Here is a 70,332-nt window from a genome sequence, read left to right on the forward strand (position 1 = left end):
ACAGCTTGAATTAAACACTCCTGATAAAAGAATCTATGTACAAATCTATACAAATATGTGTAGGAATTACTGTAAAATCCCAACCTCCTGCCCCCACCCCCAGCAACTCCCCCAGCATCTCCTGAGCTGTGAGCAGCTCTGAAATGTCCCAGAGCTGTTGGAGAGAAGGCAGAGCAGACAGGAGCTGAGGGGAGAGTGATGAGGGGCAGGAACACTTCAAGTCTAGGGCTCAGTAGTGATGGAGAGGTGGAGTCCTCCCTGGGTGCCGGACATGAGCAGAAGAGAAGGGAAGAAGAAGAAGGAAAGGAGAAGAGGCTTGAATTCCATGATCCCTGACTTTAGATATGGGATGGAATACTCTTTTGGCCAGGTTTGCTATGTGTCTAGTCTGCTCCTCCCTACAGGAGGGTTGGAGATACGACTCTTCTGCTCCTTTACTATCCAAAGCAGCAGGTTCAATAAGCAGAGCAAAGTGTCCTTGGTGTCTTGGCACTGTCTAGAAATGATCCAGAGTTATCAATCCACTAGCTGGAAACTTGCTGCTCCATAAAAAGATTTCACTGAAGAAAAGAAATCAGGTAAAGAAAATTGTCTTCATCTTGGCTGAAACCAGGACCCATGGATGGGTTTGCCTTTGCCCGAGGCAGGACTAACCCAGACTGCTTTTCCTAACAGACTCTTCATGTGCACCACAGGGACTCTACCCCCTTCTGCAGGACGTGGAAGCTTGGATTGGGCAGGGACAGCTCAATTGATAGGTCCTTGTCGCAAGCCGGTACCGGGGGCTCCCGGCTGTCAGGATCCTTTTGCGACTGCCCCTCCCGATGTGGAGGGGTTTGTGAATGAGCCCGAGGGTCACACGCGGCGCTGCCTCTCACGGAGGAACGGCCACCGCGGGGCCGTATTTCAGGGGGGGAGTTAGAAAGCACCCCCACCCCACCACGCTCAGAAATTGCCTCTGAAGCCAAGGTTTGCTCCACAAACTGATCGGTTTATTAAGGGTTAACACAAACCGAGGGATGATGTTTAGGGACAATGCAAATGTGAATGGCTACCAGGGATATCAATATGTGTGTGGTGAGAAAGTGTCCTTTAGGGAGGCAATGCAAGAGGTCCTGAGCTTTTGAGGGAGAGGGTTAAGGACCAAAGGGAGGAGGGAGGAGGGAAGGAAACCCGACGTCAGTCCTGCTGAAGAGGTTGTGCTGTGTGTGCGAGTGTGAGGAGAAGAGTGTGTGTGTGTGTGTGTGAGGTGGTGTCACCCCCAGCCTGTCCCCAGGCTCCGTTCCCAGCGGCAGGGTTGGTCGGTGGCCCCTTCTGGCCAGGCAGGACGGCAGGTCCGTGGTGTCGGAGGGGCAGCCTCTCGGCAGCGGGTGCAGCGGCCGCTGGTTTCCCCTCCAGCGGCAGCAACACGGGGAGGGGGCTCCGGCCCCGACCCCAGGGCTCGGGACCCCGGCACGCTCGGCGCTGAGGCTCAGGCTGGACCCGGGGCAGGCAGGCAGGCAGGGTCCCAGCACCAGTGTCCGCAGCAGGGGGGTGTCCCAGGCAGAAAGCGTCCGAACGGGCCTCAGGGAGGAGGGAAGGGCCCACCTGCTGCCCTCGCCCCTTTGATACCCCCTGACCCACCTGTCCAGTCAGTGTCACTGTCCAGAGCCAACGAGCGTCCATCAGCCCCACGTTAGGGCGGTGACTGCCAGGGGCACAGGGTGGCTTGTCGCCCATCCTTTCTGTCCCGGGCCACAGCTGTTGTTTTGGGTTCAGTTGTCCTTGAGAAGCGAGTCTGTTTTAGTTCGTTAGCTGGGGATAATCAGGAGAGGCCTTCGCTGGCTTAAAAGGCATTTTGTTTAGACTTATATGGGGAAGAAAAGGACAGTTTCCCACAGTCCTCTAGTGTTGAGTATGTAGCTGTTGCTAAATATGTGTCCCAGTGTCAGAATGTCCCACCACCCCTTGCTCTCAGTGTGTTCCATTGCTTCATTAGATGTTCCTAGAGGCTGGTGCATGATGGGGGCTGTGATACACCCACTCAGTGCCCTTTGGCCCAGTCTGACTCCATCCTTGCTGGGTACCATGTCACATAGGACTTGTTTTCCAAAGGCCAGGACAGTGTGTGGGTGGTGGCAGGGGACACAGGAGATGTTTCCAGCCATCCGGTGGTTCCTTCCACCTTGGTGAGCACATGGCACTTGCCTTGGTGGTTGGTGGCAGTGTGATATGATCCATGTGCCAGACCTCCCCAGAGTTCTCTTTCAGCCATTGTCCTCCAAAGCAGGGAGGCTGGAACTGCTGGGCTTGTTTGATTGCAGCAGGTGTTTCAGGGCCCCTGAATGCCAGAGATGTCTGTTCCATCCATGGGTTCAGCGGGGAGAAATGGTGAGGACTGTCATTGTTAACAGTCTCCAGGAGGTTGCAGCTGAAGGACAGAGGTGACAGCAGTGCTGACTCTGGATCCCAGGTCAGTCTCACCATCAGGGTCACACAGCCCAGCCCAGTGATGCCCTTGAGCCAGGCTCCAGAGGTGACCACCAGCACCTCCAGAAGCATGGAAGGTGTGACATCCCACAGCTCTCATAACAGCTCAGAGAGCAAAGCAACCAACATGGTGCCCAGTGACTGTGAAACCAATACAATGAACAATTATAACTGCTTCATTTTACCATGCTCTGATCAGAGCTGTCCTTCTCTGAACCCTTCCAGCCCCACGTTGGGCACCACAAATCAAAAGGACTGTTCAGGTTTAACCCCAGCCAGCAACTCAGCAAGACACAGCCCCTCGCTCACGTGGCCTCCTCCCAGTGGGACAGGAAGGAGAACTGGGGGAAAAAGGAAAGAACTTTTGTGGGTTGAGTTGAGAACTGCTTAATGATTGAAACAAAATATAATCCTAATCCTAATAACAAAAAAATATATTTATATCACCAAAAATAATAAAAAATCCAAAACCAAACTGTCACAGCATTTCCTTTCCCTTGTCATTGCTCCCCCTCATTCCCCACTGCCCCCAGGAAGAGCCCTGAGCCCTGTGAGAGGGACAGGATCTGCCTTCCCAGGGCCTGGGCTCAGGGCTTGGCCTTTCTGCTCCATCCAACAAAGCAAAGGGTTTCTCAGCAGGACAGGCACCTGCCCAGGGCCTTTGCCTCCCTGCACTCATGGCCTCCCATGATCTGCTCTAGCGAGGCCCTGGGGAGGCTTTGTCAGGCTCAGGGGGACCCCTGAGTGCTTCAGGGTCCTTCCTTTTGTTCAGGCTTCTCTCAGTATCTGAGGTTCATGTCATTAGCCCTAACGAGCTAGATCATCCTCATCCTAACAAGCAAGTATTACAAAGCACTAACAAGCTTATTTATGTTGTTTTACTGTTTTTTTTAATTACTTTGACAGTGGCCTCCAATTACCTGCTGTAAGGAGTCCCTGGGGAGGCTTTGTCAGCAATAGCCCTCAGTGGGGCCAATCACTGCTTCAAGGCACTTTCAGTTTTGCTTCTGGCTTCCTGAGCACTTTGTTCAGTCTTCCCTCAGCACCTGAGGATCATGGACTCAGCACCAAACACACCCTGGGAGTCATTAAAGTGCAGAGAGCCCTAACGAGCCTTTTGTCTCCCTGTCTCTTCAGGTCTTCAAGACCCTTACAGCTCCTTGGGAGCATTTTCATCATGTAGTTCAGGAGGAAGATTTCAGACAGTACCTCATAAAAATGGGGGTTATTTCAACACGTGTTTTGGATGATTTTCATTTGAGAGAAGAGCTGATAGAAGCATTCTCCAAGTGATATTGGTCTAGGGTGTCTTTTTTAACAATTTATTATATTTTTAACTACTGTTTTAAGATATTTAATAAAAAAAGAGTTTTAAAATGTATGCCAAGCAAATGCAATTATACAACATCTAAGATAAAAATACAATATGAAATAGAGCAGAATGAAGTATAACATGACAAAATATCTACAACACAGATATCACTTAAAAAGAGAATGTTTCAAATATTTTTAAAGCAGTTATGAGGGAAAATACAGCTCTGAAACAGACGTGAAGCAGAAAAAGTATTTTTATGTTGTACTTGCATTTGTTTAACATGAATTTTAGAACAAGTCTGACAAATGATTTATTTGGCTTTATCTCACTGTTAGTTTTTCATTTCTCATCTTGTATTGAGTTGCCTTTATCTCTCCTCTAAGCTGAGAAGCCACAAAAGAGAGCCTTTCAAATAAAGAAAACCAAGCCATTTTCATTAGGCACATAATGAAAGATTCCTCCTTAACTACATGATGAAAAGACTCCAATTAGCTGTTCAAGTCTTGAGGACCTGAAGATCATTATAGGAAAAGTCACAGCTCGTTAGGGTTGTTGTATCTTAATGAGCCCCACAGTGTATTTGGTGCTGAGTCCAGGAACCCCAGGTGCTGAGAGGTAGATGAATGAATGAATGAATGAATGGTTGGTTTCAAGAAGCCAGAAGCAAAACTGAAAGTACCTTGAAGCAGTGATTGGCCCCACTGAGGGCTATTGCTGACAAAGCCTCCCCAGGGACTCGTTAGAGCAGGTAATTGGAGGCTGTGATTGCAGGGAGGCAAAGTCCCTGTGCAGGTGGCTCTGAAGCTAAGAATTCTTAGTGTCTTTATTTATTCTATGAAGCAGTGAGGCCAAACTCTGAGCCCCAGGCAATAGGAAGGCAGATCCTACCCCTCACTTGTGGGTCAGGACTCTTCTTGGGGGCAGTGGGTGGGAGGATGAGCAACACCAACTGTAGGAAAACTGTGCAACACCTCCTGGCTACCCCAAGAAGGGACAAGAAGGAAACCAAGTCCAGAGCCTCAACACAATATTTTGCCTGGTGGTCATGAGACAATGGCCCTTTCTAAAGCTGTCCTTCCAGGTGCAGACTGTCTAGACAAAGGCCATTTCCATTCCCATCCTGAGTCAAACCGTGACAGCAATTATTGGTGCCCCACGTGGGGCTGAATCTTTAGCCCAGGCTCGAAAGTCATTGGTGAATGTTGAAGATTCCAGCTCTGAAGGCAGGAATCCCTCAGGTAGCAATGGGCTGCACTTCTGCTGAATCTACTGAGGGGTTGAAAACTGAACAGACCCTTCCTGCAAAGTTTCTGCTGGAGCTTTTTCCAAAGATGCAGTTGTACATGTGGTGTGCAGCTGGGATCATCCTGCTCTGTGGAGCTGCTCTGGAGATGCTTCTGCTGAATGTTTAGAATGTTCTGTGGATGGTAGAGCAAGATGGCAGAGATAACCCCACAAGGGTGACATCGACTGGCGCCGAAGCAGAACAGCCACTCTTGAGAGAGACATCACGTGTCTGAGAGAACTGGCTGTGCCAGAGGTGATCTATGATAACAAGGGGTTACAGATCCTGGTGACATTCTGGGTGACACACAAATGCTCCAGAGGTCTGTGCAGGCTGTGCCAGCAGCACATGCCCAGATGTTCTCCTTCATGGGATGGTTTGATTACTACAAAAGACCAACTGTGAGTGAAGTGGCTTTCAAAGCACGACAGCATGGAGACATGATCTCTGATCCCCATCAGTTCCACACCTCAGCCATGGAAGAAATGACTGAGGGAAGGAACAAGATGCCTGAGAGATGGGAAGGCTGGTGCTGCAGCCATGAAGGGGACACGTCCTGCTAGGAGACAGCAGCAAGAGAGGCAGGACCCACTTGGATGCCACCTGTGGTCTCTCTAGTGTGATCTAATAAAGAGGACACGAGAACCTGAGACAATAAACCCACTGCTGTTCTCCTGAGACGTGTACAAGGGCTGCTAAATAGAAGGAATGAAGGAGATGGTCCTTCCAGGAAGACTTGAGTCAGACCATGGGACTCATTTCAAAACCAGTCTAGTGACTGGCTGGGCCAAAGGGGGGTGGGTGGGTGGTATCTCTCCCTATTTTGGCTTGAACCACATCTGTCTCCCCAAGGCCAGATGTCTGGTTTCATGGCCTTGCAGCGTGCCTCTAAATAAAGAGAGATCTGTCTGCTGGTTACAGCTACACAGTAAGTGTTGCACCAGATAGTTAGAGATTGTCATTAAAACATACATCTATATATAGTGCTGGGTTGTGAGATTCCTCTAGAGGTCCTCTTTGGTTCAGGTCTCAGTACCTCATATGGCCTTATATGGGATGTATGGCCATGACATCACAATGGGGCAGTAGAGCCTTAAATGGGATGTATGGCCATGACATCACCATGGGTGGCCAGTTTGGGAAGCAGGGGGATGTCCACAGCCTGCAGGGAAAGAGCTGCAGGAGTCAGACACTGTAGGACAGCCTGTGGTGGGGACAGCTGGGGGCACAGCCATGGCTGAGAGCCCCCAGCCCAGGTCTTGATCTCCTGGGCTGTGGAGCTTCTCTCTGCAGCTGCTGCCTACGAGGAGACACCTTCTCATGAGAGCAGCAGGACTCCATGGGCTCCTCATCACAGCCTGTGAGCCTGAGAAAGAGTGTCTCCTAGTCCTGCTCCAGGCACTGCACATCCCCACATCCCAGTGCCCGGGCAGAGCCCTGAGCAACGTGTGAGGGGCAGGATCTCTTCTCCCAGGGCCTCTGGGTCAGGGCTTGCACCTTGGAATCATCTCCCCCAGCCAGGCTGACTCCAGCTCAGAGCCATCTTGTCCTTGCCTTTGCCTGCCTGTCAGCAGGGCCTCCAGGTTCCTGCTCTCACCAGAGCCCAGGCAGCTTTGTCAGGGATGTCCCTCAGTGGGACCCCTTCACACTGCCAGAAACTCTGGAGTTTGCACCTGACTCTGGCTTCTGGAGAGGTTTCTTCAGCTTCACTGCTCATCAGAGCCACCTTGCCATGGCCTTTCCCTGCCTGCCATGAGTGCTTCCAGGTTCCTGCTCTAAGCAGCCCCTGTGCAGCCTTTCCTGGTAATGGTCCTCCCTGGGACCCATTAATGCTGCAGAAAGTTGGGAGTGTGCAGCTGAGCCTGCCTTGTGGAGAGGAGCCCCAGCAGGGGCTGAGGGCACTGCCTGCAGGCAGCAGGGGAGAGGAGCCAGGCAGGGAGAGAGGATAAAGGCAGGCAGGAGGGGCAGGAGGGCTGAGAGCTGCTGAAGGAGACATCTTCACAGCCCTGGGCATGGTGAGTGTCTCTTTGCATGCCCCTCTGTGCGGGGGGGAGGAACCAGTCCTGGAGCTGCTGGCTTGGACAGGAGACCCAGACTCCTGCAGCTTTGCAGGGAGAGAGGAGCAGGTTTGTCAAGGCCCCTGAGAAAGTGCCTTCAGCCTTTCCTCTGCCTGCAGGAAGCACTGCCCTCAGCTCTGTGCTCTCCCCAGGGCTGATCTGGTCTCCTCTTCAGGAGTGGCCAGCACAGAGCTGCCCCTGGGCAGGGTCCTGCTGCCAGGAGGGCTCTGCAGGGCAGAGCTGAGCACAGGCTGGGTGGGATGGGGCTGTGAGCAGGGCCAGGGAGGAGAGGTGGGGACAGCTTCCAGCAGGAGCAGCTGCAGTCAGGTCCCTTCCCCGCAGCAAGCCCTTGGTCTCCTCTGCTCCACAGCAGAGCTCCTGGCTCCAAGGCACTGGGATCTCAGCCTGAGTCACCTGCTTAGCAGCTTGATCCCTGCGGAGGAGAAGCGTCCAAGTGCCACCTCAGGGTGCCTGTCCTCCCTCTCTGGGAGCATCGGGGCATTTCTCCATCTGGCCCTGCTGCCTGTGCTGTCCTTGCCCTTCCCCTCAGGCTCCCTAAGGACAAGGGTGTCTAAGGTGCAGCTCAGACACCGATTCTGCAGGAGCTCTCAGGCAGCTGTGGCCAGGGCAGCAAAACCGCTGGGCCCAGCCCAGCTGAGCTTCTCTGGACATGCTGGGCTGGAGGGCTTGGGACCAGCCAGCTCTGCTGGTGGCACCACAGCTGTAGGAGTTTCGTGGAGGTTCTCCTACAGGAATATGCACAAGTGGATCACAGATGAGGAAAAGAGGGTATTTTTGAAGCTGACATACTTTTCCCAGCTCCCCCCTGCTGTGGAGCAGGGAGAGCTCCTTGGGAGCTCAGCTCCTCACAGCACACTTGGCCAGCACAGACCAGAGCTCCAGCCAGGGAGATGGAGGAGTCTTCTGTAAAAAAGGAGACAATGTCTGTTTTCAGGTGCTGGGGTGTGAAGGGAGGGAATGGGAAGAGATTTGCTCAGGGCTGTCCTGACTTGTGAGTGTGCTTTCCTCCTCTGGCAGCAGCTCATGAGGAAAGGGCTGGGATGTCCAACAGCAGCTCCATCAGCCAGTTCCTCCTCCTGGCATTCGCAGACAGGCGGGAGCTGCAGCTCCTGCACTTCTGGCTCTTCCTGGGCATCTACCTGGCTGCCCTCCTGGGCAACGGCCTCATCATCACCACCATCGCCTGGGACCACCACCTCCACACCCCCATGTACTTCTTCCTGCTCAACCTCTCCCTCCTCGACCTGGGCTGCATCTCCACCACCCTCCCCAAAGCCATGGCCAATTCCCTCTGGGACACCAGGGCCATCTCCTACTCTGCATGTGCTGCACAGCTCTTGTTCTTTTTCTTCTTCCTCTCAGCAGAGTTGTATCTCCTCACCATCATGTGCTATGACCGCTACGTGGCCATCTGCAGACCCCTGCACTACGGGACCCTCCTGGGCAGCAGAGCTTGTGTCCACATGGCAGCAGCTGCCTGGGCCTCTGGGTTTCTCAATGCTCTGCTGCACACAGCCAGTACATTTTCACTGCCCCTCTGCCAGGGCAATGCCCTGGGACAGTTCTTCTGTGAAATCCCCCAGATCCTCAAGCTCTCCTGCTCACACTCCTACCTCAGGGAACTTGGGCTTCTTGTGGTTAGTGTCTTCTTAGCATTTGGCTGTTTTGTCTTCATGGTGGTGTCCTATGTGCAGATCTTCAGGGCTGTGCTGAGGATCCCCTCTCAGCAGGGAAGGCACAAAGCCTTTTCCACCTGCCTCCCTCACCTGGCCGTGGTCTCCCTGGTCATCAGCACTGCCATCTTTGCCTACCTGAAGCCCCCCTCCATCTCCTCCCCATCCCTGGACCTGGTGGTGGCAGTTCTGTACTCAGTGGTGCCTCCAGCACTGAACCCCCTCATCTACAGCATGAGGAACCAGCAGCTCCAGGATGCTGTGCAGAAACTGGTGACTGGAGGTTTTTCTGAAGTGCTCACCTAGTTGTCTTCTTGTGCAAATCACTGCTGATATTTCTCATTGTATGTCCTGCCCATCTTTGCTTATTTTTCTGGGGTTTCATTATCACCTTCACAGAGTTTTTGTTGCTCTGTTTTTCTTTGTCTAATGTTGTCCAGAAAGGAATGTCAGTAATTGTGCCTTTTCTAATTCTGTGTCTGTCCAGCTTGTGTCTGACCCAGAGACTGTGTAAATCAGGAGCCGTGCTCTCTGTGTGTTTAAACAGAATCCAGACCTTCCAGCCACTCAGAGATCCTTCCTTGGAGACCTTCTCAGAGCCTCTGTGCAGAGGGGCAGGGTAAGGGCTGCACAACAGCACTGCCAGGGAGCACCAGCACCAGGGCATATCCAAGCTGTTCCCTTCCCACTTTCCCAGGGTTGCAGGCTGCCTGGCACCAGGATCTCCTGAGCATGCCAGCCAGAGAGACACTGCCACTGACCTGCATTGCACAGAGTCATAGAGTGGGTTGGGGTGGAAGGGACCTTGAAGATCATCTAGTTCTATTGTCCTGCATGGACAGCAACACCTCCCACTAGATCAGGTTTCTCCAAGATCCATCCCACTTGCCCTGGAACACTTCCAGGGTTGGGGCAGCAACAGCTTCTCTAGGAAACCTGCACCAGTCTCTCACCACCCTCACAGGAAAGAATTTCTTCCTCAAGTGTAATCCCAATCTCTCTTTTCAGTTTGGAACTCTTCCCTTCTCATTCTGTCACTGCATGGCCCTGAAATAAAGTCCCTCTCCAGCCTTCCTGGAGCCCCCTGGCAGGTGCTCTAAGGTCTCTCTGGAGCCTTCTCTTCTCCAGGTTGATCAACCTCAGCTCTCTCAGACTGTCTCCAGAGCAGAGCTGCTCCAGCCCTCGGATCATCTCTGTGGCCTCCTCTGGACTCACTCTGAGCTCTGGGGAGGCCAGGAGGAGCCTGGAGGAGAGAGATGGGAGGTTGGAGGGAGGGAGCAGGGCTGGCCCTGGGGCTGTCGGCTTCCTGAGCTGCTGATCTGCTGAGCCTGCCAGATGGAGAGTCCCTGCCCCTGAGCTCCATTTCCTCCTTTCATTCTGCAGGGCCTGCCCAGACTGGGCTGCAGGGAGAGGTGGAGCTGGGAGAGCTGGGGAAGAGCTGGGCTGGGCAGAGTCCCCGAGAGGAAAGCAGCAGGGAACAGCTCCAGTGTGTGAGTGTGCAGGGTGGGGGCACAGCGGCGTGTTCCTGGCCCAGCCAGGCTCCTGGGACAGGCAGGAGCAACCAGCAGGGCAGGCTCTGCTCTGTCTTCACTGGGCAGCCCAGGAAAGCTGCCCCAGGGCCATTGTCACTCAGCAGCCAGAACAACCAGCCTCCCCAGCACTGGCCTCTCACCACAGCTGACAGAGATTGCTTGTCCCTCCCACAGGGACACATTGTCAGCAAGGGCAGGAGTCCCTGTTTGCCCTGTGCAGACAAGACCTGAGCATGAGCATCATGTGCGGGTGGTGAGATGAACCCCAGTGAGCACAACCCCCCAGCTCTTCCTGGGGGGCTGTGAGGGTCTGTAGGACAGACAGTGTCTCCAGGTCACTCCATGTTGACAGCAACGTCCCCTGGAAACCACCTGGATGCAGCTGAGGGATGTGCTTCCTTGAACCAAGGGCCACCAGCCTGTCCCAGCTGCTGGCCACCATCTCTGCCCACAGGGCTGTGAGTCCTGTTTTGTCAGCCTGTTGCACCTGGGAGTGTTTCCTGCTGGTGGCCACAGCCTGCCTTCAGGGCTGGGCTTGCTGTCACCTGCCTCTGTCTGCAGGATTCATGGGCTGGAAGGTCGGTCCTGAGCAGGCAATGGCACCTGGGTCAGGGGTGTTTAGGTTTGAGTGATTCTGGCCTGGTGTTGAGCACCTGTAAGAGGAACTAGAGAGAGGGTCCTTAACTCCCTGAAAGACCCAGGAGGGTCGGAAGAGGGATGGATCAATATTCCCCCTGTTCCTGTCATACTCTACAAAAGCAGGAGAACCAGAAGCTCAGGCCCTTTCCTTCCTCTGCCTCCTTCCTTTCTGCTGCTGCTGCTGCTGCTGCCTGGGGATTCTTCAGTTCACCAGGTGCTCTCTGGAATCCAACTCCACCAGGTGCTGGGAGGAGCCCTGGACCCCTCTCCTGAAGTGGCCTTGCTGCAAGGGACCCTCACCCACCCATTCTTGCCATCAGCAAGATCAGTTTTGTCCATATTAGTACAGAAGTGTATAGATCTGTTCTTTCCCCATGTGTTATTTCCTTACCCACGTTGCAGTAAATTCATTCCTGTTTCAGTTTCCAGCCCTTAAGTCTCTTCCTTATCCTTCTGTCTTCCCTTGGGAGGGTGGAAGGGGGGGAATAGACAATGATTTATAGTTTTATGTCCTATTTGCCACCTCAGTTGTTTTCTCATTTGGTTCAAGCAGTGGTTGCTGCTGGGAGGAGCTGGGCTGAGGGTTGGCTTGGGCAGTTCAAGGGCGACTTGAGGATTTGGGTGTTATGAGAAATGATTCTGCTCCTTTCTCTGGCCAGTTCCCCGTGCCCGAGCCTGGGGGCCCCAGGCATGGCTGTTCCCTTCTGCTTGCATGAGGGCTGTGCCTGCTGTGTGCCAGGGCTGGCTCCAGTTGGGAAGTGGTGCAGGAAACCTGCCGCTGCCAGCCCCCCAGGGCCCCTCCTGCTGCCCCCGCTGCTGCTGCCCCCACGGCCCCTGCCGCTGCTGCCGCCCCCGGCGCTGCTCTGGGGTCAGCGGGACCTGCGGCAGCGCGTGACACCGCTCCCCTCAGTCCCAACCAGCCCTGGGGGCTCCAGGAACAAGGCGCAGAGAGCACGGGGAGAAGTCAGACCGCCCGGGGAGGGATGAGGACTGGGAGACAGGGGCAGGCGCTGGTCCAGGGGAGAGGCAGCCTGGGGCAGGAACAGCACACGGCAGCGATTCGGGCCTGAGATCAGGGTTAAATCCCTGCCCAGGAAGGAGTCACGGGATGGAGGAAAGGATCCTACACACAGGGAGGATGAGTCACTGATTTGGAGGCTGTTGGGGTGGGATGGCCTGGGAGCTGCTGGGGTCGATCTGGAGGGCAGGGAGGCTCTGCAGTTGGGATCCTTAGCCAGAGATGCAGGCATTGATAAGATGGTTGGCAGGAAAAACGGTCCTTTCAGTCTCTGGTACTGCCTTTTGATGGCTGTCAAAAGCCAGTATCCCCACAGGGAGGACACTGATGCCACCCCAGTAGGTGGACACCATAGAAAGAGGTATTACCTGTCTGAGAGAGCTGGCAGTCCAGGAGGTCATCTATGGTAATGGGGACACACCTGAAAGCCCTGAGGAGCTGCCATGCAGTCAGCCCATGCTAAAGAGGCTCTCACAGAGTGCTCCTCCTATGTATCCCACCATGTTGGGAGGAAGGGTCTTTGTGGGAAATGCTGAAACACCACCAGCTGTCCATGAATTTGCTAACCAGCTTAGGTAATATGCAGACAGTATCTCTAACCCCCTAAATGCCCATGTCTCAGCTGTGGAAAAAACAGCTGAGGAGTGGAAAAACCTCTGTGAGAAGCTGGGTGATAGGGTCTCCAGACTGGAGAGGCACAAACCACCCATTCCTCTCCTGAATGGAACCATGTATCAGCCATCAGAAACAGGGGCACTCCAAGGAGACCAGCTCAGGTTATGCAGAATCAGACACGAGGTTCTCTGTGGTCTCCTCTGCTGAACATGGTGAGGACACGAGCAGGTGGGACGGCAAAGCCACTGCTGTTCTGCGTGCCAGAGCACGGGAGCTGCAGGGTGGTGCCACTAGAGAGAACAGTCCCAGCATGATGACTGCTCGGCTCTCCCGGGAAGTATCTGCTGGCCCAAGCAGGTGGGTCTCTACCCCAGAGGAGAGTCCAGCACGCCACACAAAGCCCTGTGTTACTTGTGGATGCCATGCTCAACGTTAGAGGGGCCCTGCCTCCAGCCAGCTGCAGGAGAGGGATAACCCATTGTCCTGGTTTGAGCCAGGGTGAAGCCAATTTTCCTTTTTACTGATTGTAATGTAATGCTACTTTGGTGTTGTACTGCTACAAATTGCACCAATATCTGAACATATATGCTTGATTTGTTTGGCCTTGTTGTTGATTTTAATAGATATATTAGGAAATTGGTAACGTCCATCATAGTAGATTAAAAAGGTCTTTAGAACCTTTTTTATTTTTGGCTTGAGAAATAATTACATTCCTGTACTCTAAATATTTTATTTTTTTTTAGAAAATAAACTTTTTTGTTGTTTTCTATTCTTTTTCCTGTCTTCTTGTTGCAATGACAACAGTGCACATGAATGATGGAGCTGATGCTCTTAAAAGTTCAGTGTTATGGAGGAACAACAGAAAATGCCATGGTCTCATTAGATTGTGCTCTGATGTAATCACCTAATTCCTGATAGCAATGATGAAGTGTGCTTACATTTGAAATTATGTTTACAGAACTGACAGTGTTACAGACTTAAAAACTGTGGTGTAGTTAGTCCCAGATTTGATACTCAACCGAAGGACCTGGGCATGGGGCAGAAACACATGCTGTCTTTGTGACAATGCTGAGTGCTGGAGAACTTTGCTGGTGCTGAGGAGGCCAGCTGAAAACACCAAAGGCAAATATGGAGATTTTTTTCTGAAGCCTAAACAAAGTAACATTAGGAAGAAGTTCTGTACTGTGAGGGTGGTGAAACACTGGCCAAGGTTGCCTAAAGAAGTGGTAGAAACCCCATCCCTGGAGGCATTCCAGGTCAGGCTTGATGAGGCTCTGAGAAACTTGACCTAATTACACAGGTCACTGCTCACTGCAGGGGGGTTGGACTAGATGACCTTCAAAGGGCCCTTTCAACCCAAACCATTCTATGATAAATACATTCTTAATGTGAACAGTTGTGGGTGAAGAGATGTAAGCTGTTCATTCTAGTTCGAGGCTCTCTTCTAATTTTTCATCAAATTCTCTAAAATGTCATTGATAGAAGTATATGTAGATCACCAGAATTTTTTGTACAATCACTACCAAGGGAAAACAATCGTTTCCCCCCTAGCCTCCTATTTACCCTTTTATACATTCTCTGTTGTATTCAGTTGTTGCAATGATGTAGTGTTGGGAGTGAGCAAAAGTTTCCCAACTGGACATTTTGTATGGTAGTTAGGTCTGGTGTCAGGGTAATTGCACCTTTCTTATTCCTATGTCTGTGGCACTTGTCTGCTCTGATTCCAAATCATTTTGCATAGATACCACGTTGTTGCTCCTGTGTGTTATGAGTCCTTTACCAGCCTTCCTAGACCCCTCTGCCCTTCAGGACTGTCTCCCAAGAGACTGTCTCAACCACTGTCCTGAACAAGCCGAAGTCCACCCTCCGCAAATCCAAGGAGGAGGTTTTTGAAATGAGTCCCATTGTCTGACTCAATTCTCTCTGGAGTACCATGTCTCCACAAAATTTGCTTCTCAAGACCCAGAACAGTATTCCTGGCTGTGGCATGAGGCACAGGATATGTCTCCAACCATCCTGTACTTGTTTCCACCATTGTAAGCACATAGCGCTTACCCTGGCGGCTCTGAGGAAGTGTGATGTAGTCAACTTGCCAGGCCTCTCCAAATCTGTATTTTGACCACCTCCCCTCATACCACGAAGGTTTCAACCGTTTTGCCTGCTTAATTGCAGCACATGTCTCACAGTCATGGATCACCTGTGCAATAGCGCTCATGGTTAGATCCACCCCTCGGTCACGAGCCCATTTGTATGTTGCGTCTCTGCCCTGATGACCTGAAGCATCATGGGCCCACCGAGCCAGAAAAAGCTCACCCTTGTGTTCCCAACCTAAGTCTACTTGGAACACTTGAGCAGCCTCATCTGCTCGTTGGTTGTGTCGATGTTCCTCAGTGGCTCGACTCAGAGGCACGTGTGCATCCACATGACGCACTTTTACCTCCAGTTTCTCTATCCGAGCTGCAATGTCTTTCCACAGGTCAGCAACCCAAATAGGTTTACCCTTTCGCTGCCAGTTGTTCTGCTGCCACTGTTTTAGCCAACCCCACAAGGCATTTGCTGCCATCCACGAGTCAGTGTAGAGGTAGAGTCTCGGCCACCCCTCTCGCTCAGCAATGTCCAAAGCCAGCTGGATGGCTTTTACCTCTGCAAACTGACTTGATTCACCTTCTCCTTCAGCTGCTTGTGCAACCAGTCGTGTAGGACTCCACACGGCAGCTTTCCACTTCCGGCGGTTCCCTACAAGACGACAGGAGCCATCGGTGAAAAGAGCAAATTGTTTCTCAGTCTCTGGTAGATGATCATATGGTGGAGCTTCTTGAGCTCGTCTCACCACTTCTTGTGGTGGCATTCCAAAGTGGGTGCCTTCTGGCCAGTTTGTAATTGCTTCCACAATACCTGGACGACTAGGTTTCCCTATTCGGGCTCTTTGGGTGATCAAAGCAGTCCATTTACTCCAAGTCACATCGGTGACATGATGGACAGGAGAAAGGTTATTCTGGAACATGAATCTCAGCACCGGTAGCCTGGGCGCCAGAAAGAGCTGTGCTTCAGTGCCAATCACTTCTGAAGCGGCTCTAACTCCTTCATATGCTGCAAGTATCTCCTTCTCAGTTGTTGTGTAGTTGGCCTCGGAACCTCTGTAGCTCCGGCTCCAGAATCCCAGGGGTCGACCTCGAGTTTCCCCTGGTGCTTCTGCCAGAGGCTCCAGTTGGGTCCATTGTGTCCGGCTGCAGTGTAGAGCACGTTCTTGATGTCTGGCCCTGTTCGAACCGGTCCAAGGGCCATTGCCTGCACAATCTCCTTTTTAATCTGCTCAAAAGCTTTCTGTTGGTCAGGACCCCATTTGAAATCATTCTTCTTTCTGGTCACCTCATAGAGAGGTTTCACAATTTCACTGTAACATGGAATATGCATTCTCCAGAAACCAACAGTCCCTAAAAAGGTTTGAGTGTCCTTTTTAGTTGATGGTGGGGCCATAGCTGTTACTTTGTTAATCACATCCATTGGGATCTGGCGACGACCATCTTGCCACTTGATTCCCAGGAACTGGATCTCTCGCGAAGGTCCCTTGACCTGCTTCTTTTTACAGCAAAACCAGCATCCAGAAGAATTTGGATGATCTTTTTACCTTTCTCAAAAACTTCTTCTGATGTGTCACCCCACACAATGATGTCATCAATGTACTGCAGGTGTTCTGGAGCTCCACCCTTCTCCAGTGCAGCATGGATCAGTCCATGGCAAATGGCTGAGCTGTGTTTCCACCCCTGGGGCAGTCGATTCCAGGTGTACTGGACTCCCCTCCAGGTGAAAGCAAACTGTGGCCTGCACTCTGGTGCTATGGGAATAGAGAAGAATGCATGAGCAATGTCAATAGTGGCATACCACCTAGCTGCTTTTGACTCCAGCTCATACTGAAGCTCTAGCATGTCCAGTACAGCAGCACTAAGTGGTGGTGTCACCTCATTCAGGCCACGATAGTCCACTGTCAGCCTCCACTCGCCATCAGGCTTTCGCACTGGCCAGATAGGACTGTTGAAGGGTGAATGAGTCCTGCTAATCACACCTTGGCTTTCCAATTGCCGAATCAGCTTATGAATGGGGATCACAGAGTCTCTGTTGGTGCGATACTGTCGTCTATGCACTGTTGAAGTGGCAATTGGCACCTGTTGGTCTTCAACCTCCAGCAACCCTACTACAGAAGGGTCATCCGAAAGGCCAGACAAAGTACGCAGCTGTTCAGTGTCCTCAGTCTCTACAGCTGCTATACCAAAGGCCCACCGGTACCCTTTCGGGTCACGGAAGTATCCTTTCCTGAGATAGTCTATGCCAAGGATGCACGGAGCACCTGGGCCAGTCACTATAGGGTGCGTTTGCCACTCCTTACCAGTGAGGCTCACACCGGCCTCCACAACAGTCAGTTGTTGAGAACCTCCTGTCACTCCAGAGATAGTGACAGGGTTTGTCCCTTTATGATTCGATGGCATTAGAGTGCACTGTGCACCAGTTTCCACCAAAGCTTTATATCTTTGTGGTTCTGATGTGCCAGGCCACCGAATCCACACAGTCCAATAAACTCGGTTGTCCCTCTCCTCCTCCTGGCTGGAGGCAGGGCATCCCTAGGGTTGAGCACTAGAGCTCGATGAACCATCCTGGTTGTTGACTGGTGCAACCTTCCTCTTGGAAGAACCATCTCCTGGCTTTGTTCTGTTTAGAAGCTCTTGCACACGTAACTGGAGCATATCAGTGGGTTTCTTGTCCCAGACTCTCATGTCCTCTCTAAAATGATTTTTCAAGAGAGACCACAGGTGGCGTCGCAGTGAGTCCTGTCTTCCTTGCTGCTGTCTCGTAGCAGGACGTCTCTTCTTAATGGCTGCAACACGTGACCAGTTGTCTCTAGGAAGAGTCTGGAGTTTACTTCCATTTGGCATCTTATACTTCCTGTCAACCATTTTCTTAACGGCTGAGGTGTGGAAGTAAAGGGAATCAGAGAGGATGTCTCCGTACTGTCGTGCTTTAACAGTTACCTCACGTACAGTTGGTCTTTCGTAACCTTCAAAACATCCCATGAAGGAGAATATATGGGCATGCGCTGCTGGTACAGCCTGAACAAACTTCCGGAACATTTGTGTGTCACACTCAACATCATCAGGATCTGTGATTCCATCGTTATTATAGATCACTTCTCACACAGCAATCTCTCTCAAGTAGGTGATGGCTTTCTCGAGAGTGGGTGTTCTGCTTCGGCGCCATCCAATGTCACCCTTGTGGGGATATCTCTCTCTCACAGCTGAAAGAAGTCGGTCCCACAGGGTAGTAGTTCCTGTCTTACTACTAAGTGCTCTGTCAATACCAGCATCTCTGGCCAGGGATCCCAACTGCTTGGCTTCTCTCTCATCCACGTTGTAGGTCTCAGCACCACTATCAAAGCATCGGAGCAGCCAAGGAAGGATCCCCTCACCATCAATGCGGGTGAAGTCCTTTCTCATGAGGCGCAGTTCTTTCATAGAGAAAGGGTGGGCAAGGTCATCGTCGTCATCTGATTGAGGAGGACCTGCTGTTCTTTTATTTGCTTGAGAGTGGCTTGGTTTTTTATCTGTCTGAGAGTGGCCTGGTTTTTTATCTGTCTGAGAGGTACCTGCTCCATCATCTGATTTAGAATCCTTCCCTTCCTCACCGTCAGCCTCTGTCTGAGAGGCACCTGCTCCATCAACTGTATTAGGATCCTCTTCTTCCTCACCCTCACTTTCTGCTGCTTTTGTCTTTGCCTTGCTCCTAGTCACAGGGTTAACTAGCTTCGTTCGCGATGGATCAGGCTTTTTCTTTGTAGAAGCAGTTGTTTTTGTAGCAGCAGGAGTGGTGGTATTGGCAGCAGTGGTGTTGGCAGCAGCAGTGGCAGCAACATTGCCTGTGGGGGAATGGCAGTGAGCAGAACAACATCTGGCCCTACGCATCCACACTATATTATAAACATTCAGCAAAAACATCCCCACTGCAACCATGCTATTCACATCAAGAGCTGGGAGATTCCGCTTGAGAGAATATGGAGAGGTAAAATTGAACCAGCTATTGCTGTTACCAACATGGACCGTTCTATTCACTTTAGGAGTTGTACCAGTAGGACTAGCAGTGTAACTGTACACATACAGTGACCCCATAGAGAACAGTATCATCATCCCTAGGATCACTAGGCTGGTAATGATACGGTTGATTATGGCTACAGTTCTGTCAATAAACCACAAAAGAATCACAAGAGCAGCTACAAAGTGCAGAATGCCCTCAGCTACATACCACATGTACAATTGCAGGTTTGGGAAAAGATCCAGTAGATTCATTGCAGCAAGTGTCTGTTCAGTCTTCAATCCGTCAGAACACTCAGCAGAATTATTGCTCATTGCTATCTGAGGGATTCCTCCCTTCAGAGATGGAATTTTGGACACTCCCAATTGATGAAAATGTGTAATCTGGGCTTAAAATCGGGCCCCACGTTGGGCGCCAATTAAATTGTTGTCACCGTTTGACTCAGGTCCGACAACAATGCTCTCGATCCCCTCCCCCTCCCACCCAGTCAGGGAAGGAGAGAGAGAAAAAGAGAGAGACTTGGCTGGATTGAAAACTAAACTACACAGCTTTAATTAAAACACTAATGAATCACACAAGAAAATATATACAATTATATACAGATATATTCAGATATGAGCAAAAGCCTCTCGCCTCCCCCCACCCCCAGCAACTCCCACAGCACTCCCCTGAACTGGCAAGAGTCCCGAGAAATCCCGGAGCTGCTGCTGGAGAAAGCAGAGAGTTATGAGGGTCAGGAGAGCTCGAGCCTAAGGGTCGGCGGTGATGGATGAGCAGAGTCCTCCCCGGACGCCGGCCATGGACGGAAGAGAGCGGCGAGAAGAAGGAGGAAGCTGTCTTCTAAGATCTCTGTCCTTCCTCTGAGCTTACGTAGATATATGGAATGGAATATCTTTGGCCAATTTTGCTGTCTGTCTAACTCAGCCTCCCACGGGGGGGTCAGAGATCTCCCCATAGTGTCTGAGCTGGCAGAGTGAAGATGTAACCTTGAAACCTCAGTAGTTAGAAAAACATTCCACTGTCTTATCAGCCTAGCAGAACACACAGTTGCTAGTTACAAGAAAGCTTACTGAAGGAAAAAAAATCAGTGAAAAGAAAAATTGGCTTAATCCTGGCTCAAACCAGGACAGGTACTGAGAGCAGCTCTGGAGCCCTCAGCACAGGGAAGACATGGAGCTGCTGGAGACGGTCCAGAGAAGGCCACAAAGATGATCAAAGGGCTGGAGCAGCTCTGCTATGAAGACAGGCTGAGGGAGTTGAGGGTGTTCAGCCTGGAGAAGAGAAGGCTCTGGGGAGATCTTAGAGCACCTTCCAGTGCCTAAAGGGGCTCCAGGAAAGCTGGGGAGGGGCTTGTCATGAGAGAGGACAGTGGTAGGACAAGGGGCAATGGTTTTAATCTGAGAGAGGGGAGATTTATATGAGATATTAGAAATAAATTCTTCACTCTAAGGGTGATGAGGAGCTGGAATGGGTTGTCCAGGGAGGCTGTTGATGCCCCATCCCTGGAGGTTTTTAAGGCAATTTTGGACAAGGATTTGTGCAACCTGGTCTAGTGGTAGGGTGCCCAGTTCATGGCACGGGGGTTGGAAAATTCTGATCTTTAAGATCCCTTCCAACCTTAATGATTCTATGATTCTTTGGAGACAGTAAAACCCCCTGTACAGCCTGCTCTAGGTGAACCTCCTCTGGCAGGGGGGTTGGACTAGATGATCTCTAGATGATCTTCCAACTCTGACAGTTCTGTGATTCTGTGATCTCTGTGCTCTCCCACACAAAGACCCCATCTCTGCTCACACTTTCCTCCCTGGCCCTTGCTTTGGCTTCCTTTGTACCTTCATTTTGTGTTTCTGAGCTTGTCACCATGGGCATTCCTACCTTGGCCACATATTGAATAAAACTAGTGCCTTCACTTAAGATATGTGGTGTTCTGCAATTCCTCATGCTCTGATCTTGCCAGAGGCCCCCCATGTCAGGGTGAGCCACCTGTACACACACATTAACAGGGGTCCAAACACAGCTTCACTCCTGCGGGACTTCAAAAAACTCTGGGATTGGGTCAGAAGAAACCTCACAGAGTTTTACCCAGAGAAGCAGTCAGTCCCTTGCCAGGGGCAGAATCATCCCCAAAATGAGGGCTGGCTGAGAGCTGAGCAACTCAGCAGTGACCCTGAGAAGAAGGGCCTGGGCATTCCAGGAGTGTCCCAGGAGCCAGTGGTGTGTGCTCAGAGTTATAAGGCCAGTTGCAAATAGGGCAGCAGAGTGACTGCATCATTGGGAATGGAAGAGCCATGGGTGTCACCTCCCTGGATTGTGTGAGGCCCTTGACGTGGTCCCTCAAAACATCCTTCTCTCTAACCTGGAGAGAGAAGGGTTTGATGTGTGGACTGCTCAGGGGATGAGGAATGGGTGAGATGGTCAGATCCAGAGGGCAGTGGTGAATGGCTCAGTGTCCAGATGGAGATGGTGACAAGTGTCCCTCAGGGGTCCGTCCTGGGACCAGTCCTGGTTAATATCTGTATCAATGAGCTAGAGAGCTGAGTGGTGCAAGTGACATGGCTGGGGGACAGGATGCCATGCAGAGCAGCTGATTTGGGTTACTGGACAGCCAAGGACTCAGAGCAATTGTTAGAAACTTTAATAATGGATCAAAGGAAACAAAGCAGGTCCTTGTCTCAGTTGTAGCGACACAAGTGCAAACATCTTTGCAGGAACACAATCATGGATGACAATGACAACAGTAGTTATGAGAAATATAATAATACTACTAATAAATAAAACAATAACAAACCCCCACAGAGTAGAATACCCAAAAAATCTAAAAACAAAACGAAAAAATAAACACACAAAAAGGGTGCAATGAAATGAAGTGGAATCACTTCTGGAAAGAGGCTTTAAATCTCTCACTCTTGAACAATAAAGAAATCACTTTCCTGAGGGCGTCCTTGAGCTCCTGGTTCCTCATGCTGTAGATGAGGGGGTTCACTGTTGGAGGCACCACTGAGTACAGAACTGCCACCACCAGGTCCAGGGATGGGGAGGAGATGGAGGGGGGCTTCAGGTAGGCAAACATGCCAGTGCTGATGACCAGGGAGACCACGGCCAGGTGAGGGAGGCAGGTGGAAAAGGCTTTGTGCCTTCCCTGCTGAGAGGGGATCCTCAGCACAGCCCTGAAGATCTGCACATAGGACACCACCATGAAGACAAAACAGCCAAATCCTAAAAATGCAGTGACCACAAGAATCCCAAGTTCCCTGAGGTAGGAGTGTGAGCAGGAGAGCTTGAGGATCTGGGGGATTTCACAGAAGAACTGTCCCAGGGCATTGCCCTGGCAGAGGGGCAGTGAAAATGTACTGGCTGTGTGCAGCAGAGCACTGAGAAACCCAGAGGCCCAGGCAGCTGCTGCCATGTGGACACAAGCTCTGCTGCCCAGGAGGGTCCCGTAGTGCAGGGGTCTGCAGATGGCCACGTAGCGGTCATAGCACATGATGGTGAGGAGATAAAACTCTGCTGAGAGGAAGAAAAAAAAGAAGAAGAGCTGTGCAGCACATGCAGAGTAGGAGATGGCCCTGGTGTCCCAGAGGGAATTGGCCATGGCTTTGGGGAGGGTGGTGGAGATGCAGCCCAGGTCGAGGAGGGAGAGGTTGAGCAGGAAGAAGTACATGGGGGTGTGGAGGTGGTGGTCCCAGGCGATGGTGGTGATGATGAGGCCGTTGCCCAGGAGGGCAGCCAGGTAGATGCCCAGGAAGAGCCAGAAGTGCAGGAGCTGCAGCTCCCGCCTGTCTGCGAATGCCAGGAGGAGGAACTGGTTAATGGAGCTGCTGTTGGACATCCCAGCCCTTTCCTCACGCGGTGCTGCCAGAGGAGGAAAGAACACTCACAAGTCAGGACAGCCCTGAGCAAATCTCTTCCCTTCCCTCACTTCGTACCCCAGCCTCTGGAAAGAGACATTGACTCTCCCTGCATCTCCCTGGCTGGAGCTCTGGTCTGTGCTGTCCAAGTGTGCTGTGAGGAGCCCAGCTGCCAAAAGAGTTTTTCCTTCTCCACAGCAGGGGGAACATGGGAAAGAGGATGACAAGCTGCTAAGCAGGTGACTCAGGCTGAGATCCCAGAGCCTTGGAGCCAGGAGCTCTGCTGTGGAGCAGAGCAGACCAAGGGCTTGCTGCGGGGAAGGGACCTGACTGCAGCTGCTCCTGCTGGAAGCTGTCCCCACCTCTCCTCCCTGGCCCTGCTCACAGCCCCATCCCACCCAGCCTGTGCTCAGCTCTGCCCTGCAGAGCCCTCCTGGCAGCAGGACCCTGCCCAGGGCCAGCTCTGTGCTGGCCACTCCTGAAGAGGAGACCAGATCAGCCCTGGGGAGAGCACAGAGCTGAGGGCAGTGCTTCCTGCAGGCAGAGGAAAGGCTGAAGGCACTTTCTCAGGGGCCTTGACAAACCTGCTCCTCTCTCCCTGCAAAGCTGCAGGAGTCTGGGTCTCCTGTCCAAGCCAGCAGCTCCAGGACTGGTTCCTCCCCCCCGCACAGAGGGGCATGCAAAGAGACACTCACCATGCCCAGGGCTGTGAAGATGTCTCCTTCAGCAGCTCTCAGCCCTCCTGCCCCTCCTGCCTGCCTTTATCCTCTCTCCCTGCCTGGCTCCTCTCCCCTGCTGCCTGCAGGCAGTGCCCTCAGCCCCTGCTGGGGCTCCTCTCCACAAGGCAGGCTCAGCTGCACACTCCCAACTTTCTGCAGCATTAATGGGTCCCAGGGAGGACCATTACCAGGAAAGGCTGCACAGGGGCTGCTTAGAGCAGGAACCTGGAAGCACTCATGGCAGGCAGGGAAAGGCCATGGCAAGGTGGCTCTGATGAGCAGTGAAGCTGAAGAAACCTCTCCAGAAGCCAGAGTCAGGTGCAAACTCCAGAGTTTCTGGCAGTGTGAAGGGGTCCCACTGAGGGACATCCCTGACAAAGCTGCCTGGGCTCTGGTGAGAGCAGGAACCTGGAGGCCCTGCTGACAGGCAGGCAAAGGCAAGGACAAGATGGCTCTGAGCTGGAGTCAGCCTGGCTGGGGGAGATGATTCCAAGGTCCAAGCCCTGACCCAGAGGCCCTGGGAGAAGAGATCCTGCCCCTCACACGTTGCTCAGGGCTCTGCCCGGGCACTGGGATGTGGGGATGTGCAGTGCCTGGAGCAGGACTAGGAGACACTCTTTCTCAGGCTCACAGGTGTGATGAGGAGCCCATGGAGTCCTGCTGCTCTCATGAGAAGGTGTCTCCTCGTAGGCAGCAGCTGCAGAGAGAAGCTCCACAGCCCAGGAGATCAAGACCTGGGCTGGGGGCTCTCAGCCATGGCTGTGCCCCCAGCTGTCCCCACCACAGGCTGTCCTACAGTGTCTGACTCCTGCAGCTCTTTACCCGCAGGCTGTGGACATCACCCTGCTTCCCAAACTGGCCACCCATGGTGATGTCATGGCCATACATCCCATTTAAGGCTTTACTGCCCCATTGTGATGTCATTTCCAAACATTCTGTATGAGGCCATATGAAGATCTGAGGTCTGAGCAACAAACTAAGTGGCTCATCTTCATGGAGGGTAAAGTCCTTTCTCATGCGGTGCAGTTCCATTAGAGAGAAAGGTTGGACAAGGTCATTGTTGTCATCTCCTTGAGAAGAATCTTCTCCATCACTCTCTTCCTGGTTCTGTGGAAGCTATTGAGATTTCAGACAGGGATAAGCTCTGGGACCAGTTGTCTTTGCCTTTCCCTTGATGACAGGATGAACCTTTACTCACTGGATGGAGGGCGAGTGGCCTTGGTCTTTGCAGCAGCAGCAGTGGTGGCAGCAGCCTTGCCTGGGGGGAGTGGCAGTGAGGGGAACAACATCTTGCTCTACCATCCACAGAACATTCTAAACATTCAGCAGAAGCATCCCTACTGAAACCTGCCATTCAGATCCAGAGCTGGGAGATTCAGCCCGAGACAAAACGCAGAGGTAAAGCTGACCCTGCCATTACCAACATGGACCTTTCTGTTCACATCAAAGCCCTTACTACACACTGCCACCCTATAGATCAGTATCAAAACCGCTGTGAGCACTCAATATCTTCTCACAGGAGAGATGATGGCTTTGGCTACAGTCTTATAAATAAAAAACAATCACATACATGAACCAATCACATCTACATAAAAGAATCAGCAGAGCAGCTCCACAGAGCAGGATGATCCCAGCTGCACACCACATGTACAACTGCATCTTGGGGAAAAGCTGCAGCAGAAACTTTGCAGGAAGTGTCTGTTCAGTTTTCAACCCGTCAGTAGATTCAGCAGAAGTGCAGGCCATTGCTACCTGAGGGATTCCTGCCATCAGAGCTGGAATCTTCAACATTCACCAATGACTTTCAGGCCTGGGCTAAAGATTCAGCCCCACGTTGGGCACCAATAATTGCTGTCACGGTTTGACTCAGGATGGGAATGGAAATGGCCTTTGTCTAGACAGTCTGCACCTGGAAGGACAGCTTTAGAAAGGGCCATTGTCTCATGACCACCAGGCAAAATTTTGTGTTCAGGCTCTGGACTTGGTTTCTTCCTTGTCCCTTCTTGGGGTAGCCAGGAGGTGTTGCACAGTTTTCCTACAGTTGGTGTTGCTCATCCTCCCACCCACTGCCCCCAAGAAGAGTCCTGACCCACAAGTGAGGGGTAGGATCTGCCTTCCTATTGCCTGGGGCTCAGAGTTTGGCCTCACTGCTTCATAGAATAAAGACACTAAGAATTCTTAGCTTCAGAGCCACCTGCACAGGGACTTTGCCTCCCTGCAATCACAGCCTCCAATTACCTGCTCTAACGAGTCCCTGGGGAGGCTTTGTCAGCAATAGCCCTCAGTGGGGCCAATCACTGCTTGAAGTTATTTTCAGTTTTAAAATCATTCAGTCAGTCATTCATTCATCCATCTCTCAGCACCTGGGGTTCATGGACTCAGCACCAAATACACTGTGGGGCTCATTAAAATACAACAACCCTAACGAGCTGTGACTTTTTCTGTCATGATCTTCAGGTCCTCAAGACTTGAACAGCTAATTGGAGTCTTTTCATCATGTAGTTAAGGAGGAATCTTTCATCATGTGCCTAATGAAAATGTCTTGGTTTTCCTTATTTGAAAGGCTCTCTTTTGTGGCTTCTCAGCTTAGAGCAGAGATAAAGGCAACTCAATACAAGATGAGAAATGAAAAACTAACAGTGAGATAAAGCCAAATAAATCATTTGTCAGACTTGTTTTAAAATTCATGTTAAACAAATGCAAGTAAAATATAAGAATATTGTTGCTGCTTCACCTCAGTTTCAGAGCTGTATTTTCCTTCATAACAGCTTGAAAAATATTTGAAACATTCTACTTTTTAAGTGATGTCTGTATTGTAGATGTTTTTTGATGTTATACTTCATTATGCTGTATTTCATGATGTTGTATTTTTATCTTAGATGTTGTATAATTGCATTTGCTGAGCATACATTTTAAAACTCTTTTGTTATTAAATGTCTTGAAACAGTATTTAAAAAAAAATTAACACTATTAAAAATGACACCCTGGACCACTATCACTTGGGGAATGCTACTATCACCTCTTCTCTCGACTGAAAATCATCCAAAATATACTTTAAATTAACCTCCCAGTTTTATGAGGTACTGTCTGAAATCTGCCTCCTGAACTACATGATGAAAATGCTCCCAAGGAGCTGTAAGGGTCTTGAAGACCTGAAGAGACAGGGAGACAAAAGGCTCGTTAGGGCTCTCTGCACTTTAATGACTCCCAGGGTGTGTTTGGTGCTGAGTCCATGATCCTCAGGTGCTGAGGGAAGACTGAACAAAGTGCTCAGGAAGCCAGAAGCAAAACTGAAAGTGCCTTGAAGCAGTGATTGGCCCCACTGAGGGCTATTGCTGACAAAGCCTCCCCAGGGACTCCTTACAGCAGGTAATTGGAGGCCACTGTCAAAGTAATTAAAAAAACAGTAAAACAACAAAAAAAAGCTTGTTAGTGCTTTGTAATACTTGCTTGTTAGGATGAGGATGATCTAGCTCGTTAGGGCTAATGACATGAACCTCAGATACTGAGAGAAGCCTGAACAAAAGGAAGGACCCTGAAGCACTCAGGGGTCCCCCTGAGCCTGACAAAGCCTCCCCAGGGCCTCGCTAGAGCAGATCATGGGAGGCCATGAGTGCAGGGAGGCAAAGGCCCTGGGCAGGTGCCTGTCCTGCTGAGAAACCCTTTGCTTTGTTGGATGGAGCAGAAAGGCCAAGCCCTGAGCCCAGGCCCTGGGAAGGCAGATCCTGTCCCTCTCACAGGGCTCAGGGCTCTTCCTGGGGGCAGTGGGGAATGAGTGGAGGCTGACAGTGGAATATCATGGCCTGAATGAGGTGACACCACCGCTCAGTGCTGCTGTGCAGGACATGCTAGAACTTCAGTATGAGCTGCAGTCAAAAGCAGCCAGCTGGTGTGCCACTGTGGACATTGCTCGTGCCTTTTTCTCTGTTCCTCTAGCACCAGAGTGCAGGCCACAGTTGCTTCCACCTGCAGGGGAGTCCAGTACACCTGGAATCGACTGCCCCAGGGGTGGAAACACAGCTCAACCACTGGCCATGGACTGATCCAGGCTGCCCTGGAGAAGGGTGGAGCTCCAGAACACCTGCAGTACCTCGATGACATCATTGTGTGGGGTGACATGCCAGAAGAAGTCTTTGAGAAAGGTCAAGAGATCCTCCAAATTCTTCTGGATGCTGGTTTTGCTGTGAAAAGAAGCAAGGTCAAGGGACCTTCATGAGAGATCCAGTTCCTGGGAATCAGGTGGCAAGATGGTCGTCGCCAGATCCCAATGGATGTGCTGAACAAAATGACAGCTATGGCCCCACTATGTACTGAAAAGGACACTCAAACCTTGTTAGGGACTGTTGGTTTCTGGAGGATGCACATTCCATGTTACAGTGAAATGGTGAAACCTCTCTCTGAGGTGACCCAAAAGAAGAGTGACTTTAAATGGGGCCCTGACCAACAGAAAGCTTTTGAGCAGATCAAAAAGGAGATGGTGCAGGCAGTGGCCCTGGGACCAGGTGGAACAGGGCCAGACATCAAACATGTGCTCTACACCACAGCCGGACACAAGGGTCCTACCTGGAGCCTCTGGCAGAAGCACCAGGGGAGACTCGAGGTCGGCCCTTGGGATTCTGGAGCTGCAGCTACAGAGGTTCCCAGGCCAACTACACGACCCTGAGAAGGAGACACGTGCAGCATGTGAAGGAGTTAGAGCCGCTTGGGAAGTGATGGGCACTGAAGCTCCTCCTGGCGCCCAGATTCCCAGAGCTGAGCTCCATGTGCCAGAGTCACCTTTCTCCTGCCCATCATGCCACCCGTGTGACTGGCAGGACATGGGCTGCTTTAATCACCCAGCGAGCTCCAATAGGAAGGCCTAATCATCCAGGTCTTGTGGAAGCAATTCCAGACTGGCCAGAAGGCACAGACTTTGGAATGGCAGCACAAGAAGGGGTGAGACGGGCTCAAGAAGCTCCCCCATGTGATCATCTCCCAGAGACTGAGGAACACTTTGCTCTTGTCACCGGTGGCTCCTGTCGTCTTGTAGGGAACCGGGGGCAGTGGAAAGCTGCCCTGTGGAGTCCTGCACCAGCAGTTGCACAAGAGCTGAAGGAGAAGGTGAATGGAGTCAGTTTGCAGAGGTCAAAGCCATCCAGCTGGCTTTGGACATTGCTGAGCCAGAGGGGTGGCCCAGGCTCTATCTCTACACTGACTGGTGGGTGGCAGCAAGTGCCTTGTGGGGTTGGCTAAAGCAGGGGCAGCAGAACAACTGGAGTGAAAAGGTCAAGTTCTCTGGGTTGTGTCACCGTTTGACTCAGGTCTGACAACAAAGCTCCTGATCCTCTTCCCCTCCCACCCAGGTAGGGAGGGAGAGAGAGAGAAAGAGAGAGACTTGGCTGCATTGAAAACTCAACTACACAGCGTTAATTCAACATCAATGATAAAAGAAAGATATACAATTACATACAAATATGTTCAGAGACTGGCAAAAGCCTCTTGCCTCCCCCCACCCCAGCAACTCCCACAGCATCTCCTGAGCTGGGAACAGTCCCATAAAATCCCGGAACTGCTGGAGAAAGCGGAGGGTGATGAGGGTCAGGAGAGCTGGAGCCTGGGGGTCCACGGGGAGGGAGGGACGGAGTCCTCCCCGGATGCCGGCCACAGGTGGAGGAGAAGGGAAGAAGAAGCAGGAAGGAAGTTGTCTTGTGTGATCTCTGTGCTTCCCCTGAGCTCACGTAGCTCTCTGGAATGGAAGATCTCTGGCCAGTTTTGCTGTCTGTCTCACTCAGCCTCCTCCGGGGGGGTCAGAGATCTCCCTGTAGCGTCTGAGCCGGCAGAGTGAAGGTGCAACCTTGAAGCCCCAGCAGGTAGAGAAACATTGCACTGTTGTCAGTGCTGGTTGGAACACTCTGCTGCTAGTTAAAAGAACGCTTCCTGAAGGGGAAAAAAATAGACTAAAAGGAAAATTGCCCTAATCCTGGCGCAAACCAGGACTATCTCCCAGCTCTGGATCTGAATGGCAGGTTTCAGTAGGGATGCTTCTGCTGAATGTTCAAAATGTTCTGTGGATGGTAGAGCAAGATGTTGTTCCCCTCACTGCCACTCCCCCACAGGCAAGGCTGCTGCCACCACTGCTGCTGCTGCAAAGACCAAGGCCACTCGCCCTCCATCCAGTGAGTAAAGGTTCATCCTGTCATCAAGGGAAAGGCAAAGACAACTGGTCCCAGAGCTCATCCCTGTCTGAAATCTCCACAGCTTCCACAGGACCAGGAAGAGAGTGATGGAGAAGATTCTTCTCAAGCAGATGGAGGAGCAGGCCATTCTCAAGCAGATGACAACGATGACCTTGTCCAACCTTTCTCTCTAAAGGAACTGCACCTCATGAGAAAGGACTTGACCCTCCATGAAGATGAGCCACTTGGTTGGTTGCTCAGACCTCAGGTCTTCATATGTTATTATACGGAATGTATGGCCATGATATCACAATGGGGTAGTAGAGCCTTAAATGGGATGTATGGCCATGACATCACAATGGGGCAGTAGAGCCTTAAATGGGATGTATGGCCATGATATCACAATGGGGTAGTAGAGCCTTAAATGGGATGTATGGCCATGACATCACCATGGGTGGGCAGTTTGGGAAGCAGGGGGATGTCCACAGCCTGCAGGGAAAGAGCTGCAGGAGTCAGACACTTGTCTGTCAGACACAGCCTTTGCCTGCCTGTCAGCAGGGCCTCCAGGTTCCTGCTCTCACCAGAGCCCAGGCCTCTTTGTCAGGGATGTCCCTCAGTGGGACCCCTTCACACTGCCAGAAACTCTGGAGTTTGCACCTGACTCTGGCTTCTGGAGAGGTTTCTTCAGCTTCACTGCTCATCAGAGCCACCTTGCCATGGCCTTTCCCTGCCTGCCATGAGTGCTTCCAGGTTCCTGCTCTAAGCAGCCCCTGTGCAGCCTTTCCTGGTAATGGTCCTCCCTGGGACCCATTAATGCTGCAGAAAGTGGAGAGTGTGCAGCTGAGGCTGCCTTGTGGAGAGGAGCCCCAGCAGGGGCTGAGGGCACTGCCTGCAGGCAGCAGGGGAGAGGAGCCAGGCAGGGAGAGAGGATAAAGGCAGGCAGGAGGGGCAGGAGGGCTGAGAGCTGCTGAAGGAGACATCTTCACAGCCCTGGGCATGGTGAGTGTCTCTTTGCATGCCCCTCTGTGCGGGGGGGAGGAACCAGTCCTGGAGCTGCTGGCTTGGACAGGAGACCCAGACTCCTGCAGCTTTGCAGGGAGAGAGGAGCAGGTTTGTCAAGGCCCCTGAGAAAGTGCCTTCAGCCTTTCCTCTGCCTGCAGGAAGCACTGCCCTCAGCTCTGTGCTCTCCCCAGGGCTGATCTGGTCTCCTCTTCAGGAGTGGCCAGCACAGAGCTGCCCCTGGGCAGGGTCCTGCTGCCAGGAGGGCTCTGCAGGGCAGAGCTGAGCACAGGCTGGGTGGGATGGGGCTGTGAGCAGGGCCAGGGAGGAGAGGTGGGGACAGCTTCCAGCAGGAGCAGCTGCAGTCAGGTCCCTTCCCCGCAGCAAGCCCTTGGTCTCCTCTGCTCCACAGCAGAGCTCCTGGCTCCAAGGCACTGGGATCTCAGCCTGAGTCACCTGCTTAGCAGCTTCTCATCCTCTTTCCCATGTTGCCCCTGCTGTGGAGAAGGAAAAACTCTTTTTGCAGCTGGGATCCTCACAGCACACCTGGCCAGCAGAGACCAGAGCTCCAGCCAGGGAGATGGAGGAATGTTCTGTAACCAAGGAGAGAGTCAATGTCCGTTTTCAGGGGGTGGTGTGTGAAGGGAGGGAATGGGGAGATATTTGCTCAGGGCGGTCTTGACTTGTGAGTGTGCTTTCCTCCTCTGGCAGCAGCTCATGAGGGAAGGGCTGGGATGTCCAACAGCAGCTCCATCAGCCAGTTCCTCCTCCTGGCATTCGCAGACAGGCGGGAGCTGCAGCTCCTGCACTTCTGGCTCTTCCTGGGCATCTACCTGGCTGCCCTCCTGGGCAACGGCCTCATCATCACCACCATCGCCTGGGACCACCACCTCCACACCCCCATGTACTTCTTCCTGCTCAACCTCTCCCTCCTCGACCTGGGCTGCATCTCCACCACCCTCCCCAAAGCCATGGCCAATTCCCTCTGGGACACCAGGGCCATCTCCTACTCAGCATGTGCTGCACAGCTCTTGTTCTTTTCCTTCTTCCTTGAGCAGAGTGGTCCCTTCTCACCATCATGTGCTATGACCGCTACGTGGCCATCTGCAGACCCCTGCACTACGGGACCCTCCTGGGCAGCAGAGCTTGTGTCCACATGGCAGCAGCTGCCTGGGCCTCTGGGTTTCTCAGTGCTCTGCTGCACACAGCCAGTACATTTTCACTGCCCCTCTGCCAGGGCAATGCCCTGGGACAGTTCTTCTGTGAAATCCCCCAGATCCTCAAGCTCTCCTGCTCACACTCCTACCTCAGGGAACTTGGGCTTGTTGTGGTTAGTCTCTTTTTATCATTTGGCTGTTTTGTCTTCATGGTGGTGTCCTATGTGCAGATCTTCAGGGCTGTGCTGAGGATCCCCTCTCAGCAGGGAAGGCACAAAGCCTTTTCCACCTGCCTCCCTCACCTGGCTGTGGTCTCCCTGGTCATCAGCACTGGCATGTTTGCCTACCTGAAGCCCCCCTCCATCTCCTCCCCATCCCTGGACCTGGTGGTGGCAGTTCTGTACTCAGTGGTGCCTCCAGCAGTGAACCCCCTCATCTACAGCATGAGGAACCAGGAGCTCAAGGACGCCCTCAGGAAAGTGATTTCTTTATTGTTCAAGAGTGAGAGATTTAAAGCCTCTTTCCAGAAGTGACTCTACTTTATGTCATTCCATCTTTTTTTTTTTGTTTATTTGTTTTGGCGTGGGTGGGTTTTTTTTGCTTTTTTGGGTATTTTTTTGTGGTTTTTGTTGTGTGGTTTTTTTTGTTTGTTTGTTTTTTTTTGTTATTTCTCATTACTGCTGCTGTTATTGTCATCCATTGTTCCTGCAAAGATGTTTGCACTTGTGTCGCTACAACTGAGACAAGGACCTGCTTTGTTTCCTTTGATCCATTATTAAAGTTTCTAACACTTGCTCTGAGTCCTTGGCTGTCCAGTAACCCAAAGTAGCTGCTCTGCATGGCATCCTGTCCCCCAGCCATGTCACTTGCACCACTCAGCTCTCTAGGTCATTGATACAGATATTAAGCAGGACTGGTCCCAGGACGGACCCCTGAGGGACACTTGTCACCATCTCCATCTGGACACTGAGCCATTCACCACTGCCCTCTGGATCTGACCATCTCACCTATTCCTCATCCACTGAGCAGTCCACACATCAAATCCTTCTCTCTCCAGGTTAGAGAGAAGGATGTTTTGAGGGACCACGTCAAGGGCCTCACACAATCCAGGGAGGTGACACCCATGGCTCTTCCCTTCCCAATGATGCAGTCACTCTGCTGCCCTATTTGCAACTGGCCTTATAACTCTGAGCACACACCACTGGCTCCTGGGACACTCCTTGAATGCCCAGGCCCTTCTTCTCAGGGTCACTGCTGAGTTGCTCAGCTCTCAGCCAGCCCTCATTCTGGGGATGATTCTGCCCCTGGCAAAGGACTGACTGCTTCTCTGGGTAAAACTCTGTGAGGTTTCTTCTGACTGAATCCCAGAGTTTTTTTAAGTCCCGCAGGAGTGAAGCTGTGTTTGGACCCCTGTTAATGTGTGTGTACAGGTGGCTCACCCTGAGATGGGGGGCCTCTGGCAAGATCAGAGCATGAGGAATTGCAGAACACTACGTATCTCAGGTGAAGGCACTAGTTTTATTCAATATGTGGCCAAGGTAGGAATGCCCATGGTGACAAGCTCAGAAACACCAAATGAAGGTACAAAGGAAGCCAAAGCAAGGGCCAGGGAGGAAAGTGTGAGCAGAGATGGGATCTTTGTGTGGGAGGGCACAGGGATCACAGAATCAGAATTGTCAGAGTTGGAAGATCATCTAGAGATCATCTAGTCCAGCCCCCCTGCCAGAGGAGGTTCACCTAGAGCTGGCTGTACAGGGGGTTTTACTGTTTCCAAAGAATCATAGAATCATTAAGGTTGGAAGGGACCTTAAAGATCAGCAAGTTCCAACCCCCGTGCCATGAACTGGGCACCCTACCACTAGACCAGGCTGCACAAATCCTCGTCCCACCTGGCCTTAAAATCCTCCAGGGATGGGGCATCAACAGCCTCCCTGGGCAGCCCATTCCAGCTCCTCACCACCCTTAGAGTGAAGAATTTCTGTCTAATATCTCACTAAATCTCCCCTCTCTCAGTTTAAAACTATTACCCCTTCACCTACCACTGTCCTCTCTCATGACAAGCCCCTCCCCAGCTTTCCTGGAGCCCCTTCAGGCACTGGAAGGTGCTCTAAGATCCCCCCAGAGCCTTCTCTTCTCCAGGCTCAATAGCCTCAACTCCCTCAGCCTGTCTTCATAGCAGAGCTGCTCCAGCCCTTTGATCATCTTTGTGGCCTTCTCTGGACCGTCTCCAGCAGCTCCATGTCTTCCCTGTGCTGAGGGCTCCAGAGCTGCTCTCAGTACCCCAGGTGGGTCTCACCAGAGCACAGCAGAGGGGCAGAATCCCCTCCCTCACCCTGATGCCCACACTTCTTTTGATGCAGCCCAGGACACGGATGGTTTCTGGGCTGTGTCCTGCTTTCAATATTAAAGCTGAATCCCAAAAACCAGAGGACAGAATTGCTCTCTATTACCCCCCCTCCACCCTCCCAAGGGAAGACAGAAGGGGAACAAGGAAGAGAGACTTAAACTTTGGAAACTGAAAGTAGAAACAAATTTACTGCAACACAAGGTGAAAGGGTAAAACGTGGGGGAAGAACAGGGAAGTACTTCTATACAAAACCCATCTGGATGATGGCAGGGATATGGGACAGGCAGGGCTGCTCCAGGGAGAGGTCCACAGCTCCTCACAGCACCTGATGCAGGTGTATTCTGGAGCAGCTGGGAAGCCAAAGGAACCAGCAGCAGCCCCAGCAGGGAGAAAGGAGCAGGAAGGGAGAAGGGCCCTTAATCCAGCTTTCCTGGCTTGGATAGATTGTGACAGGGAGTGGGTGGGAATCCTGACCCTTCCAGTCTTTCAGGCTCCTCAGGACCCTCTCTCTCTATTGGTGTCCAGCACCGTGCCAGGGTCTCCCAAACCATAACATCACAGCCCTTATTCCAAACCACTTCCCGTCACAATCATTCACCAGGTTGTGAACTGTCCTTGTGCAATAGAGTCCATTGGGTCCAGGCTCTGGATTTCCATCCACCGTGGCAGTCTCTCAGGGCAGAGGAGGTGTCACAGGGTCCCTTGGAGTTCATGCTCTTGTTCTGCAGGTTCTTCTTGGGCACCACTCTGTTCTCCTAGAGACATAACACTGAAAACAACTTATCACTGTCATGCAGTAATTAAAACTGTACAACCCAAACTAAATACTCTCAGCCAGGGTTAAGCTCCCCTGTGGAACACACTGAACTTCCCCATTCTCCTGCACTACCCACCAAGTATGTCCAGGACTTTGAGCAGAGACAACCCCACGGATGGGTTGGCCTCTGCCCAAAGCAGGGAACACCCAGACAGTTTTTCCCAGTAGATTCCTTTCACACACAACAGGGACTTTTTCCCCATCCACTCTATGTAAAAAGTTTGACTGTGCAGGCACAACTTGGTTGGCAGATCCCCTGGTGTTAAGTAGCCAAGGAGCTTCTGCCAGATGTTTAACCCAAGTTTTAAAAGTCCCACCACCCACTGTGGCACCACAAAGGTTTTAGCCATCTGGCTTGTTTGATTGGGGCACATATGTCACAATCATGGATAACCTGTGCAATAGTACCCAGAGTCAAATCTAACCCTCGGTCACAGGCCCATGGGTACGTTGCAGCTCATCCTTGATGCCCAGACGTGTCATGGGCCCCCCAGGCTAAAAACAGTTCACCTCTGTGCTCCCCGTCCCAATCTGTTTGCAACACTTTAGCTGCCTGCTCTGCTTGATGGTTGTGTTTCTGTTCTTCAGTGCCCTGGCTCTTTGGTGCGTGGGCATCTACGTCCCGTCCCTTTACTGCCAATGTCTCTAATCAGGCAGCAATATCTTGCCACAGGGGTCGGCCCAAAGGGGCTTCCCCCTGCACTGCCAATTGTCCCGTTTCCATCCCTTCAGCCACCCCCACAAAGCATTTGCTGCCACCCAGGAACCCGTGCAGAGGTAAAGTATTGGCCCCTGCTCCCGCCCTGCAATGTCCAGGGCCAGCTGGACGGCCTTTCCTTCTGCAAATCGCCTCGAGCCACCTTCTCCATCCTCAGCTTGTGCAGCCTGTCTCGTAGGACTCCAGACTGCAGCTTTCCACCTCCAATGACTTCCTACAAGACGGCAGGATCCACCAGTGAAAAGAGCAAATTGCTTTTCATGCTCTGACAGTTGATTACCTGGGGCAGCCTCCTCTGCACCAGTCCCTGTCTCGTCCGGTGCCATTCCAAAATCTTTGCCTCTGGCCAGTTCGGAATCACCTCCACCCTGCCTGGGCCACTGGGGCCCCTCTTCCAGCTCGCTGTGTTATCAGGGCCATCCCCTTGATCCAGGTGGCATGGGTGGCACAGTGTGTGGATGAGGCCCTCCCTTTATCCATCCATTCCAGGACTGGCAGGCCAGGTGCTGGGAGGAGCGTTGCTTCTGCACCAATGACCTGGGAAGCAGCTCGCACTCCTTCACAGGCAGCCAGTATCTCTTTTTCACCTGGGGTATCATTGGCTTCTGAGCCTTTATACTGCTGGATCCAAAATCCCAAGGGACGACCTCTGGTCCCATCAGGTGCTTTTTGCCAGAGGCTCCAGACAAGGCCACTGTCACCAGCTGCAGGGTAGAGCACATTTTTTATTTCCTGTCCCACTCGGACGGGTCCCAGGGCCACTGTGTGGACTATCTCTGGCTTTATCTGTTCAACAGCCTGTTGCTGTTCAGGGCCACATGGAAAAGTCCTTTTCTTTCTGGTGACTTCATGGAGGGGTTTCACAGTCTGAGTGTACCTGGGAATGTGCATTCTCCAAACCCCACTGTGCCTAAGAAGGTCTGTGTCTCTTATTAGTGGGTGCAGCCATGGCTGCTGTTTTACTGACCACATCCAGAGGGATGTGTCAGTGCCCTTCTTGCCATCTGACTCCTAGGAACTGGACCTCTCTGGCAGGTCCCTTGACCTTGCTCCTCTTTAGAGCAAAGCCAGCTTCCAACAGAAGCTGGATCACTTTTCTCCCTTTCTCAAAGACTTCCTCTGCTGCATTACCCCACACAATGATGCCATCAATGCCCTGCAGATGGTCTGGAGCTCCACCCTTCTCCAGTGCAGCCTGGATCAGTCCATGGCAGATGCCAGGGCTGTGCTTCCACCCCTGGGGCAGTCCATTCCAGGTGTACTGGACTCTCCTCCAGGTGAAAGCAAATTGAGGTCTGCACTCTGCTGCTCTGGGAACAGAGAAAAACACGTTAGCAGTGTCAATAGGGACAGACCATTGAGCTGCTGGGGATTCCAGCTCCTATTGCAGCTCCAACATGTCTGGAACTGCAGCTCTCATCGGTGCTGTGACTTCATTCAGACCAAGATTGTCCACAGTTAATCTCCATTCCCCATCAGGCTTCTGCACTGGCCATACGGGGCTGTTGAAGGGTGACTGAGCCCTCCTTATCACTGCTTGGCTCTCTAGTTGACCAATCAGCTTATGTGCTGGGAGCAGGGAGTCTCTGCTGGGGCGGTACTGCCCACGATGTCCTGCAGTAGAAGGGGTTGGTACCTGCTGCTCCTCCACCCTCCTCATGCCCACCACAGAAGGGTCATCAGAGAGACCAGGCAGGGCAGACAGCCAGGTAATGCCCTCAGTCTCTATGGCTGCTACACCAAAGGCCCATTTATACCCTTCCAGGTCTTCAAAGTCCCCTCTCCAGAGCAATCTGTACCAAGGATGCAGGGAGCAGCTGGGCCAGTTACTATCCAATGGGTCTCCCAGTCATTCCCAGTCACGCTCACTTCAGCCTCCAACACACTCAGTTCTTGAGACCCTCCAGTGACTCCAGGGCTGGTAATGGAGTCTGCCCCTGTCTGGCTGGATGGTATCAAAGTGCACTGTGCAGCAGAGCCCAGCAGGGCTCTAGAACCCTGTGGTTCTGTTGTGCCAGGCCACCCAACCCACAGTGTCCAGTCAACTGGGTTATCCCTCTCCTGCAGCTGGCTGGAGGCAGGGCCCCTCTAACGTTGAGCATGGCATCCACAAGTAACACAGGGCTTTGTGTGGCATGCTGGACTCTCCTCTGGGGTAGAGACCCACCTGCTTGGGCCAGCAGATACTTCCCGGGAGAGCCGAGCAGTCATCATGCTGGGACTGTTCTCTCTAGTGGCACCACCCTGCAGCTCCCGTGCTCTGGCACGCAGAACAGCAGTGGCTTTGCCGTCCCACCTGCTCGTGTCCTCACCATGTTCAGCAGAGTAGACCACAGAGAACCTCGTGTTTGATTCTGCATAACCTGAGCTGGTCTCCTTAGAGTGCCCCTGTTTCTGACGGCTGATACATGGTTCCATTCAGGAGAGGAATGGGTGGTTTTCTGCCTCTCCAGTCTGGATGCCCTATCACCCAGCTTCTCACAGAGGTTTTTCCACTCCTCAGCTTTTTTTTTCCACAGCTGAGACATGGGCATTTAGGGGGTTACAGATACTGTCTGCATATTACCTAAGCTGGTTAGCAAATTCATGGACAGCTGGTGGTGTTTCACCATTTCCCACAAAGACCCTTCCTCCCAACATGGTGGGATACATAGGAGGAGCACTCTGTGAGAGCCTCTTTAGCATGGGCTGACTGCATGGCAGCTCCTCAGGGCTTTCAGGTGTGTCCCCATTACCATAGATGACCTCCTGGACTGCCAGCTCTCTCAGACAGGTAATTCCTATTTCTAGAGTGTCCACCTGCCGAGGTCCAGTTTCCGTGGCAAGCCAGGAAAGAACATGACACACCAGTGTGATGTAGGTTCAGTCCATGTTTATTAGGCTGCGTGCAGATTATACAGTCTCAGGGCAGCGTGTACGCCGTCCACGTGGCAGAGCAAGGCTCTTGATTGGTTAGTACACACGGTTTACACGTCCCCATTCCCCTTTTGATTGGTCCCGACTCCAAACCCTTTGTCCAGCCCCCCATCCTGTTTACCCCACTACCTGACTGCTGTACATGACCTTCACTAACTAGTTCCCACAGAATGGCCTTCACTGTTCCTCTTGTTATCTAAAGTTTCTCATAATCATTCAGCACAGCTAGGGCCCCAACATCTCCCCCTCTTCTTTCAAATACAGCACTCGCTATATTCTGCATACTATTTTGTAAGCATCGCAATAAACAAGGTAAGCAAACAAGTATAATAAGTATAAACACACCTACTAATAAAACCTGATGCAAAATACTAACTACCCATGGTCCCAAGCCAAGCGACCTTAACCAATCATCAAGCCCACAGCTAAGACCTTTAGGTTATGCAGCCCATCCTTTAAACTGGGGCAGCCACGTAGGCACCCCTATCAAACACGTGCGGAAAGGTTCATTCGGGCTACCTAGACTCAGACAAAAGGCTGGCTGATTGGTGCGATTAGCTATTGTTACCCATACGTTTTCCCGAGGCTGTACAAATCTTTCAAACTCATCCCCACTCCCAATGCTCCAACTCAAGGTCCCAACAATAAACAAATACACATATGACATTTTTACAACACGTCTTGATGACTGTCGTCAGACTATATGGCTGCAATGTCCAAGGGCTTTAAAACAGTCAAGCCGTCGATTCAAGGTAGCGTTGCTCCCGTGGTCGGGCCTCTAGGCTCAGCTGCTGTTGAGGGGCCGTCATCCAGTCTGCTAACGCTCTTCCTCAGCCACGGACGGACCCATTTGGCGGGAACCCAACGCGTCTCAGCTCCTGTAACGACACAAGCGTAGCCCCTACCCCAGGTTATTAGTTCCTGCGGGCCTTGCCAAGCCTGTGTTCTTGGGTCAAATAGCTCCACCTGCACCTGCTTTCCAGAAAAATCTGTAGCATTAAAAGAGAAATGAGAAAAGATAGATATGTGATCATCTGAGCGTGGATTAAGCCAGTTCAGGACATAACATGCCTTGCATACAAGCTCATAGGGGCCCACCTCCCCCTCCCTTTTTAAAACTCCAAGCAAATGCTTTAGGTTCTGATGATGTCTCTCAATAATGGTCTGGCCTCCTGAGTTATAAGGAATGCCTGTAACGTGTAATGTCCCACTGTTGCAGAATGGCTTGAGCAGCAGGGCCATGGGCCCCTGCTATCTCCTCGAGAGGCCTTGAGAGTGTGGCACAAACAGCAGCTGTACAAGCAATCTCTTTTTTTAGCCTAACACAAGTATAAACAATCTCTGTTAGCTTAAACTAACTCAAGGACAAGGTAGAGAAGTAGAATGATAGAAAACAAGGAAGAACCCTGGAACTCAGATGTGTGTTATTATCCAGTGAAATCACTACAAGTAGTTACTATCCAATGAACTCACTATGCGTGGTTACTATCCAATGAATTCACTACATGTAGGTTTGGAAAAGGGTATAAAAGTAACACTGTGTATTCAATAAATCGAAGCTTGCTTTATCAATCACATCGATTCTGGACTGCTTGCTTCCCTCGCCGCCGGCATCCCATTGGTGAAAAAATTTGCGGCATACCTCACCCTTATATGCTGGTCTTAATGGTGTCTGGACGGCCCAGCACCGCAATTGCTTGAGACCAGTGCAGCCGAGCTGCCTTGGCGCCTGATGACACTGCCGGAGTTGCCCATATAGCTTTTGAGCAAGTGTCCACTGTGACATGCAAATACTTCAGGCGACCAAATGGAGGGAATACTGTAACATCAGTCTGCCACACTTGACGTGGCTGACTACCCCTAGGGTTGACCCCCTGTTCCTGAATTGGTGATAACCGCGCACAATCGGGGCATGCTGCAACAATTGCCCTAGCAGTTGCTCGCGGTATCTGAAATTGGCGCTGTAACACGCGGGCAGACTGATGAAAAAACTCATGTGAAGCACAAGCCTGCTGCTCAGGTGTTACATGGGCTACACAAGGACTAGAAACAACCTTGTCAATATAGTCATTGCCTTCTGCTAATGGGCCTGGCATAGTAGTGTGACTTCTGATGTGAGAGCACCACAGCCGTGGTTGGCGTTGTTCCATGATGTTCCACAGACAGATAAACAGTGCTTGCAACTCCTTATTAGCTACATGTCCTAAGATAGATCGTGAAATTCGTGTCACTGCTCCAACCACATATAGTGAGTCCACTACAAGATTTAGGGGATAATGAGAAAAGTCTGTTAGGGCCCAAATTACTGCTTTCAATTCTAGCATCTGTACTGATGCTCTATTCTGGTTTACCCGAGTAACCCAACACCCCTCTTCCCGGTAGGCATACCCATATTTCCCAGTACGACTTCTGGCATCAGTAAATACGGTTATCGCATCAGAGATGGGATCTTTGTTCAATAAGGGTCTCTCTTCTAATACTAGGGCCGTATTAAACAGTGGATGGCTTGGATAGTGATTATCTAAGGAAACTCCTGTGGTTGCCAGAGCAAATGCAATGCTTTGCTGAGTCCAGTCCTCGATCAGGTCTAGTGTTTTAAGTGGCAAAATGATCGATGAAGGATCTCTGCCAGCAATAGTTCGAAGGCGATGTCTGGATTTCAGCAACAGTGCTCCAATAGCTTCAAATCTGGGTGTGATTGTGTTCCGGAGGTGAGATGGCATAAAAACCCATTCCAAAATATATAGCTCCTCTTGATCATCAATCCGGGCAATTAGAGCGGCAACTTCTTGATGTTTGTTACACTATGAGAGTTATGGGCAAATTTTCTTGATACCGATACGCTGCAGTGCCTGCCAGTTTTTGTTCAATTAATTGTATTGTCTTCTTTCCGTCAGGGCCGAGTTGTCTTGGCTCTGCGGGATTCGTGGCTCCGTGCAACAGCGCAAACAGAGGTGCCATCTCTTCGTTGGCGATGCCACAATAAGTTCTGATCCACTGTATGTCACCAACCAATTTTTGTACCGAACTCACTGTATTCACGTCGGCTCTTAACTGCATCTTCTGTGGGCGTACTCGAGAATCTGTGATAGTCATACCTAAATAGTTCCAAGGAGAGTGTCGCTGGACCTTTCTGGAGCTATGACCAGACCATATTGCCGTAAACAGTTCGTTAGCTCCTGCTCCAAAGTTTCAGTGATTTGACCCTTGCTGGCCACTAGGATATCATCCATATAGTGGTAAGTTAGTAAATCAGGATGCGCCGTTCACCAAGGCTTCAAAGCGAGATTCACAAACCATTGACAAATTGTCGGAGAATTTTTCATTCCCTGCGGCAAAACTGTCCATTGATAACGCTCAGCCGGCGCGGCTCGGTTGATGGAAGGTACAGTAAATGCAAAACGCTCGCTATCTTCAGGATGTAGCGGAACGGTGAAAAAACAATCTTTTAGATCAACCACTAGAAGGTCCCAATCCTTTGGCAACATTACTGGTGATGGGAGACCGGGTTGTAGCGCGCCCATATCCTGCATACAGTCATTAATGGCGCGCAGGTCGTGTAACAACCGCCATTTCCCTGACTTCTTTTGCATGGTAAAAATTGGCCTATTCCATGGGCTTGTTGATGGTTTAACATGGCCTGCTTGTAATTGTTCTTCCACCAGGGCTTGGACATGTCGCAGTTTCTCTTCCGGAAGCGGCCACTGGTTAACCCACACTGGCACGTTGGTCTTCCATGACAATCTCAGCGTTGGGTGGGAGCTGCTATCCGTGGCCGCTATTAAAAATGCGTTTGCATCGTCAGGCCCCATTGGCTCAAAGCATCTCGCCCAAGAATGCTGTGTCCAGCATCATTTCCACCCCCTGCAGGGTTATCCCTTTTGGGCCCACGATATTCACTGTCCGTTTTGGGCGGTCTGTGGTTATGCGCTCACAAAAGGCCACTTGGGGCACTCCCGTGGAACCAAAACCACCTGTTCCCCGCTTCACGGGCTCGGTTCTGGGGACAGCTCCTCTAAAAGGAATAAGCTGGGCTATTTTACTCAAGGCTGGAATAGTAACTGGGGGCGAAAAAAATTTTACCATAATTCCAATGTTCCTGGTGTAATCCGCATCAACACAACCGGGCAAAACAAATATACCCATTCGTGAAGCTGAAGAACGACCAATCAATAGTGCTGATAGGCCATTCCCCAGTGGACCCGTGCAAGTAGATTTAAGCACATACACCTTGTCATCTGTGATTATTGTAGATTCTGCCACTGCCAGATCGACTCCTGCGCTTCCGGCTGTGGCGGCTGTGAGCTCGTGGAGGCAACTGCTACCAAAATATATTTGTTCTCCTGAGGAACAGTTGGGGCTGCATCCAATCCCTCTTTAAGTCGGTCCACAAAACTCAAAAAGGATTCCTCTGGCTTCTGCATGATCTTGGTATATGGCAGCTGGGGAGCGCCCACTTGTGGCAGGGCCAAAAATACGGCCAGAGCAGCATTTTTTGATTGCGTCAGGATTCGAGGGTGTAGTGCTGCCTGTCGGGATGGATCCCGAAATTGCCCCGTACCCATCAGTTGGTCTAAGCTGACGACGCGCAGTGGATCACCTGGTGCCAAATTAAGATTCTCTAACATTTTGGCCTCTAATCGTTCCTGCCATTTGGCCATCCAGAGCATATAAGTGGTAGGTGTCAGGATCAGTTCCATCAGGGATTTAGATTCAGATGGAACCAGCTCAGTGTATTTAAAGAGGGCACAAACTTGATTGCGTACTAGTTTGTTATCATGGCCATATGCCATCACTGTCTTTTGTATGTTAGTAACCATTTTCCAATCTAAGGGATCCCAACGTGGGCCATGCTGTGTCCGGGTGACTGGCAGGGATAAAGGGGAAAGCGCAAAGTCCCCTTCTAGCCGCGCATTTTCAATGATGCCTTTCCACCGGGCGGTGTGATTATAACATGGGTCACCAGGTGGCGCTCTCGTCCCGCCTGTCTCCCGAGCTGCCGGGGAAGAAGGCACTGCTGGTGTTTTACCCGATGACGTGGGCGGGCTGGGCGGGATTCGAGATAACGGCTGCCCTCCCCCCGAGGCGGAAGAATGGGCGCTGCACCCCATTAGTTCCTGAAACTCCTGTATCCGCTCCTTCTCTGCATCAGAGATTCGAGCAGAGGGTCCATGCTTAAGTTGTAAATAATTATCAGCTTCTGATACACTCCATTCCCCGTCTGCTACCATGTTAAGAATCCATTTGCGCAGAGAGGGGGGCAGGCTTGTTAGTTCCCTGTCTGGCGGGGCGGCAGCCTGGTGAGTTGCCGGAGTAGTTCCCGAGCCAGACTCAATAGCCTGTAGCTGCTGCTCGATATTCTTTAGCCCGCCAACAATCGCCTCATGGGCGCTCTTATACGCCTGCTGTATTGTTTTAGCCTTAGACCCCCGATCTAGGCGCTGCATCTGCGCAAGCAGCTCTGACATTTTTTCTGCCTGTTCCTGCAGCCCCGCTTGCATACCCGCCGTTGCTGTGGGCGGTGCCGCCTCATCGTCTGGGAGGGGAACCTTGGCAGGGTCGATTTCCATCGGCAGCAGGGGTGCCGAGGGTTGTATTTCAACTTTTAGCCCCTCATCCGCTCGCTTTTCCCCCTCCTGCTCACCATTCCAGGGGGGCACGTCATCATCCACACCTCCCCACGCCTCCTTCTCTGCTAACGAGATCGGGAAGGCATTGCAACCGCCCTCCGGTCCCCCATCCTGAGGCGCAGGATCCTTTAACAACGTCCGTTCCGGGGCGCCCGATTGCCGGCGCTCCTCCCCACTCTTCTGCACCGCTCGCCGAAGAGCTGCGGCAACTTGAGCTTCCCCGTGCAACTGCTCAATCATGGAGCGGACTGCGCGATAGACCGGCGCGAAACGCCTCGCCTCCTTGGAGCCGATCTGCACGGACTCCCACAGTTCTCCCCCCACCTTGTTCCAGGCGGCCGGACTGTACACCTGCCAGGGCTCCTCCAAGAGTCCCTTCCGCCTGCACCAGACCAACAGGTCGACCAGCGACTGTCGGTCTAACTTTGTTTCAGTCTTTTGCGCCAACTTCACTACACTGTCTACCGTGGCGCGCTCCATTGCCGATGCGGCAATTCCCATCCTGCGTTCCCGATTCACTGATCGGCGTGGCCACAGCCCGTCTCTCTCGAACGGCCCAGCTTACCCGCTGGCAGCAGGATTCTTGCCCTTCTTCGGCTCCGCTCCTCTACCCCATTTATCATGTCGGGGTCACCAGATGCCGAGGTCCAGTTTCCGTGGCAAGCCGGGAAAGAACATGACACACCAGTATGATGTAGATTCAGTCCATGTTTATTAGGCTGCGTGCAGATTATATAGTCTTAGGACAGCGTGTACGCCACCCACGTGGCAGAGCAAGGTTTTTGAGTGGTTAGTGTACACTGTTTACATGTCCTCATTCCCCTTTTAATTGGTCCCAACTCCAAACCCTTTGTCCAGCCCCTCATCCCGTTTACCACACTACCCGACTGCTGTACGTCATCTTCACTATCTCGTTCCCACAGAGTGGCCCTCACTGTTTCTCTTGTTATCTAAAGTTTCTCATAATCATCACCAACTAGTTCCCACAGAATGGCCTTCACTGTTTCTCTTATTATCTAAAGTTTCTCATAACCATTCAGCACAGCTAGGGCCCCAACACCAGAGGGTAGTGGGCAATGGCTCAATGTGGTCCATACACCAGAGGGATGGGATGCCATCCAGCTGGACCCGAACAAGCTCCAGAAGTGGGCTCATTTTAACATCACAGTGTTCAAGACGGCCAAGTGCACCTGGGTCTGTTCAGCCACTGGTATCAATAGAGGCTGGAGATGAAGGGTCTGAGAGCACCCACAAGATGAAAGGTCTGGGGGTACTTCCTGGTGGATGAAAAGCTGGAGATGAGCAGGCAATGCGTGCTGGCAGCCCAGAAAGCCAACTGTGTCCTGGGCTGCATCACCAGCAGCGTGACCAGCTGGTCAAGGGAGGGGATTGTCCTCCCCTGCTCTTCTCTGGTGAAACCCCTCCAGCAATACTGGGTCCAGCTCTGCAGCCCCCAGCACAGGAAGGACATGGAGCTGTTGGAGTGAGTCCAGAGGAGGCCACAACAAACATCAGAGGGCTAGAGCACCTCTGCTCTGCAGACAGGCTGAGAGAGTTGGGGGTGTTCAGCCTGGAGAAGGCTCCAGGGTAACCCTTGCTGGCCCATCTACCAGCTGTGCTCAGAAATTCTCTCAAGACACTCCAGAATCCACCTGGACAGTTTGCAAGACCAGGAAGAGAGTGATGGAGGAGATTCTTCTCCAGCAGATGGAGGAGCAGGCCCTTCTCAAGCAGATGACAGTGATGACCATGCCCACCTTTCCCTCTAAAGGAACTGCACCTCGTGAGAAAGGACTTGACCCTCCATGAAGATGAGCCACTTAGTTGCTCAGATCTCAGTACTTCATATGGCCTCGTATGGGATGTATGGCCATGACATCTCAATGGCCATCACATCTGCTTCGGCACCATTCGGTGTCACCCTTGTGGGGGTCTCTCTCTCTCACAGCTGAAAGGAGTCGGTCCCACAGGGTGGTAATTCCCACCTTATTACTAAGTGCTCTGTCTATACCAGCATCTCTGGCCAGGGATCCCAACTGCTTGGCTTCTCTCTCATCCACGCTGTAGGTTTCAGCCCCACTATCAAAGCATCAGAGCAGCCAAGGAAGGATTCCCTCACCATCAGTGTGGGTGAAGTCCTGTCTCATGAGGCGCAGTTCTTTCATAGAGAAAGGCTGGGCGAGGTCATCGTTGTCATCTGATTGAGGAGGGCCTGGTGTTCTATCTGCTTGAGAGTGGTCTGATTTGTTATCTGTTTGAGAGGTACCTGCTCCATCAACTGAGTTAGAATCCTCTGCCTCCTCAGTTTCAGTCTCTTTTGTTGCTTGTAGGAACTCTGCTTGTCTCAGGGAGGAGCGTTTTGCCTTTGCCTTGCTCCTGGTCACAGGGTGAACCAGCCTGATTCAAAAGGGAGTGGATTTTATCTTTGTAGAAGCAATTGATTTTGTAGCAGCACTTGTAGAGGCAGCTGTTTTTGTAGCAGTACGAGGGGTGGTATCAGGAGCAGTGGAGTTGGCAGCAGCAGTGGCAGCAGCATTGCCTGTGGGGGAGTGGCAGTGAGTAGAACAGCATCTTGCCCTACGCATCCACAATACATTATAAACATTCAGCAGAAGCATCCCCACTGCAACAATGCTATTCACATCAAGAGCTGGGAGATTCAGCTCGAAAGAGAATGGAGAGGTAAAGCTGAACCAGCTCCTGCTGTTACCAACATGAACCGTTCCATTCACTTTAGGAGCTGTACCACTAGGACTTGTACTGTAACTGTACACACACAGTGCCCCCATAAAGAGCAGTATCATAACCCCTAGGATCACTTGGCCGGTATCATACGGTTGATTATGGTTACAGTTCTATCAATAAACCATAAAACAATCACAAGAGCAGCTCCACAGAGCAGAATGCTCTTGGCTGCACACCACATGTACCATTGCAGGTTTGGAAAAAGATCCAGTAGATTCATTGCAGCAAGTGTCTGTTCAGTTTTCAATCCATCAGGAAATTCAGCAGAATTGTTACCCATTGCTATCTGAGGGATTCCTCCCATCAGAGATGGAATTTTGAACACTCTCAATTAATCAAAATGTGTAATTTGGGCTTAAAATCAAGCCCCACGTTCGGCGCCAATAAATTGTTGTCACCGTCTGACCCAGGTGCGACAAAAGTCCTCTTGATCCTCTCCCCCTCCCACCCAGGTAGGGAAGAAGAGAGAGAAAAAGAGAGAGAGACTTGCCTGGATTTAAAACTCAACTACACAGCTTTAATTAAACGCTAATGATTTAAGAAAATATATACAGTTACATACAAATATGATCAGGTGTGTGCAAGAGCCTCTCGCCTCTCCCCACCCACAGCAACTCCCACCACACTCCCCTGAGCTGGAACAGTCCCAAGAAATCCAGGAGCTGCTGCTGGTAAAAGCAGAGAGTGATGAGGGTCAGGAGAGCTGGAGCCTGGGGGTCCACGGGGAGGGAGGGACGGAGTCCTCCCCGGATGCCGGCCACAGGTGGAGGAGAAGGGAAGAAGAAGCAGGAAGGAAGTTGTCTTGTGTGATCTCTGTGCTTCCCCTGAGCTCACGTAGCTCTCTGGAATGGAAGATCTCTGGCCAGTTTTGCTGTCTGTCTCACTCAGCCTCCTCCGGGGGGGTCAGAGATCTCCCTGCAGCGTCTGAGCCGGCAGAGTGAAGGTGCGACCTTGAAGCCCCAGCAGGTAGAGAAACATTGCACTGTCTTATCAGCCTAGCTAGAACAGAGTGTTGCTAGATAAAAGAAAGCTGACTGAAGAAAAAAATATCAGTAAAAAGGGAAATTGGCTTCATCCTGGCTCAAACCAGGACAATGGGTTATCCCTCTCCTGCAGCTGGCTGGAGGCAGGGCCCCTCCAACGTTGAGCATGGCATCCACAAGTAACACAGGGCTTTGTGTGGCGTGCTGGACTCTCCTCTGGGGTAGAGACCCACCTGCTTGGGCCAGCAGATACTTCCCGGGAGAGCCGAGCAGTCATCATGCTGGGACTGTTCTCTCTAGTGGCACCACCCTGCAGCTCCCGTGCTCTGGCACGCAGAACAGCAGTGGCTTTGCCGTCCCACCTGCTCGTGTCCTCACCATGTTCAGCAGAGGAGACCACAGAGAACCTCGTGTCTGATTCTGCATAACCTGAGCTGGTCTCCTTGGAGTGCCCCTGTTTCTGACGGCTGATACATGGTTCCATTCAGGACAGGAATGGGTGGGTTTCTGCCTCTCCAGTCTGGAAGCCCTATCACCCAGCTTCTCACAGAGGTTTTTCCACTCCTCCACTGTTTTTTCCACAGCTGAGACATGGGCATTTAGGGGGTTAGAGATACTGTCTGCATATTACCTAAGCTGGTTAGCAAATTCATCGACAGCTGGTGGAGTTTCACCATTTCCCACAAAGACCCTTCCTCCCAACATGGTGGGATACATAGGAGGAGCACTCTGTGAGAGCCTCTTTAGCATGGGCTGACTGCATGGCAGCTCCTCAGGGCTTTCTGCTGTGTCCCTATTATCATAGATGTGGTGAGAGGCCAGTGCTGGGGAGGGTGGTTGTTCTGGCTGCTGAGTGACAATGGCCCTGGGGCAGCTTTCCTGGGCTGCCCAGTGAAGACAGAGCAGAGCCTGCCCTGCTGGTTGCTCCTGCCTGTCCCAGGAGCCTGGCTGGGCCAGGAACACGCCGCTGTGCCCCCACCCTGCACACTCACACACTGGAGCTGTTCCCTGCTGCTTTCCTCTCGGGGACTCTGCCCAGCCCAGCTCTTCCCCAGCTCTCCCAGCTCCACCTCTCCCTGCAGCCCAGTCTGGGCAGGCCCTGCAGAATGAAAGGAGGAAATGGAGCTCAGGGGCAGGGACTCTCCATCTGTCAAAAATCTGCAGCAGAAACTTTGCAGGAAATGTGTGTTCAGTTTTCATCCCGTCAGTAGATTCAGCAGAAGTGCAGCCCATTGCTCCCTGAGGGATTCCTGCCATCACAGCTGGAATCTTCAACATTCACCAATGACTTTCGAACCTGGGATAAAAATTCAGCCCCACGTGGGGCACCAATAATTGCTGTCACGGTGTGACTCAGGATGGGAATGGAAATGGCCTTTGTCTAGACAGTCTGCACCTGGAAGGACAGCTTTAGAATGGGCCATTGTCTCATGACCACCAGGCAAAATTTTGTGTTGAGGCTCTGGACTTGATTTCTTCCTTGTCCCTTCTTGGGGTAGCCAGGAGGTGTTGCACAGTTTTCCTACAGTTGGTGTTGCTCATCCTCCCACCCACTGCCCCCAAGAAGAGTCCTGACCCCCAAGTGAGGGGGAGGATCTGCCTTCCTATTGCCTGGGGCTCAGAGTTTGGCCTCACTGCTTCATAGAATAAATAAAGACATACTGAGAATTCTTAGCTTCAGAGCCACCTGCAAAGGGACTTTGCCTCCCTGCAGTCACAGCCTCCAATTACCTGCTGTAAGGAGTCCCTGGGGAGGCTTTGTCAGCAATAGCCCTCAGTGGGGCCAATCACTGCTTCAAGGCACTTTCAGTTTTGCTTCTGGCTTCTTGAAACCAACCATTCATTCATTCATTCATTCATCTACCTCTCAGCACCTGGAACTCATGGACTCAGCACCAAATACACTGTGGGACTCATTAAGATACAACAACCCTAATGAGCTGTGACTTTTCCTCTCATGATCTTCAGGTCCTCAAGACTTGAACAGCTAATTGGAGTCTTTTCATCATGTAGTTAAGGAGGAATCTTTCATTATGTGCCTAATGAAAATGGCTTGCTTTTCCTTATTTGAAAGGCTCTCTTTTGTGGCTTCTCAGCTTAGAGCAGAGATAAAGGCAACTCAATACAAGATGAGAAATAAAAAACTACCAATGAGATAAAGCCAAATAAATCATTTGTCAGACTTGTTCTAAAATTAATGTTAAACAAATGCAAGTAAAGCATACAAATATTTTTTCTGCTTCACATCTGTCTCAGAGCTTTATCTTCCTTCATAACTGCCTTAAAAATATTTGAAACATTCTATTTTTCAGTGATATCTGTATTGTAGATATTTTGTGATGTTCTACTTCATTACACTGTATTTCATGATGGATTTTTATCTTAGACATTGTATAATTGCATTTGCTGAGCATACATTTTAAAAGCATTTTGTTATTTAATGTCTTAAAACAGTATTTAAAAAAAAACCACAACACTATTAAAAAAGACACCCTGGACCACCATCACTTGGAGAATGCTACTATCACCTCTTCTCTCAACTGAAAATCAACCAAAATATACTTTAAATTAACCCCTCATTTTTATGAGGTACTGTCTGAAATCTTCCTCCTGAACTACATGATGAAAATGCTCCCAAGGAGCTGTAAGGGTCTTGAAGACCTGAAGAGACAGGGAGACAAAAGGCTCGTTAGGGCTCTCTGCACTTTAATGACTCCCAGGGTGTGTTTGGTGCTGAGTCCATGATCCTCAGGTGCTGAGGGAAGACTGAACAAAGTGCTCAGGAAGCCAGAAGCAAAACTGAAAGTGCCTTGAAGCAGTGATTGGCCCCACTGAGGGCTATTGCTGACAAAGCCTCCCCAGGGACTCCTTACAGCAGGTAATTGGAGGCCACTGTCAAAGTAATTAAAAAAACAGTAAAACACGAAAAAAAAGCTTGTTAGTGCTTTGTAATACTTGCTTGTTAGGATGAGGATGATCTAGCTCGTTAGGGCTAATGACATGAACCTCAGATACTGAGAGAAGCCTGAACAAAAGGAAGGACCCTGAAGCACTCAGGGGTCCCCCTGAGCCTGACAAAGCCTCCCCAGGGCCTCGCTAGAGCAGATCATGGGAGGCCATGAGTGCAGGGAGGCAAAGGCCCTGGGCAGGTGCCTGTCCTGCTGAGAAACCCTTTGCTTTGTTGGATGGAGCAGAAAGGCCAAGCCCTGAGCCCAGGCCCTGGGAAGGCAGATCCTGTCCCTCTCACAGGGCTCAGGGCTCTTCCTGGGGGCAGTGGGGGCTGAGGGGGAGCAATGACAAGGGAAAGGAAATGCTGTGACAGTTTGGGTTTGGATTTTTTATTATTTTTGGTGATATAAATATGTATTTTTTTCTTATTAGGATTAGGATTATATTTTGTTTCAATCATTAAGCAGTTCTCAACTCAACCCACAAAAGTTCTTTCCTTTTTCCCCCAGTTCTCCTTCCTGTCCCACTGGGAGGAGGCCACGTGAGCGAGGGGCTGTGTCTTGCTGAGTTGCTGGCTGGGGTTAAACCTGAACAGTCCTTTTGATTTGTGGTGCCCAACGTGGGGCTGGAAGGGTTCAGAGAAGGACAGCTCTGATCAGAGCATGGTAAAATGAAGCAGTTATAATTGTTCATTGTACTGGTTTCACAGTCACTGGGCACCGTGTTGGTTGCTTTGCTCTCTGAGCTGTTATGAGAGCTGTGGGATGTCACACCTTCCATGCTTCTGGAGGTGCTGGTGGTCACCTCTGGAGCCTGGCTCAAGGGCATCACTGGGCTGGGCTGTGTGACCCTGATGGTGAGACTGACCTGGGATCCAGAGTCAGCACTGCTGTCACCTCTGTCCTTCAGCTGCAACCTCCTGGAGACTGTTAACAATGACAGTCCTCACCATTTCTCCCCGCTGAACCCATGGATGGAACAGACATCTCTGGCATTCAGGGGCCCTGAAACACCTGCTGCAATCAAACAAGCCCAGCAGTTCCAGCCTCCCTGCTTTGGAGGACAAAGGCTGAAAGAGAACTCTGGGGAGGTCTGGCACATGGATCATATCACACTGCCACCAACCACCAAGGCAAGTGCCATGTGCTCACCAAGGTGGAAGGAACCACCGGATGGCTGGAAACATCTCCTGTGTCCCCTGCCACCACCCACACACTGTCCTGGCCTTTGGAAAACAAGTCCTATGTGACATGGTACCCAGCAAGGATGGAGTCAGACTGGGCCAAAGGGCACTGAGTGGGTGTATCACAGCCCCCAGAGGTGCCAGAGGTGATCTATGATAACAAGGGTGTCACAGGCCGGTATCGGGGGCTCCCGGCTGTCAGGATGTTTCTGCGACTTCCCCCTCAGTGTGGAGGGGTTTGTGAATGAGCCCGAGGGTCACACGCGGCGCTGCCTCTCACGGAGGAACGGCCACCGCGGGGCCGTATCTTAGAGGGTAGATCAGAACACCCTCCCACCACGCTCACAAATTGCTACTGAGGCCAATGTTTAGTTTATGAATTAATAGGTTTATTAAGGGTCAACACAAGTTAAGGGAACAAGGTTCAGGAGAGGCTGTCCAGGTGTCTATTGGAAAGGGATTCCAAGGTGCTCTGGTCTTTTAAAGGCACACTCCGAGAAGAAGTGTAAAATCAATGGAGTGAAAGGGAAGGAGTTGAGCCCGGCAGGAAATTTAGAGTGTGTGTGTGTGTGTGTATGAGTGTGTCTGTGTCTCTGTGTGTGTGTGTGTGTGTATTTACCCTCCTTCCGCAGCGCGTGGTTCCCGGGATGCGCTGGCAGGCTCGGCAGGAGATCCGTGGGGGGGCTTCCCGGGAACCGGGGCGACCCCTCCCAGCAGCAGCAGCTGCGGCAAGCACGGCTCCAGTCCCGAAGCAGATGACAAACGCAGGCTGGGCAAGCTCCTACTTTGGTCTGGTTTGGTTCAGGCTGGGCAGGCAGGGTCCCCGGGGAGCGGGCACAGGTGCCCCCCTTTCCGCTTCTCCGGGCAGCGGTCGCGGGGCAGCCCCCCTTCCCTCTCGGCTCCTCCGGACAGCGGGGCTGGCGTTCCAGGGGCTTCTGCTGCTGCAGCAGGGTCTGCTGCAGGTTCCCATGGCTTCTGCTGCTGCAGCAGGGTCTGCTGCAGGTTCCCATGGCTTCTGCTGCTGTAGCAGGGTCTGCTGCAGGTTCCCATGGCTTCTGCTGCTGCAGCAGGGTCTGCTGCAGGTTCCCATGGCTTCTGCTGCTGCAGCAGGGTCTGCTGCAGGTTCCCACGGCTTCTGCTGCTGCAGCAGGGTCTGCTGCAGGTTCCCATGGCTTCTGCTGCTGCAGCAGGGTCTCCTCCTGGGCAGGCAGAGAGCACCAGCCTGCAGATCTTGCCCTCTTTTATAGATCAGAAATCACTGTTTGAGAAGTACCACTGTTCAAATTAGCCAATTAGCACTGGCCAGGTACGTGCTCTGTCAGAGGCATCTTCAACCTATTGTCCCTTCTTCTGCCGGTTATCAGAACCCTTATGCTCTTTTCTTGCTGTGGAGTTATCTGGTAGAGCGGGAGGCCTGTTCCAGTCTGTCCTGGGCTATATCAGCAAAAAAACACAACTCTTGCTTTCCTGGCTTGAAAGACATTTTGTTTAGTCTGATGTGGGGGAAGAGAAGAGGGACCTTTCCCCACCATATGTCCTTTGGAAAAAGAGGCCAAATTCCAATTTGAAATCAACCTGGCTGCAGCTGTCAAAGCTGAACAGAAACACTTCTATAACTCTATCAACAAAAGGAGGGGTAAGGAGAACCTCTATCCCTTATTAGATGCAGCTGGAAACACAGTGACCAGGGAGGAGGAGTAGCCTGAGGTGCTTCATGCCTTCTTTGCCTCAGCCTTTAGCAGCAGGACCAGTTGCTCACTGGGTACGCAGCCCCCTGAGCTGGAAGGCAGGGATGGGGAGCAGAATGGAGCCCCCATCATCCCAGAGGAGATGGTCAGTGACCTGCTGCACCACTTGGACACACACAAGGCTGAGGGAGCAGGCAGAAGTGTCGTGCCCTGGTCCTGCCCTTGGCATTGCACAGCTCCACATCCCAGTGCCCCAGGGAGAGCTCTGAGGGGTGAGTGAGGGACAGGATCTCCCTTCCCAGGGGCTGGGGGTCAGGGCTGGCACCTTTGGTGAAGGGGGACAGGGCTTGGTCCTCTGCAGTCATGAAACACACCCAGGGTCACTCAGCCCCAGAGCCACCTTCACCTTCCTCTTCCCCACCTGCCATCCCTGCCTCCTCTTTCCTGCTCTACCCACACCCTGGGGACGCTTCCTCACTCGTGTCCCTCACTGGGACCCATCAGCACTGACAGAAACTTTGCAGTTGGGCTCTGACTTCTGCAGAGGTTTCATCAGCTTCCTCTCCCTGTCTCAGCTTCATGGGCTCAGCAGCAAAGCCACCAGAGGGCTCATTAAGGTTCTGAGCTGGGCTCCTGGGATGGAGGGAGCTGCTGGCAAGTGGGCAGTGCTGCAGAGAGACAGCTCTGCCCAGGAGCAGCTCCTCTGCTTGGCCCAGCAGGGAGAAGGACACTGCCAGGGGGTCTGAGGGAGATGGGCAAGGCAGAGAGAGCTTAAAGGTGCTCAGGACTGGGGGGGAGTGAGAGCTGAGTGGAGGAGACATCTGTGCAGCCCTTGGCACGGTGAGTCTGTGGGTGCAGGGCAAGGTGGGTGCAGTTCCTGGAGGCATCTCCTGCAGCTGGCACAGCCACAGCTTATGGGGTGTGTGAGGTGTGTCAGGGCTTTGGTGTGGGTGGCTCTGGTTGTGCCATTTTGGATCTTGGTGCAGGCAGGGGTGCAGGCAGGGGTGCCCAGGGCTGTTGTCAGAGCAGGGTCCTGCAGCTGAGGGGCTGTGTGCTGGGGCAGGGGCTGTGCTGCCTGCCAGGGGCAGCTCTCAGCCTGCCCGGGGAGCTCCTCAAGGACTGTGGGGAGAAGCTCTGTGCGGAATTAGTCGTCCCTGGCAGGGCAAGGACGGGTCCTTCTGCTTCTGAGAGGGTGCTGTGTGGGTCAGGACTGCTCACAGCTCCAGATCACCCCCAGGGCATTTGCAGAGGGTCCTTCTGAAGCAGCACAGAGAGGCAGCATTTCCCTGGAGAAAAGGAGTCTGTGCTTTGAGTTCTGTACTCTTGGTGAGCTGGGTGGGCAGTGGGAGATGAGAATTGAGCTTTCCACTCTGGAGAAGGCACTGAGACCCCAGAGCTAGTGGGGACTTGTCTGAGCTGCTGCTGAGCCCCTGCACACCCAGAGCTGCCCCTGGCAGGTCCCTGCTACAAGGGGTGTCTTCCAGGCAGAGCTGAGCACCCGGCGGGTGGGATGGGCTCTGGGAGCCCTGCTAAGGAGGGCACATGGAGACAGAGAAGCAGCTCCAGGCAGCAGAGACAGCTCCAGGCAGCAGAGACATGGGCAGGGAGGGAGAGGGAGCTGCTGCCTGCAAGTCATGGGAAGGGGGATCTGGACACCTTCCTGCCATCCCTGCAGGGCTGATGCCTTCCCAAGAGCAACCCCCTGCTCTCCTCTCCCCCTCTGTACAACTCCCAGCCCTTCATATCATGGGGACTTAGTCCTGAGTTCCCTTCCCAGACACCCCAGCACCACAGAGCAGAAATGCTCGAGTCTCTGACCTTGTGTCCCTGTCCCAACTCTCTCAGCAGCAGCACTTTGGCATGTTCCCCTCCTGCCCCTGCTGCCCTTGTTCTTCTCCTTCTTCTCCTTGGGGTGGGGGGTGATGATTTGGGTGCAGCTCAGACACTGATGCTGGGTGTCCTGTCCTGCCATTGTGTCCATGGAGGAAAAGCATCCCAATGGCCTGATATCTGGGGCTGTGAGGACTGCAGGGTGTGGGGCTGGGGCTGAGCTGACCCTCCTGTCAGGATACCCCATCTTTGGGATACTGGGCTCTTCCCCTGCAGGGTCCTGCTGAGTGGCACGCTGCCCTCCAGAAGGGCACAGCTCTCCTGTGGCACCTCTGTGTTTTCTGGGAGCCCCATGGAGAAGACATGTCCATGCCAAGGCCATGGAAATGCTGCTCCTGGTCTGTCTGTGGGCAGCTGCAGTGAGCCCTGTGTGTCCCTGGCTGGGAGGGCAGAGCTGAGATCCTGCTCAGGGAGAATGAGATGGGCTGAGGGGCTGGGAGAGCTGCACTGGACAATCTGACTGCTCTGCTCTCAGCCATGTTCAGTTTCTCCTCAGGAGAACATCTGTGTGTGATGGTCCTGCAGCTGAAAGAGGTGCCAGCTCAGGGCAGCTGAGAGCAGGACTGATGGACAGAGCAGCTGTCCTCACTCTGCACTAAGGCACAGTCCCTCTGCTTCTCAGCACCTTCAAGGTTTCACTTGGAGAGCAGTGGAAAGGCCAAGGCTTCTGCCTTAAAAACTTTCCTCAGGTGTGGTGGGGAAACTAGAGCAGAAGACACAAACCAAAATCCCCTCAGCTCTGCTCTGCACTCGGGTGAGTCTGGAGGAGAAATGCTGAAAAGCTCTTAGATCCCACAAGTGGATCCAACCTGTGGTCTCCCCTTCTTGCTCTTTACCTGTGGCTGCAGGGCAGGGCTCACTCCTCCAGGGCTCACAGCTCCCTGGTGAACCATCATCCAGAACAAACCAGATTGTACAAGAAGGACGTGCCCAAGGTGTTCAGGAAAGGCAAGAGGCAGCTTGTGGTCTTTTAAGAGTAACTACTAGATTTTTTTGCTTGAACTTCTGTGTTAATTTTTTTTGATGGACAGGTCTCCACACCCAGAGGCAGCAGATGTCCAACAGCAGCTCCATCAGCCAGTTCCTCCTCCTGGCATTCGCAGACAGGCGGGAGCTGCAGCTCCTGCACTTCTGGCTCTTCCTGGGCATCTACCTGGCTGCCCTCCTGGGCAACGGCCTCATCATCACCACCATCGCCTGGGACCACCACCTCCACACCCCCATGTACTTCTTCCTGCTCAACCTCTCCCTCCTCGACCTGGGCTGCATCTCCACCACCCTCCCCAAAGCCATGGCCAATTCCCTCTGGGACACCAGGGCCATCTCCTACTCAGCATGTGCTGCACAGCTCTTGTTCTTTGTCTTCTTCCTTGGAGCAGAGTGGTCCCTTCTCACCATCATGTGCTATGACCGCTACGTGGCCATCTGCAGACCCCTGCACTACGGGACCCTCCTGGGCAGCAGAGCTTGTGTCCACATGGCAGCAGCTGCCTGGGCCTCTGGGTTTCTCAATGCTCTGCTGCACACAGCCAGTACATTTTCACTGCCCCTCTGCCAGGGCAATGCCCTGGGACAGTTCTTCTGTGAAATCCCCCAGATCCTCAAGCTCTCCTGCTCACACTCCTACCTCAGGGAACTTGGGCTTCTTGTGGTTAGTGCCTTTTTAGTGTTTGGCTGTTTTGTCTTCATGGTGGTGTCCTATGTGCAGATCTTCAGGGCTGTGCTGAGGATCCCCTCTCAGCAGGGAAGGCACAAAGCCTTTTCCACCTGCCTCCCTCACCTGGCTGTGGTCTCCCTGGCCAGCAGCACTGGCATCTTTGCCTACCTGAAGCCCCCCTCCATCTCCTCCCCATCCCTGGACCTGGTGGTGGCAGTTCTGTACTCAGTGGTGCCTCCAGCAGTGAACCCCCTCATCTACAGCATGAGGAACCAGGAGCTCAAGGACGCCCTCAGGAAAGTGATTTCTTCATTGTTAAAGAGTGAGAGATTTAAAGCCTCTTTCCAGAAGTGACTCCACTTTATGTCATTGCATCGTTTTTGTTTGTTTGTTAATATGTTTCTGGGTTTTTTTGCCTCTTTTGGTATTCTACTCTGTGGGGTTTTGTTGTTGTTTTATTTATTATTAGTATTATTAATATATTTCTCATTACTGCTGTTGTTACTGTCATCCATGGTTTTTTCCTGCAAGGATGTTTGCACTTGTGTCGCTACAACTGAGACACGGACCTGCTTTGTTTCCTCTTGATCCATTATTAAAGTTTCTAACACTTGCTCTGAGTCCTTGGCTGTCTAGTAACCCAAATCAGCTGCTCTGCATGGCATCCTGTCCCCCAGCCATGTCACTTGCACCACTCAGCTCTCTAGGTCATTGATACAGATATTAACCAGGACTGGTCCCAGGACGGACCCCTGAGGGACACTTGTCACCATCTCCATCTGGACACTGAGCCATTCACCACTGCCCTCTGGATCTGACCATCTCACCCATTCCTCATCCCCTGAGCAGTCCACACATCAAACCCTTCTCTCTCCAGGTTAGAGAGAAGGATGTTTTGAGGGACCACGTCAAGGGCCTCACACAATCCAGGGAGGTGACACCCATGGCTCTTCCCTTCCCAATGATGCAGTCACTCTGCTGCCCTATTTGCAACTGGCCTTATAACTCTGAGCACACACCACTGGCTCCTGGGACACTCCTTGAATGCCCAGGCCCTTCTTCTCAGGGTCACTGCTGAGTTGCTCAGCTCTCAGCCAGCCCTCATTCTGGGGATGATTCTGCCCCTGGCAAAGGACTGACTGCTTCTCTGGGTAAAACTCTGTGAGGTTTCTTCTGACTAAATCCCAGGGTTTTTCTGAAGAATTGAGAAAACAAGGCAGGGAGGTGCTGTGCTGGACCTTGTTCTCACCAACAAGGAAGGGCTGGTGAGGGATGCCAAGCTCAAGGGCAGCCTTGGTTGTAGCGACCATGAAATGGTGGAGTTCAAGATCCTTAGGGCAGCAAAGGGGGCTCACAGTAAGCTTAATATCCTTAGAATCATAGAATCATCCTGGTTGGAAGGGACCTTGCAGATCATCAAGTCCAACCGTAACCTAAATCCCCCTGCCATAACCTAATTTGCCTGTCCAGAGTTTTAATCATGCTGCTAAGCACTGTATCTACGTTTCTTTTAAACACTTCCAGGGATGGTGACTCCACCACCTCCCTGGGCAGCCTGTTCCACTGCCCAATCACTCTTTTGGTAAAGAAATTCTTTCTAGTATCCACTCTAACCCTCCCCTGGTGCAGCTTCAGGCCATTTCCTCTTGTCCTGTCATTATTCCCTTGAGAGAAGAGGCCAATCCCACCTCCCTACAACCTCCTTTCACAACTTGGTAGCTCCTCTGGACACACTCCAGCAGCTCGACATCCTCCTTGCAGTGAGGGGCCCAGAACTGCATCCAGTGCTCAAGCTGTGGCCTCACCAGGGCTGCGTTCAGGAGCACCATCACCTCTCTGCTCCTGCTGGCCACACCATCCCTGATACAAGCCAGGATGCCCTTGGCCTTCTTGGCCACCTGGGCACACTGCTGGCTCATGTTGTCGGCTGTCAAACAGAACCCCCAGGTCCTTCTTCACCATGGAGCTTCCCAACCACTCTTCCCCAAGCCTGTGGCTTTGCATGGGGTTGTTATGACCAAAGTGCAGGACCCGGCACTTGGCCTTGTTGAACCTCATCCCATTGGCCTCAGCCCACCCATCCAGTCTGTCCAGGTCTCTCTGCAGAGCCTTCCTACCCTCCAGCAAATCAACCCTTCCTCCCAGCTTTGTATCATCTGCACACTTCCTTAGGAAGCCCTCCATCCCCTCATCCAGGTCATTCATCAAGACACTGAACAGGACTGGCCGCCAGCTGGATCCAGCCCCATTCACCACAACTCTCTGGCTGGGCCAGCCAGCCAGGTTTGTACCCAGCAGAGAGTGCAGCTGTCTGTGCCCTGAGCCACCAGCTTCTCGAGGAGAGGCTGTGGGAGATGGTGTCAAAGGCCTTTCCAAAGTCCAGAGACACAACGTCCACAGCTCTTCCCTCATCCAGCAGGCGGGTCACCTGAGCATAAACGAGATCAGGTTAGTCAAGCAGGACCTGCCTGTCCTGAACCCCTGCTGGCTGGGCCTGATCCCATGGCTGCCTTGCACTTGCCACGTGAGCTCACTCAGGATGAGCCTCTCCAGGATTTTCCCTGGTCCTGAGGTCAGGATGACAAGGATCCTTCTTCGGGCCCTTCCTCTAGATGGGGTCACATTGACAAGTCTCCAGTCGTCTGGGACCTCCCCTGTTATCCAGGACTGTTGAGGGGGTGTGGGAAACTGTTCTTTTCTTCCCCACATCAGTCTAAACAAAATGCCTTTTCAGCCAGCAAAGGCCTCTCCTGATTATCCCCAGCTAAGGGACTAAACAAGACTTGCTTCTCAAGGACAAGGGAACCCAAAACAACAGCTGTGGCCCGGGACAGAAAGGATGGGCGACAAGCCATCCTGTGCCCCTGGCAGTCACCGGCTGCCAAACTCCTGTTTTACATTCAAATTTCGTTCTACCTCTTATCCCCATGGGAATGAGCACATCTCTTTTCATCAGGCCCAGCATTTTAGTCTCCACACTTCTACCCGTCTGCCTCCTTCGTCTACTCCTTTGCAGGGAGCAACAAGGTATATTTTCTTCTCAGCAGCAGTGGTATTCTTCAGGAGCTCCTGGAGCCTTTTTTTTTTTAATTATGATTTCTATCTTTGCTCAACTCCCTGTGGTGGTGTTTAAGAGGTCTTTTTTTTAAATTTATCTTGTTTCCTTATCCTTCAGGCCTCTCCCAATTTCCCTATCCCACTCTTCCTCAGTGACTTCCTGAAAGTTTGCAAATACAACTTGCTTCCCATAAAACTGCTTAATAATCCTTGTGAATTTTATTCCCCTAACATGTTGAATCAGATTGATTAGAAAGTATTGCAAGGGAACTACTTCAAAGTGCTCTCTATTTTCTAACACATATTGCCCCTGTCCTCCGTGGTTCTCATCTGGTTGACCATCAGATCTTGTCCACTGTCTGTTTAATATTCTTTGCCAGGACTGAAGGAAAGTGTCATTTCTAAATCCCTGATCACACTGTTGGCAGAGGTATAAACGTTGTAAGGCCACTCTATTTACCCATAGAATCCTTTTACAATGCCCACATAGAATCTTTACCCAAAATTCACAGTTTCTGTCCCCGCAATGACAAGTAGTCCTCAAAGCTAAGTCTATTAGTGCTGAGCGTAGAAGATGTCTTCCTCCTGACGCTAATAGCTCCTGAGGCAGGAAGACTGCCTCAGCAACCGATATTGATCCAAAAAGTTCCTCAATTAATGGTCTCAACAGCTTAGTCCACCGGGACTGCCGTCGAGCTTCCCACTCGTCCTGAGTCTGCATGGGATTTATTATTTCTTTCGAGTGATTTTTAGTCTCATAGGATCTGATCCCTGAGTCACCGTCCACTCAGGCGGTCGGATGGGTCCTTTAACTCTACTTGCATGAGTCCATCCTCTCTCAGCTGTTCGAATGGCTGTATCTGTTGTAAGTAAAACAACAAAGGGTCCTTCCCAGTGGGGTGTCAGAGATGATTCCTTCCAGGTTTTTACTAACACTCGATCTCCAGGTTGAATCCTATGTATTGAAATGTCTAAAGGAGGTCTCTGGACCACCAGGCCCTTCTTTCTCAACTCCTGCCTTCGTCTCATCAGTCCAACTATATAATCCTGTAAGATTTTGTCTTCAATTTTAGGATGTTCTATTGGAACCCCAAAATCATAGGGCATCCCATACATCATCTCAAAAGGGGAGATTCCTGTATCAGCACGAGGTTGGGTTCTAATATATAATAGAGCTAGTGGTAGACATTTTACCCAATTCATTTTTGTTTCTATCATTAGTTTAGCTATATGTTTCTTTATTTCTCCATTCATTCTTTCTACCTTTCCTGAGCTCTGTGGATGCCACGGAGTATGATATTCCCATTTGGTCCCAAAAAGCTCTGTTGTCTCCTTAATGATTTTTGAAGTAAAGTGCGGGCCCCTATCTGAATCAACCACAGCTATAGCTCCATATCTGGGAATGATTTCTTCTAATAAGATTTTAATTACCGTTTTGGCTGTGGCTCTGGCTACAGGAAAGGCTTCTACAAAATAGGTAAGATGGTCCACTAGCACCAATAAGTAACGATACCTCCCCACCTTAGGCAATTCAGTAAAGTCTGTCTGGATCTTTTCAAATGGTCTCTTGGCTATTTCCCTGCCACCTTGAATTTTCTCTCTTAGTTGTCTCTTATTCACTCTTTGGCAGGTTAAACACCCCTCCAAAACCTTTTTAGCCATTCCATAAGCCCCTACACAGACATATTTAGTTTCAAATTGATCCACTAGAGCTTGAGTTCCCCAGTGAGTCTGCTGATGTAATTTCCCCATTATTTTCTGGGCCAATCCCTTTGGAAGGACCTCTCTGCCATCCGGCAACATCCACTTGCCACTCTGTTCCTTTGCTCCTACTTGCTGTAATTTTTCCTTTTCTTTATCTGTAAAACTTTTAACTACATGGAATGATTCTTCCTCATTATCCAATTGCTCTAATACCAATAATGCTGCTCTTTTGGCTTCCTCATCAGCTAGGTTGTTTCCTCGTATAGTGGGTTTAAGGCCTTTTTGGTGTCCTTTTACATATACCACAGCTATCCTGCGTGGCCCTCGTAATGCCTTCAAGGTTTCTTTAATTAATGTTTCGTGGACCAGTCCTTTCCCTTGGGTATTGATTAATCCCCTTTCCTCCCAGATTTTTCCAAAAGTATGAACCACTCCAAAGGCATATTTAGAGTCTGTATAAATTGTTCCTGTCTTATCCTTTAGCACTTGTAGAGCCCTCAATAGGGCATAGAGTTCACAGGCTTGGGCTGACCAGGTTTTCTCTAAGGGCCCTGACTCCGTCACTTGAAAGGTCTTCCCATCTATTATGGCATATCCTGATTTACGTTGCCCATTTACTACTCGGGATGAGCCATCTATATATAACTTCTCTCCTTCTTGTATTTCTTCCTCCTCTAAGTCCTCTCTAACTTTGGTCTGGGATTCTATCACTTGAATACAATTATGTACTAACTCCTGAGCTGGTTCTCCATACAAGAACTGTGCTGGATTCTGTAAATTTGTTGTTTCCAATTCTAATTTAGGTGAATGAATTAATATTCCTTCATATTTCAATAATCGGCTGTCAGTTAGCCACTTATCTGCCTTTTGTTGTAAGATGCTCCTGATATTATGAGGGGTATACACCTTTAATTCTCCCCCAAAGGTTACCTTCCCAGCCTCTTCCACTAATAGGGCTGTGGCTACTATTGCCTGTAAACAGGTGGGCCATCCTCGACTCACAGGGTCTAATAATTTTGAATAATACCCCACAGGTTTCTTCTGTCCTGCCCATTCTTGTGTTAATACTCCATAAGCTGTGCCATTCTCTGTGTTTACAAAAAGGTAAAATGGTTTCCGGATGTCTGGTAAACTTAGTACAGGAGCATTTGCTAAATCCATTTTTAATTCTTCTAAATGTTTATTATCCTCACTATTCCATTTTAATAGCCCATCTATAGTCAATTTTTCATATAAAAATTTTACTTTACTGCTATAATTCTCAATCCATTGTCGGCAGTATCCTAATAATCCCAGGAGCTGTCTCACCTGCCTTTTTGTTTGGGGAACTTGGAGGGACAATATGCCATTAACCCGTTCAGGGTCTAGTCTTTTGCATCCCTGGCTTAGCCAGTGTCCTAAGTATTTTACCTCCTCTTCAGTGAATTGTAATTTTGATTTTGACACCTTCAAACCCTTTAAGCTTAAAAAGTTGAGTAGTCTAATACTCTCTTGCCTGACTTCTTCCTGATTTTCTCCTGCTATTAACAGATCATCTACATATTGTATTAGTACTACATTTTTCCCTAATTCAAATGACTCCAGTAGCTGTTCTAAAGCCTGCCCAAACAAATTAGGGGACTCAGTGAATCCCTGAGGTAAGACAGTCCACCTTAACTGCTGTTTTCGGTTTGTTTCTGGATCCTCCCACTCAAAGGCAAAATAGTCTCTGCAATTTTCTTTTAATGGGCAAGCCCAAAAGGCATCTTTCAAATCTATTACACTATACCATTTATAATCAGGAGAGAGCTTATTTAACAGAGTGTATGGATTTGCCACAACTGGGAATCTAGTAACTGTTCTTCTGTTCACTTCCCTTAGATCCTGCACTAGCCGATATGAGCCATCTGATTTCTTTACTGGCAGAATTGGGGTATTATGTGGGGACATGCACGGCTCTAGTATGCCTTGTGTCAGTAATCGCCTAATTACAGGCTGTAACCCTTTTTTCCCTTCATGAGAGATGGGATATTGTTTTACTCTTATTGGGCTCTCAGGATCTCTTATTGAGACCTCAAGAGGCTTCATATCTATTTTTCCTACAGAATCAGGGGTATACCATACTTCAGGATTTATTTTTGCTTCATCTTCAACAGTAAGAATGCAAAGTTTTACCTGTAACTGCTGTTCCCTAATTTCCAAATTAATTCCTAACTCTATCATTAAATCCCTTCCTAATAAATTATATTCTGCCTCAGGGACTAGCAAAAAAGTCCCTACTGCAAATTTTGTAGGTGTCTCTATCTCTACTTCTTTTATGATGTGTACTTTAAAGGGTTCTCCTTTAGCTCCAATAACTTGTGCAGTTTCTGGGGATGAATAACATCCCTGGGGTATTTGTTGTACTGTTGATTTTTCTGCTCCAGAGTCCACTAAGAACTCAAATTCCTGTTGCTGGGGACCCAATTTCAATTTTATCAAGGGCTCTGTACTTCGCGAGGTCCCCAGCAAATAGAGCCCCTGACCCCACTAATCCTCTTTAAACACTCGCTCATCCTGCAAGCGTTTTCTACAGCTCCTTCTTAGATGTCCCCTCTTGTGGCAGTAGAAGCATTCCACATTCTTTAACATCTCAGACCCATATTGAGGCTTCTGATATCTTTTTCCCACTCCCAGTGGATTCTCTCGCCTTTCTTGTTCTCTTCCTTCTTTATGCCCCTCTCTTACTGCTGCTACTAATATTTTTGCTTGTCTCCTTTGACTCTCTTCCTCTCGCCTCACATACACTTTCTGAGCCTCTCTCAATAACTCATCTAAGCCCTTTTCTTGCCAATCCTCAATCTTTTCCAGTTTCTTTCTAATGTCTATCCAGGACTTGGCAACAAATTGAGTTTTTAGTAGGGCTTGTCCCACAGGTGTATCAGGATCTAGTCCTGAATAAAGCTGCAAGCTTTTTCTTAACCTCTCCAACCACTCTGTGGGAGTTTCATCCTTCCTTTGATGTTCGCTAAATGCTTTATTAATATTCTGTCCTCTCGGGACTGATTCCCTGATTCCTTGTATAATCATATCTCTCAAATCTTCCATATTAGTCCTATGTGCTGGATTTTGATTGTCCCAATCGGGCCGCTGTAAAGGCCATTTATTATCTGCACCAGGTCCCTGCTGATGTCTTTGATCCCAGTTTCTCATTCCTGCCCTTCTAATCATCTCCCTCTCCTCAGCAGTAAACAATATTCTCAAAATTGCATGCATTTCATCCCAAGTATATATATTAGGGCCAAGGAATTGATCTACTCTTTCAGACACTCCCAGAGGGTCTTCTAATAAATTTCCCATTTCCTTTTTAAATTCCCTCACATCCCCTGAGTTCAGGGGTACCGATACAAATCCTACTCCTGGCTGCGGACCTCCCATTGCGATTTCCCTCAAGGGAAAGAGATGATTTTCTGATTTTCCCTGCTCCCTTGTTTGGCTCCTAGTAACCCTCCTATTTTCTCCACTATGATTGAGAATGGGAGATAATGAGGGTGAGAAGTCCTGCTCCTGTGAGAGAGAGGGGGTGGATTCTGAAACTGTTAGGGCAGGACAACTGGGGACTGGCACAGAAGGAGGAGGAGGGGGAGAAATGTAGGGAGGTGGTGACATTAATAGTGGTTCCTCCAATCTCTTATTCTTTTTCTTTGAACCTTCTCCCCCCCGCAAGGTATACAAGTAAGTTCTAATATCTGATTTAATCCATAAGCTAGCATATTCACTTTCTTCCAGGTTATGTGGTTCCTTACTGTTAACATAGACATTTAAAGCCTGGCATATCCAGTCTTCAAATGATCCGAATACTGGCCAATACAAATTATCTTTTCTAATCTCCTTTCCACCCCACACTGTCATACAAAAATGTACCATTTTCTCTCTGCTTTTTCCTTTTCTAGAGGGCCAATCTCCCCAGTGTTTTAGCATTATTCCTAAGGGACTATCTGGAGGGATAGCTGGCAACCCTCCCTTGGAACTGAAACCAGATCTAGTTATCTTCTGTCCCATCCTCTGAAACCTATCAGTCTGATCTTCCTAGGACTGATCTTCCTATAGGGCACCGGGCTATATATTCTAATCCTCCTATAGGGCAGCTATCAGTCTCTCCTGGGACTGATCTTCCAAAGTGCCTTCTCTCACACACCAGCCGCTGCCCCTCGTTCGTGGCTCACGCCCTCGCGGGCAATGAGAACCGCACTACTGGAGGGTCCGCACTCGCTTCGCCCTGATAGGGCGTCTCACTCACTCGCACTTCGGGAACCCGTATTCCCCGACCGAACGGATTCCACTTACCAGCATGTACTCTTCCCTGAGTCTTCGTCCGGATCTTCGTGCACAAAAATTATGGGGAACTGCAGTATCTATTTTAGTTCTTTGCTCACTTATCTCAGGGTTCGGAATACAGGACTTTAGCGCGGTTGTTCCAAACCTCGGGACCGTCCGAAGACGGGGGCGCCCCCCCGTAGGTAGGAACTCCGGCTAAAGTGCCTGTATCCGAGTCACGGCACCAAATTGTAATCGGCAATAACCAGCCAGAAAAATTTTAGAATTAATTAATTTATTTGAGGTAAGTGAGCAAACAGCGCTGGGCACGCCGGGAGTCACCGCTCCACCAAGACGCGCACTCAGGTCCTCACGGGGTCCTTTCTTATAGAGTTCTTTTTCCCGCCAGTGCAAGGCTCCGCCTCTCCTTGGAAAATTCCATACTCTGCGTTCTTTTTCCCGCCGTTGCAAAGCTCTGCCCCTTCTTGGAAAATTCCATCTTCTGCATGGTGATAGCCGTTCCTCAGGACATGCGCAGTCACTCAAAATGTTATATAACTTAAGGTTTGATACATGACAGGGTATAGCTTCCAACATTAACTCTCACATAACCACAACATTCAATGCTTTACAAACATGAATATAACTTCTAACATTTAAACCAGCATTTAACATAATTTCCAACATATAACAAACATAACTTCCAGCATTTTAATAAACATTGCATTTTAACATTCAACCATATACATTCACATTTGATCAGCAAATTGATTTCATGATTCACCGATAACACACCGCCTGGCTGCTTTTGACTGCAGCTCATACTGAAGTTCTAGCATGTCCTGCACAGCAGCACTGAGCGGTGGTGTCACCTCATTCAGGCCATGATATTCCACTGTCAGCCTCCACTCATTCCCCACTGCCCCCAGGAAGAGCCCTGAGCCCTGTGAGAGGGACAGGATCTGCCTTCCCAGGGCCTGGGCTCAGGGCTTGGCCTTTCTGCTCCATCCAACAAAGCAAAGGGTTTCTCAGCAGGACAGGCACCTGCCCAGGGCCTTTGCCTCCCTGCACTCATGGCCTCCCATGATCTGCTCTAGCGAGGCCCTGGGGAGGCTTTGTCAGGCTCAGGGGGACCCCTGAGTGCTTCAGGGTCCTTCCTTTTGTTCAGGCTTCTCTCAGTATCTGAGGTTCATGTCATTAGCCCTAACGAGCTAGATCATCCTCATCCTAACAAGCAAGTATTACAAAGCACTAACAAGCTTTTTTTTTTGTCTTTTACTGTTTTTTTAATTACTTTGACAGTGGCCTCCAATTACCTGCTGTAAGGAGTCCCTGGGGAGGCTTTGTCAGCAATAGCCCTCAGTGGGGCCAATCACTGCTTCAAGGCACTTTCAGTTTTGCTTCTGGCTTCCTGAGCACTTTGTTCAGTCTTCCCTCAGCACCTGAGGATCATGGACTCAGCACCAAACACACCCTGGGAGTCATTAAAGTGCAGAGAGCCCTAACGAGCCTTTTGTCTCCCTGTCTCTTCAGGTCTTCAAGACCCTTACAGCTCCTTGGGAGCATTTTCATCATGTAGTTCAGGAGGAAGATTTCAGACAGTACCTCATAAAACTGGGAGGTTATTTCAACGGGTATTTTGGATTATTTTCAGTCGAGAGAAGAGGTGATAGTAGCATTCCCCAAGTGATAGTGGTCCAGGGTGTCATTTTTAATAGTGTTAATTTTTTTTAAATACTGTTTCAAGACATTTAATAACAAAAGAGTTTTAAAATGTATGCTAAGCAAATGCAATTATACAACATCTAAGATAAAAATACAACATCATGAAATACAGCAGAATGAAGTATAACATCAAAAAACATCTACAATACAGATATCACTTAAAAAGTAGAATGTTTCAAATATTTTTCAAGCTGTTATGAAGGAAAATACAGCTCTGAAACTGAGGTGAAGCAGCAACAATATTCTTATATTTTACTTGCATTTGTTTAACATGAATTTTAAAACAAGTCTGACAAATGATTTATTTGGCTTTATCTCACTGTTAGTTTTTCATTTCTCATCTTGTATTGAGTTGCCTTTATCTCTGCTCTAAGCTGAGAAGCCACAAAAGAGAGCCTTTCAAATAAGGAAAACCAAGCCATTTTCATTAGGCACATGATGAAAGATTCCTCCTTAACTACATGATGAAAAGACTCCAATTAGCTGTTCAAGTCTTGAGGACCTGAAGATCATGACAGGAAAAGCCACAGCTCGTTAGGGTTGTTGTATTTTAATGAGCCCCACAGTGTATTTGGTGCTGAGTCCATGAGCCCCAGGTGCTGAGATGGATGAATGAATGAATGAATGAATGGTTGGTTTCAAGAAGCCAGAAGCAAAACTGAAAGTACCTTGAAGCAGTGATTGGCCCCACTGAGGGCTATTGCTGACAAAGCCTCCCCAGGGACTCGTTAGAGCAGGTAATTGGAGGCTGTGATTGCAGGGAGGCAAAGTCCCTGTGCAGGTGGCTCTGAAGCTAAGAATTCTTAGTGTCTTTATTTATTCTATGAAGCAGTGAGGCCAAACTCTGAGCCCCAGGCAATAGGAAGGCAGATCCTACCCCTCACTTGTGGGTCAGGACTCTTCTTGGGGGCAGTGGGTGGGAGGATGAGCAACACCAACTGTAGGAAAACTGTGCAACACCTCCTGGCTACCCCAAGAAGGGACAAGGAAGAAATCAAGTCCAGAGCCTCAACACAAAATTTTGCCTGGTGGTCATGAGACAATGGCCCTTTCTAAAGCTGTCCTTCCAGGTGCAGACTGTCTAGACAAAGGCCATTTCCATTCCCATCCTGAGTCAAACCGTGACAGCAATTATTGGTGCCCAACGTGGGGCTGAATCTTTAGCCCAGGCTCTAAAGTCATTGGTGAATGTTGAAGATTCCAGCTCTGATGGCAGGAATCCCTCAGGTAGCAATGGGCTGCACTTCTGCTGAATCTACTGACGGGTTGAAAACTGAACAGACACTTCCTGCAAAGTTTCTGCTGCAGCTTTTTCCCAAGATGCAGTTGTACATGTGGTGTGCAGCTGGGATCATCCTGCTCTGTGGAGCTGCTCTGCTGATTCTTTTATGTAGATGTGATTGGTTTATGTATGTGATTGTTTTTTATTTATAAGACTGTAGCCAAAGCCATCATCTCTCCTGTGAGAAGATACTTAGTGCTCACAGGGGTTTTGATACTGATCTATAGGGTGGCAGTGTGTAGTAAGGGCTTTGATGTGAACAGAAAGGTCCATGTTGGTAATGGCAGGGTCAGCTTTACCTCTGCGTTTTGTCTCGGGCTGAATCTCCCAGCTCTGGATCTGAATGGCAGGTTTCAGTAGGGATGCTTCTGCTGAATGTTTAGAATGTTCTGTGGATGGTAGAGCAAGATGTTGTTCCCCTCACTGCCACTCCCCCCAGGCAAGGCTGCTGCCACCACTGCTGCTGCTGCAAAGACCAAGGCCACTCGCCCTCCATCCAGTGAGTAAAGGTTCATCCTGTCATCAAGGGAAAGGCAAAGACAACTGGTCCCAGAGCTTATCCCTGTCTGAAATCTCCACAGCTTCCACAGGACCAGGAAGAGAGTGATGGAGAAGATTCTTCTCAAGCAGATGGAGGAGCAGGCCCTTCTCAAGCAGATGACAGTGATGACCTTGTCCAACCTTTCTCTCTAAAGGAACTGCACCTCATGAGAAAGGACTTGACCCTCCATGAAGATGAGCCACTTTGGTTGCTCAGACCTCAGTTCTTCATATGGCCTCATACAGAATGTTTGGACATGACATCACAATGGGGCAGTAGAGCCTTAAATGGGATGTATGGCCATGACATCACAATGGGGCAGTAGAGCCTTAAATGGGATGTATGGCCATGACATCACCATGGGTGGCCAGTTTGGGAAGCAGGGGGATGTCCACAGCCTGCAGGGAAAGAGCTGCAGGAGTCAGACACTGTAGGACAGCCTGTGGTGGGGACAGCTGGGGGCACAGCCATGGCTGAGAGCCCCCAGCCCAGGTCTTGATCTCCTGGGCTGTGGAGCTTCTCTCTGCAGCTGCTGCCTACGAGGAGACACCTTCTCATGAGAGCAGCAGGACTCCATGGGCTCCTCATCACAGCCTGTGAGCCTGAGAAAGAGTGTCTCCTAGTCCTGCTCCAGGCACTGCACAT

At 50.8% G+C, this 70,332-nt stretch overlaps 3 protein-coding genes and 1 pseudogene across 3 annotated transcripts; 3 read left to right on the forward strand and 1 right to left on the reverse strand.

Annotated features, from left to right (window-relative positions):
* Window positions 1-8,205: 8,205 nt before the first annotated feature.
* LOC127396222 (olfactory receptor 14J1-like) lies at window positions 8,206-9,126 on the forward strand (the record flags this gene model as incomplete). Its single annotated transcript, XM_051643843.1, has 1 exon — window positions 8,206-9,126. A coding segment is annotated over one exon (921 nt), but the record flags the coding sequence as incomplete, so codon positions are not given.
* Window positions 9,127-21,574: 12,448 nt separating this feature from the next.
* Window positions 21,575-22,531, reverse strand: LOC127396223 (olfactory receptor 14J1-like). The gene has a single exon (XM_051643844.1). The coding sequence runs from the start codon at window positions 22,529-22,531 to the stop codon at window positions 21,575-21,577; it is 957 nt and encodes a 318-aa protein (XP_051499804.1).
* Window positions 22,532-31,175: 8,644 nt separating this feature from the next.
* LOC127396224 (olfactory receptor 14J1-like) lies at window positions 31,176-32,113 on the forward strand (annotated as a pseudogene).
* Window positions 32,114-56,500: 24,387 nt separating this feature from the next.
* Window positions 56,501-57,457, forward strand: LOC127396225 (olfactory receptor 14J1-like). The gene has a single exon (XM_051643845.1). The coding sequence runs from the start codon at window positions 56,501-56,503 to the stop codon at window positions 57,455-57,457; it is 957 nt and encodes a 318-aa protein (XP_051499805.1).
* Window positions 57,458-70,332: the final 12,875 nt, after the last annotated feature.

This window comes from Apus apus, unplaced genomic scaffold (genome assembly GCF_020740795.1).
Source record: "Apus apus isolate bApuApu2 unplaced genomic scaffold, bApuApu2.pri.cur manual_scaffold_34_ctg1, whole genome shotgun sequence".
Lineage (NCBI taxonomy): Eukaryota > Metazoa > Chordata > Aves > Apodiformes > Apodidae > Apus > Apus apus.

Coding starts and splice junctions, on each gene's coding strand:
- LOC127396225 (XM_051643845.1), top strand. CDS start 56,501: ATGTCCAACAGCAGCTCCATCAGCCAGTTCCTCCTCCTGGCATTCGCA.
- LOC127396223 (XM_051643844.1), bottom strand. CDS start 22,531: ATGTCCAACAGCAGCTCCATTAACCAGTTCCTCCTCCTGGCATTCGCA.